Source organism: Bubalus bubalis, chromosome X (genome assembly GCF_019923935.1).
Source record: "Bubalus bubalis isolate 160015118507 breed Murrah chromosome X, NDDB_SH_1, whole genome shotgun sequence".
In the NCBI taxonomy this organism is placed as follows: Eukaryota; Metazoa; Chordata; class Mammalia; order Artiodactyla; family Bovidae; genus Bubalus; species Bubalus bubalis.
This window is the reverse complement of record NC_059181.1, coordinates 88,605,531-88,677,619: the sequence shown is the minus strand read 5'-3', so window position 1 is coordinate 88,677,619 and position 72,089 is coordinate 88,605,531. Positions and strand designations below refer to the sequence as shown.

The 72,089-nt window shown below is 40.7% G+C and overlaps 1 long non-coding RNA gene and 2 pseudogenes across 1 annotated transcript; 2 read left to right on the top strand and 1 right to left on the bottom strand.

Annotated features, from left to right (window-relative positions):
* The first annotated feature begins 15,971 nt into the window (after positions 1–15,971).
* On the top strand, positions 15,972–68,812 carry LOC102398213. Its single transcript, XR_006640628.1, has 6 exons — positions 15,972–16,143; positions 16,753–16,885; positions 59,819–59,935; positions 63,928–64,128; positions 66,149–66,309; positions 68,671–68,812. It is a non-coding gene; the product is annotated as an uncharacterized LOC102398213 (long non-coding RNA).
* LOC102415364 lies at positions 23,032–24,117 on the bottom strand (annotated as a pseudogene).
* On the top strand, positions 31,584–32,735 carry LOC102400391 (annotated as a pseudogene).
* Positions 68,813–72,089: the final 3,277 nt, after the last annotated feature.

Sequence of the window (72,089 nt, the reverse complement as noted above, 5' to 3'; positions counted from 1 at the left end):
GTGGGCTTCCCTGGTGGCTCAGTGGTGAAGAATCCACCTGCCAATGCAAGACACACTGGTTCGATCCGTGGTCCAGGAAGATACCACATGCTGTGGGACCACTAAGCCCATGCAACATAACTACTGCGCCAGCACTCTAGAGCCTGTGAACTCAGCTACTGAGCACTCATGCTGCAAATACGGACGCCTGCGTGCCTAGAGCCCGTCCTGCAGCCAGAAGAGAAGCCACTGCGATGAGAAGCTCCTGCACCACAACTAGAGAGTAGCCCCCGCACGCTGCAACTGGAGAAGGCCCGCACGCAGCGATGAAGACTCATTGCCACCATAAATAAATCAATAAAGCTTTAAAGAAAAAGTATGTGGTGATGGTGTGGTTTTACTAAATGGGAAAATATTCAAGTCAAAAGATGTTCTGAGCTGTCTTCTGCCAGGAATGGGAGAGGGCGAGAAGCGACACAATCTAAGAAAGCATACATGTGCTCTTCAAGACACCGCTGTCTCATTTCTTGGAAGAAATGGATGACAATGAGCAGATTTGCTTGCTACCATCCTCTGCTGTTCAGGAGAATACAGAACGTGCAATGAAACATCAGGATGGGGCTGATGTCAGACTGCTCCAGGCCAGGCGGCATCACCCCGTCTTACTGTTGTGCTGCATTCTCACATCCTGCCACTTTCCCCTGGCAACGCCAATGAAAAAAAACTTTTGAACATGAAGGGATTGTTCTTTTTATGTAGAATTCATGGTTTTATTTGCCAAGATAATAAAATTACTTTCTTCAATAACATATGACATCAATTTTTCAGAGTCGAGTGGTCATTTACAATTTAATTTAAAATCCTGTAACTCCACAAATTCACAGAAATCTAACGGATGTGGTTATCACGTGGACAAAAGGTGTGATTTGTGCAGAATTGGCACAGAATCCAGGGTATGAGTAGGACCTTGACCCCTTTGCTCCTCTGACCTTCCTCTTCACAATGTTTGCTTTTAAAGCAGCTGTGTGATTCTCATTGCCAGTACTGTCCCTTGTGTCATTTGATGGGATGCTCAGACAGCATCTGCCTGGAAGAAGCTTTATCATACATTTGCACTAATCAGGTGATTGTGAAATAGCTTCTAGAAAAAGATAATATTTTCTTTCTTCCTTGAAACAGAAAATTTAGCTACATACACCGATTGCTAGATGTTTTAGCAAGAGCAAATGTCACAGGAGGACACTAGTTTTCTCCTTAACATCCAAAACATGAAGAGGTTGTCATAAACAAATGTGATGACAGGTACTGTTAGGTGCCAAGGATTGATATCAGGATGGTCAGCTCTGGACTAAACCACACACCTTTAATTTGCACAACAGTATCGATACTCAAGGTTATACTCATTACGGTTGACTTGTTCTATGGTAAAAGTTGTGTTACATTTCTAAAGGCTGAAAAAAGCATAAAAACTGTGATGCTAAACTTTCACCCCTGAGCATGTTTAGTGTGACTGGTCATGCAAGCATCTATAGTGCCATGCTCTTCAAGCCTATATTTTCTGATAGAAATGTTGCCCTATTTGTCTTCCCCAGTATATAGTGGTTTTATTTTATTGAGGGTGGGATCCAATACCTGTCATTTAACAAAATGAAGACAAAATAGAAAAAAGGAAGTGTGTGGGAAAAAGTAGTGCACAAGAGTTGGGCCAGTCAAGTCCAGCACCACACTGAAGTAGACTCCGTGGTCTAGGAGTGAAGAAGACTTACTCTCGCATATCCTCTCATGCTCCCACACAAGTCCAGCAACAAATGTTCTCAAGTTCCTCTTGCCTTGTCATGGGGACTCAGGAGTTGACCAAGAAAAACTACGTGGCCCCATGAAGAAAGGCACTGTAAGTGTCTGTCCTGAAAGGAGCCTAGTCAGGAAGCAGTCTCAAAGTATACGGTCTTGATCATCTCATGAAGATGTGTGGCAAGGGGCTCTCAGGAAAAAGATTAAGTCTGGATCATCCACATGGCACCTTTGCATGGGAACATGGTGGCTCTGAACTGGAACTGAACTGCCTTCCACTCACTTGACCAAAGCAATGAGACTGACCAGTATGGGTGAAGTGAGTGTGTGTGTGTGCGTGTGTGTGCGTGTGCGCGTGCCCACGTGCATGCTGGGTTGTGTTCCATTCTTTGCGAACCCATAGACTGTAGCCTGCCAGACTCCTCTGTCCATGGAATCTTCCAGGCAAGAGTACTGGAGTGGGTTGCTATTTCCTACTCCAGGCGATCTTCCTGACCCAGGAATCGAATCTGTGTCTCTTGTGTATCCTGCATTTGAAGGTAGATTATTTACCATTGTGCCACCTGGGGAGCCCACGGTAGGTTTAAAGAGAAGGAGTGTTTTCTAATTTCCTTTGTCCTTGAGGGCTCAACCTGAAGAATATGTAACCACTGCTTTAAAGGAACCAGCTCCACTTGGCTGGATTGGATCAGAGCTCATGTCATCCTAAGTCTTGAGTGCCTTTTGGTCTGGAAAAGGGGCTTGTCTCCTACTATACACAACTGGGACATTCCCTCTGTAATTATGAATTGTTTTAAATAAACTAAAAGAGAATGTCTTTGATCACTAGAGTTTATCAGTGTTGCATTGTTTCCACTGTGATGTTCTGACACTTTTTCACCTCGAAATATTAAAGCAGCTCATGTTAGAGACACTGTAACATGAACATTTTATAGTTTAGACATTACATATATTTTGCTGTTTATAATAAATGGCAGATTCATTTTGATATTTGGCAAATCTAATACAGTTATGTAAAGTTTAAAAATAAAATAAAATTAAAAAAAAAAAAAAGAAAAAAAAAAAAGAAATGCCATCTATACAAAAGCCTGGCTGTTAATTTTAATATTGGCACAAGATCTGTTTTCCATGATATGTTAATACCTACAATTTCACTAACTGTTGAGGCTATTTTTTATTGAGATTCTGAAGCCAAAGGAGCCTTGTGTTCTTTTTGTTCATTTCTCCTATTTCCTTGAAATAAGAGATTTTGTATGGGCTTCACTGTGAAGACTTCAGATCAATCTTTGTATTACACGTGGTTATCTCTTAGCTATATAACTTCTGAGTGTAAAGCATTGAACTCTTCAGAGAAATATTATAAGGAATAAATCATAATAGGTGTGAAGGAAAGCACAGTGTTGGGATACACCTCACCGAGCTGATGAAAGTGGTTGAGGCAATGAAGGAGGAGAAAAGCCTGAGTGATCTCAGGGACGATGCAGAGATGGAACAGACCAGAACGTGGGGAGAGCTAATGGGTGGACAGAGTGTTCTGGTTAGGAATGTGACCCCAGGAGGCAGACAGGACCTCACTGGCAGATGGAGTCCATAGGACCTGGGGTCAGAGAGAAACCAAAGAGAGTGTTATGGTCTCCAGGAGGTGTGGGGGACCCCTTAGTCATGAATCCTTCTGCTTTATGCCTGCTTCCTACTTTAAAGGAGGCTCTGGGAACTTGGCATCAGCTCAGCTTCCCTACTGTCAGTGGACCTGGTCCTTCTCTGCCCTGTAGACCAGTGACAGAAGCACAGGGCACTTTACTCCTTACCAACGTTGTACACCATATCAGTGTATAAAGGGGCTGTGTAGTGTCCCATGGAAGCAACTATGGTCCTTCCCCAATCAGCCCTACACCCGGATGGCCTCAGATCCCTGGAGTGTCCCATCAGTTGCCTCTGAGCCCTGTCTGCTCACCTGGCACCCCCACTCTTCACTCCAGTCAGGATGGACTCCCCATCCCCTCCTTTCCATCTAGCCCCCTTAGGTCCTGCCCACTATCCCAGGCCCAGCTCCTCTCAGGAATTTCTGATGACTCCAATGAGCCCTTCCTCCTCTTTTTAAATTAAGAGGGTTCTATAGAGATAATGGCACCCCACTCCCGTACTCTTGCCTGGAAAATCCCATGGACGGAGGAGCCTGGTAGGCTGCAGTCCATGAGGTCACTAAGAGTCGGACACGACTGAGCAACTTCACTTTCACTTTTCACTTTCATGCACTGGAGAAGGAAATGGCAACCCAATCCAGTATTCTTGCCTGGAAAATGCCAGGGATGGGGGAGCCTGGTGGGCTGCGGTCTATGGGGTCGCACAGAGTCAGACACGACTGAAGTGACTTAGCAGCATAGAGGTGACACTGGAGAAGAAAACGGCAACCCACTCCAGCATTCTTGGCTGGGAAATCCCATGGAAAGAGGAGCCTGGCTACATTCCACAAGGTCACGAAAGAGTCGGACACGACTGAGCGACTAAACAACACACACTTCTGCCTCTTTTGTACTTTTTATGTTTTTCTTGGGTAACCTCTTCCCTCTCCCCCAAGTTCTTCTTCTCCCTGTCCCTCAGTTATCCTTTTTCATTTTCCTATTACAAAATGGGAAGTAGTAACAATGACTACCTCACAGGGATGCTGTGAGCTCTGAAAGTGACAATACATTTTATAAACCTTGGTAATGAGAAACGTTATCTATATTTATTTCTACTTATAAATCTTTATTGCAATTTCTCTCACAGTAGGCATGAAAAATATAGAATGCAGTGTATTGATTATTTACAAGAACATTTGGGGATGCTGTTAGTGAGCATATTAGCTCCTGAAGACTGCGTAACAAAGCTCCACAAGCTATGTTGTCTGAAATGTAAAAAATGTATTCTCTCATAATTCTGGAGACATAATGCCCAAAATCAACATGTTGCGCATGACCGTGCTTCTTCCAAATGCTCTGGGGTAGTATCCATTCTTGCCTCTTCTCGGGTCTGAATGCTCCTGGAGCTCCTTGGTTTGTGGCAGCAGGGCCCCAATCTCCTCCTCCATCTTCACATGGCCTTCTTGCCTGTGTGACATCTCTCTCTCTCCTTCTCCTTTTCTTTTTAACAATTATTTTCATTTCCAGATTCTCAAGCTCTGCACAGTTTTAGTACTCCCTGAGAAATCAAACACTGTCATATCCCTTCCATAAAAATGGGAGGAAAAGCATCAGTATATACTAATGACTGACACAAAACATTTACTAGTTTATCACAAAAATGCATTTATGGTAGGAGCATCAGAAAGAGTAACTGAAAAATTAAAATTTACCTTAAAAAAGATGTTAGAAAACTTTACAAATAAGTGGCTATATATGTAAATCCTAAATACATTACACTATTTTATATCCATTTTGATAATGGACTACTCTAGGAAGATGTAATTACAAAACTTTAATTCAAGGAGTCCTTAAAATGTAAAGCAAAACAGGTCTTAAAAAATATTAGTTTGATGAAAAGAGAGATTTTAGTCTATTTTAGACAAATCTGGTTAGTTTCTAACTACACTTCATTTCAGCACAATCATCACTCAGGGGACAATCATTTAAGAGAAAGGGGAAATTAAAGTTTAAATTACCCATTATCACCCTATCAATATTGAAGTATATGTCATCAAGTATGCAAAATTACAGAATTTCAGTTATGAAATTTGGAGGCAAAAAGCATAATTATGTAAGCACAATCTGTTTGGGTTCGTTTTTTTTTAATTATTAAGATTTGATTCTTGACTCAGGATATAGTCTGTGTGCATTTGAAAAGAATGTGCATTCTGCTGTTTTGGGGTGGACCACTCTATGAATGTCAATTAAATCTAGTTGGTTGATGGTGGTGTTCAGTTCATCTATAACTTTGCTGATTTTTTGCCTACTAATTCTATCTATTAGTGAGAGAGGAATATTGAAGATCCCAATAATAATTGTGGATTTGTCTATTTCCCTTTCAGTTCCTTCAGTTTTGCTTCATGTATTTTAAGACTGTTGTTAGCTATAATACATATTTATAATTATTTTATCTTCCTGGTGAATTGACTGCCCCTCTTTAACCCTGGTAACTATGTTTGCTTTCAATTTGACACTGTCTGATAATATAATTTATAGATTCTCCTGCTTTCTTCTGATCAGTGTTTGCATGGTGTGTTTTTATTCATCGTTTTACTCTTATGCTACCTATGTCACTATATTTGAAGTGAGTTTCTCATAGCCAACATATAGTTGGAGCATTATTTGTGTTTCTCATTATTGTTTTTTAAATCCATTCTGACAATCTAGTTCATTTAGTTATGTATTTAGGCCATTGACAATTAATTATTGGTGGTACGTTTTGATTTAGATCTACCACTATTTTTCATGTTTCGTTGGTCCTCTGTTTTGCTTTACCCTGTTTCCCCTTTCTTGCTTTCCTCTGGCTTATCTGAATGCCTTAGAGTACTTCATTTTAATTTTTTTTACTCTGATTTTGAATATCTCTCTGTGTATAACATTTTTGTGGTTACTCTGTGGATTATAAACTACCTACTTAACTTTTCACAGTCTATTCAGAATCAGTATGCTACCGCTTCAATTGATATGTAGACACCTCACCTTAATAGGTTCCTGTTACCATCCCCTTTATGGTATATTTGCTTTATGTATTATATATACATTGAAACGTACATAGATATCTACTATAGCTATTTTATTGAAAACTCCATTGGTCAGTGTTATATTTTGCTGTGGTTTTCCACTACTTACCATGCTTTCAGAAACCCACTCAGTGGCATCTTCATTTTCACTTCCTCCCTAGATCTCTGTGAATCCCAAATTGGGGGAAGAGGCTGTGGGAATAAAAAATTGCCATTCATAGTGTTTTCAAATGTGTAATTATAGCATAATTTAAAAGTAATATATAGGTCATTATTCATACAAATGGCCAATTGCACATGAAAAGATGCTTAACATCACTAATTATTAGAGAAATGCAGATCAAAACTACGATGTGGTATTACCTCACAGCGTTCAGAATGGCCATCATTAAAAATTCCACAAATAACAAATGCTGAAGAGGGTGTGGAGAAATGGGAACCCTCCTACACTGTGGGTGGGAATTGGTGCATCCAAGAGGGAAAGTAATATGGAAGTTCCTTGTTGTTGTTCAGTCACTAAGTCATGTTTGACTCTTTGCAAACCCACGGACTGCAGCATGCAGGCTTCCCTGTCCTTCACTGTCTCCCAGAGTTTGCTCAAACTCATGTCCGTTGAGTCCGTGATGCCATCCAACCATCTCCTCTGTCACCCCCTTCTCCTCCTGCCCTCAAGCTTTCCCAGCATCAGGGTCTTTTCCAATGACTTGGCTCTTTGCATCAAGTGGCAAAAGTATTGGAGTTTCAGCTTCAGCATCAGTCCTTCTAATGAATAGTTAGGGTTGATTTCCTTTAGGATTGACTGGTTTGATTTCATTGCTGTCCAAGGGACTCTCAAGAGTTCTCCAGCACCACAATTCAAAAGCATCATTTCTTCGGTGCTCAGCCCTCTTTATGGTCCAACTCTTACATCCGTACATGACTAGTGAAAAAAAACATAGCTTTGAATATATGGACCTTTGTCAACAAAGTGATTTCTGTGCTAGTTAATATGCTGTCTAGGTTTGTCATAGCTTTTCGAACAAGGACCAAATGTCTTTCAATTTTATGGTTGCAGTCACTGTTCACAGTGATTTGGGAGCCCAAGAAAATAAAGTTTGTCACTGTTTCCATTGTTTCCCCATCTATTTGCCATGAAGTGATGGGACTGGATGCCATGATCTTTGTTTTTTGAATGTTTAGTTTTAAGCCAGCTTTTTCACTCTCTTCTTTTACCTTCATCAAGAGGCTCTTTAGTTCCTTATCACTTTCTGCCATTAGAGTGGTATCATCTGCATATCCAAGGTTGTTGATACTTCTCACAGCAATCTTGATTCCTGCTTGAGCTTCATCCAGCCTGGCATTTCACATGATGTATTCTGCATAGAAGTTAAATAAGCAGGGTGACAACATACAGCCTTTTTGTACTCGGTTCCCAATTTGGAACCAGTCTGTTGTTCCATGTCTGGTTCTATTGCTTCTTGCCCTGCGTACAGGTTTCTCAGGAGACAGGTAAGGTGGTTTGGTACTCCCATATCTAAGAATTTTCAACATTTTGTTGTGATCCACACTGTCAAAGGCTTTAGTCAATGAAGCAGATTTTTTTTTTAATTCCCTTGCTATTTCTATGATCCAACAGATGTTGCCAATTTGATCTCTGATTCCTCTGCCTTTTCTAAATCCAGCCTGCACATCTGGATGTTCTTGGTTCACATACTGCTGAAGCCTAGCTTGAAAGATTTGGAGCATTACCTTGCTAGCATGTGAAATAAGTGCAACTGTGTGGTAGTTTGAACATTCTTTGACAGTGCCTTTCTTTGGGATTGGAATGAAAACTGACCTTTTCCAGTCCTGTGGTCACTGCTGAGTTTTCCAAATTTGCTAACATACTGGAAGTTCCTTAGAAAACTAAAAATAGAGTTGCCATGTGATTCAGCAATTCCACTTCTGGGCATATATCTTGAAAAAAACTCTAATTTGAAAAGATATATGCACCCCAATATTCATAGCAGCACATTTTACAGTAGCCAAGACATGGTAGCAACCTAAGCATCCATCAGCAGATGAAAGGATAAAGAGTATGTGGAATATATATATATATATATATATATATATATATATATATATAATAGAATGCTATTTGGCCATAGAAAAGGATAAAATAATGCCTTTTGCAGCAACATGGATGGACCAAGCGATTATCATACTGAGTAAAGTAAGTCAGAAACGGAAAGGCAAATGTCATAGGATATCACCTATATGTGGAATCTAAAATACATAAGTGACCTTATTTACAGAACAGAAACACACTCATAGACACAGAAAATGCATGTACAGTTACCAAAGGAGAAAGGGGGAGCAGGAAGGGATAAATTAGGAGTTTGGGATTAGCAGATACACACTAACATCTATAAAATAGATAAACAACAAGGTCCTACTGTATAACACAGGCAACTATATTCAGTATCTTGTAATAAACCATAATGAAAAAGAATATTAAAAAGGATATATGTATATACGTGCATAACTGAATCACTTTGCTCTATACTAGAAACTAACATATTTTAAATAAATTATACTTCAATGAAAAAGTAATATAGATCATTATTAACAAATCGAACAATACCTTGGGCAGCACTGAATGCCAGTGTCAAGAGAGAAAAGAACATTTAGAGCCCTGGTAGCTTCAGGATCGGACACGACTGAGTGACTTCGCTTTGACTTTTTACTTTCATGCATTGGAGAAGGAAATGGCAACCCACTCCAGTATTCTTGCCTAGAGAATCCCAGGGATGGGGGAGCCTGGTGGGCTGCCATCTATGGGGTCGCACAGGGTCAGACACGACTGAAGTGACTTAGCAGCAGCAGCAGCTTCAGGATATAATGGGAAAAGTTTTAGGGTTATTTCAAGTTCAAGTACTGTGCAGGCATTCAAAGCAGTTTCCCTGGTTTACCTCACCTCTCCTAACTTCTTACCCTTATCTGAAGTATAGGATTAAACAGGTAACTGAGTAAGTGTTAAGTTGAAAGGAAATACAATTTAGAGTACCACTTGTCTACATTAATTTTGTAAATATTAATTTCCTTTAACCTCCATATCATCTTTCATAGGGGAAACATCTGTTGTTAATTCACATAATCCCCATATTCTATTCTCTTGACCTTAGGGGTAGGATTCCATTGCTTTCATCATTATCAATCATTACCATCATCAACACCGACAACAACAAGATTGTTGTTGAATGAGTACCTATGGGGAATTTTAAATGACCTGTCCTTAACTCCTGATGGCCTATCACCTACATAAGAGGTCACTGTGTATATGCAGTGTTTGTCAATCTTCTTTCATTGTCAGGAGCCTTTTCAGACTTTTTTTGCCTAATAACCTCTAACCCCACTCCCCAGCAGAATGTGAAGTTTTTAATACTCCAGATGTAGTTGATCTGTTTGTGTACTGTGGCTGTGGTCCTTTGGAGGTTCACAGACCATTGTGGGTTTTGTTTTGTTTTTTGGTCTTCACCACACAGCTTGTGGGATTTTAGTCCCCTGACCAGGGATGGAACCCGGGCCCTCAGCAGTAAGGGTGCAGAATCCTAACCACTGGACTGCCAAGGAATTCCCCCACAGATCATTGTAATATCTATCAAACCTGACCCTCAAGAACCCATCTTCGATCCCTTGGGCATGGTGTCATCTGTTGAGAATGCATGGTATATTGTGATTAGGGCAAAAGCTGGAATCCCATTCCTCCTACATCCACCCCTCGATTCACACTATAAAAATGTCATGATCAGATGCCAGGCCTCGATGGACCATCCATGGAGCCACCCCAAGCATTGATATGGAGCAGTGCTCAAGTCCCAACTCTTGGAGAGACCTGTAGACCTCCAGCCTCATCCCTCTCTGGGAGAAATCTCACTTTCATCTCTATTACCTGAGATCTCCTTTCTCCCTACCAGGTACAAGCAGCCTAATCATTTCCATGCATGCATGTGCCTGCTTAGTCGCTCAGTCATGTCCAGCTCTTTGCAACTCCACAGACTGTAGCCTGACAGGCTCCTCTGCCGAAGGGATTATCCAGGCAACAATACTGGAGTGGGTTCCCAGGCCCTCCTCCAGGGGATCTTCCTGACTCAGGGATCAAACTGCATCTCCAGTCTCCTGCATCACAGGTGGATTCTTTTCCAGCTGAGCCCCAAGGGAAGCCCAATCATTTCCATAAGTTTTCACAAAGGACAGAAGGAACACTAGCTTCAGACAACTTCTGCTTCCAACTCTATTATAAACCTCCCATGCAGCAAGGGGCAGAAGCCCAAGGCCTGGCTTCCTGTTGCAGGGAGGGTAAACACAGGGAGAGCAAAGATTAACCAATTCGGAAGTACATGTCCTGATACCTTTGCTAAAGCTCTGCCACCAGCGACTAAAAGTGCCCAGGCTGCCTGCTTCCACCCCTGGCTATGGCAGTTGCCATGGGGAGCAACCTCTTGTTAATTTTTCTCTGTGCTCAGGAGCACATGCTTTGGAGTCACACATATCCACGAAAAGATGATAATGACACCTCACTAGTAGGGTTGTTGTGATATGAAATCTAGTCACCAACATGAAGAATTTAGATCTGGGTCCCTCTAAACAATCTATCTCATAAATAGGAGCTCTTTCCTTTGTTGACTAGAGAACTCATGTGGTCCTGACCTGCTCATTCAGTCAGGGTCCCTTACCTAGATTTCAGGCCAGAATCACCTTGCGGATCTTTTCCTAAACCCTCATATGAAATTCCCTTCTTGGTGTAAATAGGGCTTCTGTATCAAAAGCCCTTCAAGTTATTCAGCCATAATGATATGAGCCTTAAAAGATACATATGCCCATTTGGCACGAATAATGTATCAGTCAGTTAGTCAGTTCAGTTGCTCAGTCGTGTCCGACTTTTTGCGACCCCATAGACTTCAGCAGGCCAGGCCTCCCTGGCCATCACCAACTCCTGGAGTTTGCTCAAACTCATGTCCTTTGAGTCGGTGATGCCATCCAACTATCTCATCCTCTGTTGTCCCCTTCTCCTCCTCCCTTCAATCTTTCCCAGCATCAGGGTCTTTTCAAATGAGTCAGTTCTTTGAATCAGATGGCCAAAGTATTGGAGTTTCAGCTTCAACATTAGTCCTTCCAATGAATATCCAGGACTGTTTTCCTTTAGAATGGACTGGTTGGATCTCCTTGCAGTCCAAGGGACTCTCAAAGTCTTCTCCAAAACCACAGTTCAAAAGCATCAATTCTTTGGTGCTCCACTTTCTTTATATCCAACTCTCACATGCATACAAGACTACTGGAAAAACTACAGCTTTGACTAGATGGACTTTTGTCGGCAAAGTAATGTCTCTGCTTTTTAATTTGCTGTCTAGGTTGCTCATAACCTTTCTTCCAAGGAGTAAGCGTCTTTTAATTTCATGGCTGCAGTCACTATCTGCAGTGATTTTGGAGCCCCCAAAGATAAAGTCAGCCACTGTTTCCACTGTTTCCCCATCTATTTGCCATGAAGTGATGGGACCAGATGCCATGATCTTAGTCTTCTGAATGTTGAGCTTTAAGCCAGCTTTTTTGCTCTCATTTTTCACTTTCATCAAGAGGCTCTTTAGTTCTTCTTCGCTTTTTGCCTAAGGGTGGTGTCATCTGCATATCTGAGTTTATTGGTATTTCCCCTGGCAATCTTGATTCCAGCTTCTGCTTCATCCAGCCCAGCGTTTCTCATGATTTACTCTGCATATAAGTTCAATAAGCAAGGTGACAATATACAGCCTTAATGTATTCCTTTCCCGATTTGGAACCAGTCAGTTGTTTCATGTCCAGTTCTAACTGTTGCTTCCTGACCTGCATACAGATTTCTCAGGATGTAGGTAAGGTAGTCTAGTATTCCCATGTCTTTAAGAATTTTCCACAGTTTGTGGTGATCCACACAGTCAAAGGCTCTGGCATTGTCAATAAAGCAGAAATAGATGTTTTTCTGGAACTCTCTCGCTTCTTCTGTGATCCAATGGATGTTGGCAATTTGATTTCTGGTTCCTCTGCCTTTTATAAATCCAGCTTGAACATCTGGAAGCTCACGGTTCATGTACTGTTGAAGCCTGGCTTGGAGAATTTTAAACATTACTAAGGTGTGAGATGAGTACAACTGTAGGGTAGTTTGAGCATTCTTCTGCATTGCCTTTCTTTGGGATTAGAATGAAAACTGACCTTTTCCAGTCCTGTGGCCATTGCGAGTTTCCAAATTTGCTGGCATATTGAGTGCATCACTTTCACAGCATCATCTTTTAGGATTTGAAATAGCTCAACTGGAATTCCATCATCTCCACTAGCTTTATTCGTAATGATGCTTCCTAAGGCCCACTCCACTTGGCATTCCAGGATGGCTGGCTCTAGGTGAGTGATCATTCCATCGTGATTATCAGTTCTTCTGTGTATTCTTGCCACCTTTTCTTAATATCTTCTGCTTCTGTTAGGTCCATACCATTTCTGTCCTTTATTGTGCCCATCTCTGCACGAAATATTCTCTTGGTATCTCTAATTTTCTTGAAGAGATCTCTAGTCTTTCCCATTCTACTGTTTTCCTCTATTTCTTTGCATTGATTGCTAAGGAAGGCTTTCTTATCTCTCCTTGGTATTCTTTGGAAGTCCACATTCAAATGGGTATATCTTTCCTTTTCTCCTTTGCCTTTTGCTTCTCTTCTTTTCACAGCTATTTGTAAGGTCTCCTCAGACAGCTGTTTTGCTTTTTTGCATTTCTTTCCCTTGGGGATGGTCTTGATTCCTGTCTCCTGTACAATGCCACGAACCTCTGTCCATAGTTCTTCAGGCACTCTATCAGATCTAATCCCTTGAATCTATTTGTCACTTCCACTGTATTATCGTAAGGGATTTGATTTATATCATACCTGAATGGGTTTTCCCTGCTTTCTTCAGTTTAAGTCTGAATTTGGCAATAAGGAGTTCATGATCTGAGCCACAGTCAGCTCCCAGTCTTGTTTTTGCTGACTATATAGAGCTTTTCCATCTTTGGCAGCAAAGAATATAATCAATCTGATTTTGGTATTGACCATCTGGTGATGTCCACATGTAGAGTCTTCTCTTGTGTTGGTGGAAGAGGGTCTTTGCTATGACCAGTGCTTTCTCTTGGGAAAACTCTACTAGCCTTTGCCCTGCTTCATTTTGTACTCCAAGGCCAATAGTGTATGACAATGTCCATTTCCCCTTCATTCTACCAGCATTAGTCATTAACAGCTTTTTTCTTTACTTCCAAATATGATCTCTTCATTATTCCCAGACAGGCCCCAGTGAAGAGTCACCTCAGAAGGTCTGTCAGACTTATAGGTTTACATGCTCCTTTGCTAGGGTTGCCAGATTTAGCAAGTAAACACATAGGATGCCCAGTTGTACTTGAACTTCAGATGAACAAAGAAATATTTCTTGCAACAAATTTACACTAAGAATATTTGTTGTTTATTTTAAATTCAAATTTAAATGGTTTAAATATAATCCAGTAACCCTATGCATGGAGTGAACTGGAGGAGAACCAAGATGCTCCTGTCAACAGCCCCAGCTGATTCCCCAGCAGAAGCCAGCACCAATGCTCATCCATGTGAATGAGCATTCTTGGATGTACTAGCCTAGTGGAGCCTCCAGCTGACAACAGCAGCAGGTGAGACTCCACATAGAGCAGAAAACCACCCAGCTGAACCCAGTCAACCCACAGTATCCTGAGAGATTAAAATATGGCTATTGTTTTGGTGGTGTTTGTCAAACAGAAATGGATATCCGAGCAACATAGTTTTGGTGATTTCTCTTTTTCTACAGTTTGTAACCATTGGATAAGACAGGGATTTGCTGATCTTTGAAGGTTTGGTAGGATTTCATAATTTTGGCTATAGTCTGTGTGTGGGTTTATATGTGAGGATAGGTTTTGAACATTTCCTCAATTCCTTTTTGGATTCCCAGAATAAATTTTCATGATGTATGATTTTCATCATACTCTTGGAATTTCAGAAATTTTTTCCAATCCCCTTGCTCAGACAAGGCTTTGCTGCAAGTCATGTTTGTGAAGGGAAGAAGAGGGTATTGCTGCAAACTGCTCCCTGAGATGCATAGAAAGCCATATCCTCAGAAGATGGCTTTGTGAGTACAGTCAGAACAAGCAGTGTCTACCCATTTTGAGAAGAGTTTCTCAAAGAAGGTGTCCTGAAACACTTTCTCCTGCTACAAGGATAGACTTGCAAGGAAGCCACTCTTCTTGAGTATGCAAAGGATGCCTTCACTAGAACGCAGAGAGATATACATTGCAGTCCTGGTCCTTTCTAACTGTCCAGATACATCACTGCAGGGTGGATAAATCTCTGCAGTTCTGGGGTTCATGAATACGTAGCCCACTTGCCTTGTGTGAAATCTTACGCACATTCTACACTATCAGCTTTATAAGGAACAAAGTTGATGTATTTTTCTCCTTATTTTTCATATTTCTTATTTGGTTTAGAGTCAAGATGTGGAAGAATGTGTTTTCATGGCCTCTTAAAAACTCAACCACATTGGAGCAAAACCGTAAGAATAGTTTGGGAGTCAGTGAGACAGAAAAGAGAAGAGCTGTGGATCTGTTTGTAGACCCACTCCTGAGGGCAGAGCAAACATGTGCTCTATAAGGGCAGCTTGCTTCAAGAGTTTGATGGGAGAGGGCCTCTGCTGTGCAATTTGTTTGTTCTTCCAACCTCACTAATCAGGGAAATGATTTTCTGGGTAGAGGAGTGAGTGTATATAGAGAGGCCTCATGGTTTTGGTTGTGTCTGTTCCTCCACATATAAGATAAAATATCAGAAATGGAGGATAAAAATTCCGCAGGGAAAACCAATGTATGGTTTAAATGGCTTAGTTTTCTGCCTATAAAGTGTTTTAGGTTTGCCTCCCTGAAATGACTCTGAGATTTCTTCATTGACATTTTTCTGTATGTATCTAGATCATTCAGTCATGTGATCAGACAGTTTATTTCTTTGCAGATTGCTAACTGCTTAGTATGGACTGTTATAGCGTATGTTTACCCTCAGAGGGAGGGCTAACTCATCTCCCCAGAACCTTAGGATATTTCTCTGGGTCTCCACGTTCTAATAATACATCCCCGGTGGTGGTTTAGTGGCTAAGTCGTGTCTGACTCTTGAGACCCCATTGTCTGTAGCCTGCCAGGCTCCTCTGTCCATGCGATTTCCCAGGTTAGAATACTGGAGTGGGTTTCCTTCTCCAGGGGATCTTCCTGACCCAGGGATCAAAACCCTCCACCCTTCCCCTACATTGCAGGCAGATTCTTTTACCGCTGAGCCACGAGGGAAGCCCCCTACTGTCTCTTTAAGGCAAATGCAATTCCTGACCACAAGTACGTAATCTGTCGCACCAAACTGGACAGAAGATTTTTGCTAGTTGCCGGGGTCCCAGTCTAGTGGCTCTAATGAGTATGTTTTCTCAGTTGCAGCCTGAAGAAATGAGGTGTTTTACTTTAAGCTAAAGACAAGGGGGTGCAGGAGGGTGGGAAGGTATTGGTACTTAAGGTGGTGGAGGATCTGCCTGCTCCTGGCGGTTGCTATAGAAACGTGACGTCAACGAGGCGACCTTGAAGACTTTTTAATGGAGACAGAAGTGCCTGGAGAAGAGAGCAGGTTTCGGCCTTAGGTGTTTGGAACTGAGTTGGGAGAGTGAGTTCCTGCCGTGGGCGCTGGACCCCCTGGGGTGTGGGAAGACAAAGTTATCCACACTCAAGTGGCTGCTTTCCCGCTTTGGGTCTCGGTGCCCCGCTGTCTCGTAGGTAAAGCATTGGTTGGGGTCCAGCCCGGCCCCAGTAAGTGTGGTGTGCTGCGCCAGGGGTGTCCTGGAGCCACTTTCCTCCTAAATGCAGGAGCTCGGGAGGTGAGACAGATAGCGACTCTCTGAGCCTCAACTTTCCCTTCTGTAAAATGGGGGTAAGAATGCTTTCCCCACAGGATCTCTGAGAACATTCAATGCTAACACATGAGGAAGCCGATGGCCCTGTGGTTATTGCAGGATCATGAATGTCTGTATGAATCCAGGCCACTTCTTACTCCTTTTCAACTTTGTTGTTAAGGGATAGATGAGAAAAGGAGAAGAAAAAGGCCACGGTAGGAAGCTCATTGTAACATCTGGTTGTTACTATCCAGTTGTTTCAGTGGCATTGTAACTACCCAGTGACTAGCATGGTGTGGGGCACAGTTACACTGATAAACCGTGGTGATTGCTGGATGTGTCTCTCCTTGTGCAGCCCTCATGCCAGTGGCCTTTCTCATCAGGTGTCTGAAGGAGACAGCTTCTGAGGATCAGTGTCCTGTTGACTGATGGAGCTTCTACTCCAGGTTCAAGGGCAGCAGTCCTCAGGAGACCCCAGCACTTCACATCTTCAGTTGGATATGACGCCTGACTCAAGTGAGTTCATAGATCTGATAAAAGCACGTTGTGGGATATCTCTGTAAGGTTCACAAACTAGACTAACAGTAGCTACTTTGATCTCATCATGGGAATGAGTTTGGCAGGTGGGATTTCATTCCCTCAGCTGCTACATGCTTTTTAGTAACTCTTGAGGCCCATCTGAGAGAAGACTTTTTCTTTGTGATGAGAAGCAATGGATTGTCCAATTGGGAAGGCAGTTTATTTTTAACATTCGTTTGTAATAAATATAGTTAAATTAAATAAATAAACATACCATATAAATAATAATAATCAGTGATTCCCTTGTGTATCTCAGATGGGTATGCAAATATGCAGTTGTTAGATCTTCCTAACAATTTGACATTGTAATGTAGATTGTTCCCTGTTGCAAATAGGTTTTATTCCCTTTTTTTTTTCCCCATTTTAAATGAGTTGTTTTATTGTATTGTTACTGAGTTTTAGGATTTTTTTATTCTAGCCAGATTAACCCCTTATCAGATACATGATTTGCAAATATTTCCTCCCGTTCCATAGGCTTCTTTTTCACTTTGTTGCTTATGTCCTTTAATGAAGAGAAGTTTTTAATTTTGGTAGAGTCCAATTTAGCCATTTTCACTTTTGTTGTCTGTACTTTGGTGTCATATCCAATAAATCAATGCCAAATCCAGTGTCATGACGCTTTTCTCCTATATTTTCTTCTCAGAGTTTCATAATTTTAGGCCTTATGTTTAAGTCTTTGAGCCGTTTGAGTTAATTTTTGCATATGGTGGGAGATGAGTCCAGCTTCACTCTTTCTCATGTGGATATTCATTTTTCCTGGCACTATTCATTGAAATGACTACCCATTGAATAGCCTTGGAACTCTTATCAAAATAATTTGATCATATATGTTCAAGGGTATTTCTGGGCTCTCTATTCAATTCCACTAGTTTTGTATATCTTTCTTTAGGCAAGTACCAAACATTTTGACTACTGAAGTCCTATAGTAAGTTTTGAAATTAGGAATAGTAAGTCCAACTTATTTTTTCTCTTTCAAGATTATCTTGGATATTCAGGATTCTTTTCTATTTTTGCAAAAAAAAATCATTATGTTGTTTTTAGAAACTGTTTATAATGACATGTTTTTAGAAAAACAGACAACTTCCAAGTGCTGGTTTAAAATGTCAGCCATCAGATCAGATCAGATCAGATCAGTCGCTCAGTCGTGTCCGACTCTTTGCGACCCCATGAATCGCAGCACGCCAGGCCTCCCTGTCCATCACCAACTCCCGGAGTTCACTCAGACTCATGTCTATCGAGTCAGTGATGCCATCCAGCCATCTCATCCTCTGTCATCCCCTTCTCCTCCTGCCCCCAATCTCTCCCAGCATCAGAGTCTTTTCCAACGAGTCAACTCTTCACATGAGGTGGCCAAAGTACTGGAGTTTCAGCTTTAGCATCATTCCTTCCAAAGAACACCCAGGGCTGATCTCCTTCAGAATGCAATGGTTGGATCTCCTTGCAGTCCAAGGGACTCTCAAGAGTCTTCTCCAACACCACAGTTCAAAAGCATGAATTCTTCGGCGCTCAGCCTTCTTCACAGTCCAACTCTCACAGCCATACATGACCACAGGAACAACCATAGCCTTGACTAGACGAACCTTTGTTGGCAAAGTAATGTCTCTGCTTTTGAATATGCTATCTAGGTTGGTCATAACTTTCCTTCCAAGGAGTAAGCGTCTTTTAATTTCATGGCTGCAGTCACCATCTGCAGTGATTTTGGAGCCCAGAAAAATAAAGTCTGACACTGTTTCCACTGTTTCCCCATCTATTTGCCATGAAGTGATGGGACCGGATGCTATGAGCTTCGTTTTCTGACTGTTGAGCTTTAAGCCAACTTTTTCACTCTCCACTTTCACTTTCATCAAGAGGCTTTTGAGTTCCTCTTCACTTTCTGCCATTAGGGTGGTGTCATCTGCATATCTGAGGTTATTGATATTTCTCCCAGCAATCTTGATTCCACTTTGTGTTTCTTCCAGTCCAGCGTTTCTCATGATGTACTCTGCATATAAGTTACATAAACAGGGTGACAGTATACAGCCTTGACGAACTCCTTTTCCTATTTGGAACCAGTCTGTTGTTCCATGTCCAGTTCTAACTGTTGCTTCCTGATCCGCATACAAATTTCTCAAGAGGCAGATCAGGTGGTCTGGTATTCCCATCTCTTTCAGAATTTCCCACAGTTTATTGTGATCCACACAGTCAAAGGCTTTGGCATAGTCAATAAAGCAGAAATAGATGTTTTTCTGGAACTCTCTTGCTTTTTACATGATCCAGCGGATGTTGGCAATTTGATCTCTGGTTCCTCTGCCTTTTCTAAAACCAGCTAGAACATCAGGAAGTTCAGGGTTCACGTATTGCTGAAGCCTGGCTTGGAGAATTTTGAGCATTACTTTACTAGCGTGTGAGATGAGTGCAATTGTGCGGTAGTTTGAGCATTCTTTGGCATTGCCTTTCTTTGGGATTGGAATGAAAACTGACCTTTTCCAGGCCTGTGGCCACTGCTGAGTTTTCCAAATTTGCTGGCATATTGAGTGTAGCACTTTCACAGCATCATCTTTCAGGATTTGGAATAGCTCAACTGGAATTCCATCACCTCCACTAGCTTTGTTCGTAGTGATGCTTTCTAAGGCCCACTTGACTTCACATTCCAGGATGTCTGGCTCTAGGTGAGTGATCACACCATCGTGATTATCTGGGTCATGAAGATCTTTTTTGTACAGCCATAGAATTTATTATTTAAAAGTAAACAGTTTTGCTTTAGAGTTTGTCCTAACATAATGATACTCAGCCACATTCCCTGAAATAACCAATTCTGCTAAATATCAATATGATTTCCCTGGGATGTAATATTTTTATTTCTATACTTCAGAAAGAAATGAACATCAACTTACCCTAAATATTTGGGTATATTTTATTGCATATGATTATTTTGTTTATATGGAGCATACCCCATTTGATAAGATATAATGTGGATGTGTTAATACCACAAGAGCACAATTGTAGGAATTTTTCACCTGATTAATTGCATCAGAGAATTATGAATATATAAATATATTTCAAATATTTTATTGAGGTAAGGTCAACGTACAATAATACTGTGGATATTTAAAATATATGCTCTGTTTTGATATATGTATGCACCTGTGAATCTAATACTACAGTCAAGATAATGAACATATCTATCATCTCAATAGGCTTCCTTGTGCTCCTTGGTAATATGCCCACTAAGCTCTCCTCTGCCTCTTTCTCTACTTCAATCTACCTCATTCATAGGCTTCCATTGACTTTTGTCACTATAGATTAGCTTTCGTTTCCTGTAATGTGGAACTATCCTGTTATTTGGATATATAACAATTTATTCTGTCCATTCACCTGTTAATGGATATTTGGGTTGTTTCCAATTTGGGGCTCTTGGAAATAAACCTTCTATGAACATTTGTATATAATTCTTTCCTGGGACATATATTTTCTCTTTCTATGTAAGTACTTACAAGCACAATGATTAGTAAAATTGGTAGTTGTAAAATTAACTATCTAAGAAACTGCTAAACTTTTTTCCTAAGTAGTCAGAGCATTTTGCATTGCCACCAGCAGTGTACGAGATATGAGGGTTCCATCCTCCACAACCTTGCCAATATTTTGTATGGTCATTCTTTTTAAGTTTGGACTTTCTTAGAGGGGTGTAGTGATTTCTCATAAGTTTTAATTTGTATTTTCCTAATGACTGATGATAATGAGCATCTTTTCATGTGCTTGTTTGACAGGTGTATATCTTAGGTGAAGTATCTGTTCAAATCTTTTGTTCACTTATTTATTGAAGTGTCTTTGTGAGATTTTTAATTCTGGATAACAAATCTGCGAATCACAAATATTTTCTCTCATTCATTCAATGGCTTGTCTTTTTATTCTCTCAGCAGTGTTCTTAGAAGAACATAAGTTTTAATTTTGTGGAAATTCAGTGCATCAATTTGTTCATTTATGGTTTGATTTTGCTTTTGATGTCATATCTAAGAAATCTTTACCAAACCTAAGGTCACAAGAATTTTCTACTGTATTTTTCTAGAGTTTTAGAATAGTTTTAGCTTTTATGTTCACATCAGGGATTCTTTTTGAGTTAACTTTTGTATGTAGTGCATTATATAGATCAAAGTTCACACTCAGATGCTCAGTTGTGTCCTGCGACCCCAGTGGATCATAGCTTGCCAGGCTTTTCTGCCCGTGGGATTTCCCAGGCAAGAATACTGGAGTGGGATGCCATTTCCTCCTTCAAGTAATCTTCTCTACCCAGGGATCGAACCTGCATCTCTTGCATCTCCTGCATTGGCAGGTGGATTCTTCACCACTAGTGCCACCTGGGAAGCCCCATCGATCACAGTCTATATTTGTGCATATTGCTATCCACTTGTCAAGTTCCATTTGTTGAATAGACTCCTTTTTCCACTGAATTGCCTTTGTAGCTTTGTTGAAAATCAGTTGCCCATATATGTGTGGGTCTATTTCTGGAATTTTAATTTTGTTCCTTTGATATACATTCCTACCTTCATCCCACTACCACAGTGCCTTGATTACTATAGATTTATGAGTTTTGAAATAAGAAAGTGCTTATCTGCCAACATTTTCCTTCTTTTCACAGTTGCTTTTTGTAGACTAAAGTGAAAGTGAAAGTGAAGTCGCTCAGTCATGTCCGACTCTTTGCGACCCCGTGGGCTGTAGCCTACCAGGCTCCTCTGTCCATGGGATTTACCAGGCAATAGTACTGGAGTGGATTGCCATTTTCTTCTCCATTGTAGGCTAAGGCCTTTGCATTTTCAATGATTTTTTAGAATAATCTCATCAATTTCTTTTTTAAAAAAAGAACATTTGGGTTTTTATGGGGATTGAAGGAATCTCAGTTTGGGAAGAATAGACATCTTCACAATACTGAGTCCTCTGACCATGGAGGATGATATACCCCTTCATTTATTTAGGCCTGCTTTAATTTTTCTCAGCAGTGTTTTACAGTGTTCAGAGTTTAGGCCTTGCACATTTGTGGATGCAGATGTACAATATAGATTATCTCTATGTAGTTCATACTTTTTGATGATACTGTCATGGGAATATTTTTATTATAATTTCCAGGTATTATATTTTCACCGCATGTGTCAGTAGCTGATTATTTCTGGGAAATCTTTGTGGTTTAAAGCACAGGTTACTCTAGGATGGAAAAGATACTTGAGTTTTAATACCTATATTAGAGTTCTCAAAGAGAACCAATGGGATGTATATACAGAGAGATTTATTTTAAGGAAGTGACTTATTAGTTTGTGGAGTCTGATGGGGGAAGCCGAAAGACTGGAGACTGAGGAAAGACTTTTAGTTGGAATCTGGAGGTAGTCTGCTGGTGAGTCATGAGAAGCTGATGATGGAGAAAAAGTCCAAAGGAAGGAATTCCCTGGCAATCCAGGGGTTAGGACTCCGAACTTTCACTGCTAAGGGCCTACGTTCAATCCCTAGTCAGGGAACTAAGATCTCATGAGCCACGTGGCAGCATGGCCAAAAAGAAGAAGAAAAAAATCCAAAGGAGCTTAAGTGTGAACCCATGTGGGAAAGCAATCTATGGTTGCAGGTGGGAAGGGAGGACCAGTGTATTTTTGAGTAATTACATTAACAGAGACACACCAGCTATGAGAGACCTCTGTATGGCAGACATTAAATTAATAGTACACTAATATCAGTTGTGTAGGTCAGGATTTTTCCAAGGGTGGTCCATAGACAACTTCATCAAAACTGCCCGGGGTGCCTGTTGAAACAGCTGATTTCTGGGCTCACCTTGGTGATTTTAGATTCTGCTGTATCTAAAATAGGGAGGTGGATTGGGAGGGTGTGTATGTGTTGAATACTTTCTCCTGTTGGTTGTGATATCATCCAAGTTGGAAAAGCACTGCTGTGGCTTTGCAAGAAGGTGGTTTTACAATTTTTTTAAAATTTTTAATCCTTTAATGTATAATTTTGGTGTCAACTTCTCCCTCCTACAACTCAAATTTAAATATCTGCATTTGATCCCAGTAGGTAGAAAAGTCTGACAAAGGTCCATATATATATATATATATATTTTTTTTTTTAACTGCACCAAAGGCGTATCCTAGCTTTATTAAAGGGCCCGCACCACAGTCAATATAAAAACACAAAAAGTCCCATCAGTTTAATAATAATAAAAAACCCCAAAAATGGAAAACTGAGGGGGCAGGGAAGAGGCCCCTGGGGCAGGGGCACGGGGAGCCCTGCTCGTGGCACCAGGCCTGACCGCAGGGCCCCCTGGTATTGCTGTTGCTATGAGGTCGGGGGGGGGGGGGGGGGGGGGGGCGGGGGGCAGTGATTGTCCTGTGGAGCCACCGCTCAGCTGGGTCGAGGACCCTTACTTCTTCTGGGGTGTGCTCAGCTTCTGCATGCCCCGGATCTTGTCCAGCAGGTCAGAGATGAAGGCCTCAGTGGGTTTGTAACAGTCAACCAGCAGCTCCTTGACCCTGGCAGCCCGGGTATTATTGCTCTCCGTGACCAGGAGTTCATCCACGTCGATTTCCAGCTCTGGGATCTCCTCTTCCTGGCAGTCGTAGAGGCGAGTGAGCTGCTCCAGGACCCACTCCTCCAGGTTGAGGCGCTTCCGTAGCTCCTTGCGGTCGTACTTGACCGTGACCTTCCCTTGGGGCCTCACTGGGCCCTTGTCGTCCGAGCTGCCCAGGCCCTCGCCTGCAGCCCCAGGGGGGCTCTGAAAGTAGACGCGGGGCCCTGGGCCGCCACTCCCCGGTCCGGGGGCCGGGCCACCAACGCTGCGCCCCCCGCGAGGCCGCTGTCAGCCATGGCGGAGGGGGGGTGGGGGTGGGGGAGGGGACGTGCGCGCGTCGGGCCCCTCCCTGCGCCGCCGCCTCCCGCTGGCTCTAGGCCGCTGGCTCGGGTTAGCTCGTGAGCTCGGCTCCGCATGGCTCCGCGGCGAGGGCAGCGGCGGGGGTGCCCGGGGGCAGCTGCAGCATGCGGAGCCCTCGGGCCTGGCCTGGCCGCGCCCTGGCCCCTCCCCACTGATCCACCCGCCCTTTGTCCCCCACGGCCTCAAGGTCCATATATTTAAAGCTATGGTTTTTCCGATAGTCATGTACGGATGTGAGACGGCTGAGCGCTGAAGAATTGATGCTTTCGAACTGTGGTACTGGATAAGACTCTTGAGAGTCCCTTGGACAGCAAAGAGATCAAACCAGTCAATCCTAAAGGAGAGTAAACCCTGAATATTTACTGGAAAGACTGATGCTGAAGTTGAAGCTCCAATACTCTGGCCACCTGATGCAAAGAGCTGATTCATTGGAAAAGACCCTGATGCTGGGAAAGACTGAGGTCAGGAGGAGAAGGAGGCGACAGAGGATGAAAAAGGTTGGATGGCATCATCGACTCAACGGACATGAATTTGAGCAAACTCTAGAGATAGTGAAGGACAAGGAAACCTGGTGTGCCGCAGTCCGTGGGATCACAAAGAGTCGGACACGACTGAGCGACTGAACAACAACAAGGTAAAAAAGGGAACAATTCCTTCTTTTCAGTAATACTTATTCAGCATTTTATATGGGAGGGATTGCAGTAGTTTCCCAAGACTGCCATGACAAAGTACCACAAGCTGGGTGGCTTAAACAATAGAAATGTATCGTCTCACAGTTCTGGAGGCGAGAAACCTGAAATCAATGTGTTAAAAGGGCCATGAGCCCTCTGAAACCCGTTGGGGAATCTGTCTGAGCTTCTTCCTAGCTTCTGGTGGCAGTCTTTGCATTTCTTGGCTTGGCGCTGTATAACTCCAACCTCTGCTTGCATCATCACGTGATGTTATCCCTGTTCTTCTGTCTTCATGCCGCTATCTTTTTTTTTTAATTTAATTTAATTTAATTTTTTAACTTTACAATATTGTATTGGTTTTGCCATATATCAAAATGAATCCGCCACAGGTATACATGTGTTTCCCATCCTGAACCCTCCTCCCTCTGGGTCATCCCAGTGCACCAGCCCCAAGAATCCAGTATCGTGCGTCAAACCTGGACTGGTGACTCGTTTCATATATGATATTATACATGTTTCAATGCCATTCTCCCAAATCATCCCACCCTCTCCCTCTCCCACAGAGTCCAAAAGACTGTTCTATACATCAGTGTCTCTTTTGCTGTCTCGTATACAGGGTTATTGTTACCATCTTTCTAAATTCCATATATATGCCTTAGTATACTGTATTGGTGTTTTTCTTTCTGGCTTACTTCACTCTGTATAATAGGCTCCAGTTTCATCCACCTCATCAGAACTGATTCAAATGTATTCTTTTTAATGGCTGAGTAATACTCCATTGTGTATATGTACCATAGCTTTCTTATCCATTCATCTGCTGATGGACATCTAGGTTGCTTCATGTCCTGGCTATCTTATAAAGACACCAGTCACAGTGTTTCAGGGACCATGCTACTCTAGTATGACCTCATCTTAACTAACTACATCTGCAACAGCCATAGTTCCAAGTGAAGTTATGTTAGGAGACACTGGGAATTAAGACTTCAACATATTTTTGGGGGATGACATTTCAACCCATCACACTCACTGAACTAGTTCCTGGGGATGCAACCCAGTGACTAAGAAAGGGCAATATGCCTAGAACTTTTACTCTAGTTTTAGAAACTGGCAATAAGCAGGGAAACAAATCAATAAGCAGGACCATTTTATATGGGAATAAATGCTTGCAACAAAATAGAATCCATTAGTAGAAAATTACAAGGACAGGGATTGTTGTAGACACAGTTGTCAGTGAAGCTCTTTCTTAGGACGTGATATTTAAGTTGAGTCCAAATGAAAAGCTTTATTAAAGACAAATGGAAACTTTATCACAATTTGCATGTCCTTATGAAAATTCTACCATTTATTGAGCTGATATTGTGTGCCTCATACCATTCCAAGTATTTGCATGTATTAATTCAATTAATTATCAAAACAACAATTCATGATGTAAGGACAGTTGTTCTCCTTAGAGAAGGATACTGAGGCCCAGAGAGGTTCTTTCATCCTCTCACGGTTCAGAGAGCCAGCTATGCCAAGGTCTCTGCAGTAGAATTTTTAAAATTATGTAATTCCTCACCATTTATCCTTGTAAAAATCAAAACACAAGGCAACATTTTTTGCTTTGAGCTTCTTTCTTCTGTGTCAGTTCTTTATAATTGCTTTTTTGCAGATGAGGCAGTTGAGTGGCTATGAGGTAAAGTAAAAGTGTTCAAATTCATACCATTTTTAAAATTTATTTTTTATTGAAGGATAATTGCTTTACAGAATTTTGCTGTTTTCTGTCAAACCTCAACATAAATCAGCCATAGGTATACATATGTCCCCTCCCTTTTGAACCACCCTCTCACCTCCCTCCCCATCCCACCCCTCTAGGTTGACCCAGAGCCCCTGTTTGAGTTTCCTGAGCCATACAGCAAATTCCTGTTGGCTATCTATTTTACATATGGTAATGTAAGTTTCCATGTTACTCTTTCTATATATCTCACCCTCTCCTCCCCTCTCCCCATGTCCATAAGTCTATTCTCTATGTCTGTTTCTCCATTGTTGCCCTGTAAATAAATTCTTCAGTACCATTTTTCTAGATTCTGTGTGTATGCATTAGAATATGATGTTTATCTCTTTCTGACTCACTTCACTCTGTATAATCGGTTCTAGATTCATCTACCTCATTAGAAGTGAGTCAACTGTGTTCCTTTTTATGGCTGAGTAATATTCCATTGTGTATATGTACCACAACTTCCTTATCCGTTCATCTGTCGATAGACATGTAGGTTGCTTCCTCGTTCTAGCTATTGTAAATAGTGCTGCCATTAACAATGGGATACATGTGTCTCTTTTAATTGTAGTTTCCTCAGTGTATATGCCTCAGAGTGGGATTGCTGGGTCATATGATGGTTTTATTCCTAGTTTTTTAAGGAATCTCGATACCGTCTTCCATAGTGGCTGTATCAATTTACATTCCCACCAATAGTGCAAGAGAGTTCCCTTTTCTCCACACCCTCTCCAGCACTTATTGTTTGTAGACTTTTTGATGATGGCCATTCTGACTGGTGTGAGGTTATATCTCATTGTAGTTTTGATTTGCGTTTCTCTAATAATGAGCGATGTTGAGCATCTTTTCATGTGTTTGTTAGCCATCTGTATGTCTTCTTTGGAGAAATGTCTGTTTAGGTCTGGAGAAGGCAATGGCACCCCACTCTAGTACTCTTGCCTGGTAGATCCCATGGACGAATGAGCCTGGTAGGCTGAAGTCCATGGGGTCGCTAAGAGTCGGACACGACTGAGCGACTTCACTTTCACTTTTCACTTTCATGCATTGGAGAAGGAAATGGCAACCCACTCCAGTGTTCTTGCCTGGAGAATCCCAGGAACGGGGGAGCCTGGTGGGCTGCCGTCTATGGGGTCACACAGAGTCGGACACGACTGAAGCGATTTAGCAGCAGCAGCAGCAGGTGTAAAGTTAGGTTGTCTATTTGATATTTTTCTTCTTTCCTCAGGTAGGATTGTATTGCTATAAAGTTCCCTCTTAGAACTGCTTTTGCTGCATCCCATAGATTTTGAGTTGTTGTGTTTTCATCGTCATTTGTTTCTAAAAATTTTTTAATTTCCCTTTTGAATTCTTCAGTAACCTGTTGTTTACTTAGAAATGTGTTCTTTAATCTCCATGTTTTTGTGTTTCTTACACTTTTTTTCTTGTAATTGATATCTAGTCTCATAGCACTGTGATTGGAGAAGATGCTTGATACAATTTCAATTTTTTTAAATTTACTGAGGTTTGATTTGTAACCCAAGATGTGGTCTATCCTGGAGAATGTTCCATGTTCACTTGAAAAGGTGTATTCTTCTGCATTTGGATGGAATGTCCTGAAGATATCAATGATATCCATCTCCTCTAATGTATCATTTAAGCCTTTTGTTTCCTTATTAATTTTCTGTTTTGATGATCTGTCCATTGGTGTGAGTGGGGTGTTAAAGTCTCCTATTATTATTGTGTTACTGTCAATTTCTCCTTTTATATCTGTTATTGTTTGTCTTATGTTTTGAGGTGCTCCTATGTTGGGTGCATAGCTATTTACAATTGTTATGTCTTCCTCTTGGATTGATCCCTTGATCATTATGTAGTGTCCTTCCTTATCTCTTGTAATCTTCTTTATTTTAAGGTCTATTTTGTCTGATATGAGGATTGCTACTCCAGCTTTCTTTTGATTCTTATTTGCATGGAATATATTTTTCCACCCTCTCACTTTCAATCCATATGTGTCTTCAGGTCTGAAGTGGATTTCTTGTAGACAGCATATATATAGGTCTTGTTTTTGTATCCATTCAGCCAGTCTGTGTCTTTTTGTTGGAGCATTTAATTCATTTACATTTAAAGTACTTATTGATATATATGTTCCTATTGCCATTTTCTTAATTGTCTGGGGTTGGTTTTGTAGATCTGTTTTCTTCTCTTGTATTTCTTGACTATGTAAGTCCCTTTAACATTTATTGTAAAACTGATTTCATGGTACTGAATTCTCTTAACTTTTGCTTGTCTGAGAACCTTTTTATTTCTCCATCAATTTTGAATGAGATCCCTGCCAGGTACAGTAATCTTGGTTGTTGATTTTTCCCTTTCACTAGTTTAAATATATTCTGCCATTCCGTTCTGGGCTGCAGAGTTTCTGCTGAAAGATCAGCTGTTAAGCATATGGGATTTCCCTTGTATGTTACTTGTTGCTTTTCCCTTGCTGCTTTTAATATTCTTTCTTTGTGTTTAGTCTTTGTTAGTTTGATTAATATGTGTCTTGGCATGTTTCTCCTTGGGTTTATTCTGTATGGGACTCTTTGTGTCTCTTGGATTTCGTTGACTATTTCCTTTTCCATGTTGGGAAATTTTCAACTATAATCTCTTCAAAAATTTTCTCATATTCTTTCTTTTTCTCTTCTTCTTCTGGGACCCTTATAGTTCGAATGTCAGTGCATTTGATATTGTCCTAGAGGTCTCTGAGACTGTCCACAGTTCTTTTCATTCTCTTTACTTTATTCTGCTCTTCAGAAGTTATTTCCAACATTTTATCTTCCAGCTCACTGATTCATTCTTTTGCTTCAGATATTCTGCTATTGATTCCTCCTGGAGCATTTTTAATTTCAGTAATTGTGCTGTTTGTCTCTGTATGTTTATTCTTTAATTCTTCTAGGTTTTTGTTAATTGATTCTTGCATTTTCTCCACTTTGTTTTCAAGGTTTTGGATTATCTTTACTATCATTATTCTGAATTGTTTTTCAGGTAGTTTGCCTATTTCCTCTTCATTTATTTGGACTTCTGTGTTTCTAGTTTGTTCCTTTATTTGTGCAGTATTTCTCTGCCTTTTCATTATTTTTTTTTAAACTTATTGTGTTTGAGGTCTCCTTTTCCCAGGCTTCAAGGGAAGTTGAATTCTTTCCTTGAAGAAGTTTGAATTCTTTCTTCCTTTGGTTTCTGCCCTGCTAAGGTTGGTCCAGTGGTGTGTGTGAGCTTCCTATAGAGTGAGATTTGTGCTGAGCTTTTGTTTGTTTGTTTGTTTTTCCTCTGATGGACAAGACAGAGTGAGGCAGTAATCCTGTCTGCTGATGACTGGGTTTGTATTGTTGTTTTGTTTGTTGTTTAGATGAGGTGTCCTGCCCAGGGTGCTACTGGTGGCTGGGGATGCTGGGTCTTGTATTCAAGTGGTTTTCGTTGTGTGAGTTCTCACTATCTGATACTCCCTATGGTTAGTTCTCTGGTAGTCTAGGGTCTTGGAGTCAGTGCTCCTACTACAAAAGCTCAGGACTTGATCTCTGGTCAGGAATGAAGATTCCAGACATGGTTTGTTATGGCATTAAGTGCAATTAAAACAAATATCCAAAAAACGAGAATCCAAAGATGAACCCCAGGCAAATGGCAGTTACAAAATCAGGCACTTCAGTTCAGTCGCTCAGTCATGTCTGACTCTCTGTGACCCCATGGACTATAGCACGCCAGGCCTTCCTGTCCATCACCAACTCCCAGAGTTACTCAAACTCATGTTCATTGAGTTGGTGATGCCATCTAACCAATCTCATCCTCTGTCATCCCCTTCTCCTCCCACCTTCAATCTTTCTCAGCATTAGGGTATTTTCCAATGAGTCAGTTCTTCGCGTCAGGTGGCCAAAGCATTGGAGTTTCAGCTTCAGCATCAGTCCTTCCAATGAATATTCGGGACCGATTGCCTTTAGGATGGATTGGTTGGATCTCCTTGCAGTCCAAGGGGCTCTCAAGAGTCTTCTCCAATACCACAGTTCAAAAGCATCAATTCTTCAGCACTCAGCTTTCTTTATAGTCCAACTCTCACATCCATACATGACTACTGGAAAACAACAGCCTTGACTAAATGTACCTTTGTTGGCAAAATAATGTCTCTGCTTTTTAATATGCTATCTAGGTTGCTCATAACTTCTCTTCCAAGGAGTGTCTTTTAATTTCATGGCTGCAGTCACCATCTGCAGTTATTTTGGAGCTCCCCTAAATAGTCTGTCACTGTTTCCCCATCTATTTCCCATGAGGTGATGGGACCAGATGCCATGATCTTAGTTTTCTGAATGTTGAGCTTCAAGACAGCTTTTTAACTCTCCTCTTTCACTTTCATCAAGAGGCTCTTTAGTTCTTCTTCACTTTCTGCCATAAGGGTGGTGTCATCTGCGTATCTGAGGTTATTGATATTTCTCCCAGTAATCCTGATTCCAGCTTTTGTTTCATACAGCCCAGCATTTCTCATGATGTACTCTGCATATAAGTTAAATAAGTTGGGTGACAATATACAGCCTCGACATACCCCTTCCCTATTTGGAACCAGTCTGTTGTTCCATGTCCATTTGTAGCTGTTGCTTCCTGACCTGCATACAGATTTCTCAAGAGGCAGATCAGGTGGTCTGGTACTCCCATCTCTTTAATAATTTTCCACAGTTTGTGGTGATCCACACAGTCAAAAGCTTTGGCATAGTCAATAAAGCAGAAATAGATGTTTTTCTGGAACTCTCTTGCTTTTCTGATAATCCAGTACGCGTTGGCAATTTGATCTCTGGTTCCTCTGCTTTTTCTACAACCAGCTTGGAAATCTGGAAGTTCACGGTTCACGTGCTGTTGAATCCTGTCTTGGAGAATTTTGAGCATTACTTTACTAGTGTCAAAATCAGGCAAATAGAGACCTGCGAACCCGGCAAGCTGCGCGGAGTTCGGAACCCCTGGGCGCCCTGGCCCTTGTGGCCAGGGAGCGCCTCACGAGGTAAGGCGCTTGCCTGGCCGGCTCCTGGAGTGCTCCTGCTCCTGCCTTCTCGCGCCCGCCCTGGCTCTGAATTCAGCCTCGTCACACCCGCTCCTCAGAGCCGATGGCACAGTCCAGGCCCGGGTAGGTGACGAGGAGTCACGCGAAAAGCAGCGCCTGGGGTTTGCTTTTTTATTTGCGTGTCATTATCAGTAACAGATGTCTACTACTTGTAATAGGCAGCACAACAAAATGAGTCCATGGAAACGGTTGCTAGGCTGTGAGTTAACAGCAGCTACGGAAATTTTCAGACGCTTAGGTCACAATGGAGCTACTGGACCAATGCGGCACCCCTTCCAGTTTCTTCATCTCTCGCCTAGCTCAGCTTTCCCAGGGTTGCCTTTAACCCCGGAAGTGAGGTTTTCCGGGTTCCTCCCTCCCTAAAATGGCAGCAGCCGAAGACGAGTTACTGTTACCGCGGCTCCCCGAGCTGTTCGAAACCAGCAAGCAGCTTTTGGACGAAGTGGAAATCGCAACTGAACCCACCGGCTCCCGAATAATCCAAGATAAGGTGTTCAAGGGACTGGATCTCCTGAAGAAGGCTGCAGAAATGTTGTCGCAGCTCGAGTTGTTCAGCCAAAATGAAGATTTGGAGGAGATCGCGTCCACCGACCTGAAGTACCTGATGGTGCCAGCGTTTCAAGTAGCGTTCGCCCTGAAACAAGTCAATCCCAGCAAGCGTCTAGATCATTTGCAGTGGGCTCCAGAACACTTTTTAAACTACTTAACGCAGTGCCAGTACTATCATGTGGCAGAGTTTGAGCTGCCGAAAACCAGGACCAACTCAGCTGAAAATAACACTGGTAATTCCTCCTTGGCCTATCCTAGCATCGTTGTTATGGCATCTCACAGACAGGCTAAAATAGAGAGATACAGGCAGAAGAAGGAGGTGGAGCATAGGTTGTCTGCACTGAAATCTGCTGTGGAAAGTGGTCAAGCAGATGATGAGCATGTTCGTGAATATTACCTCCTTCACCTTCGAAGGTGGATTGGTATCAGCTTAGAAGAGATTGAGAGCATTGACCAGGAGATAAAGATCGAGAGAAAAAGACTCCGCAAAAGAGCCATCAACTTCTCAGTCATCTCGTCAGGACAGGCCTCCAATGAAACCGTTTGTTCTCACTCGGGACATGGCCCAAGCCAAAGAATTTGGAGCTGGTTATCCAAGTCTGGCATCTATGACAGTGAATGACTGGTATGAACAGCATCGGAAATTTGGAGCATTACCAGATCAGGGAATAGCCAAGACAACGTCAGGTAAGGGAAGATCATCATAACCACAAGATCAACTAGTAATGGGCATCTGTGTAAGCAGAAAGAGTTTGACCATCTGAAAGAGCTGAAAACGGGAAAATTCCAAAACAGCAAACAGTATTCACTAAAAAAGTGTGGCATTCTGACAGGTGCTGTTTCATTGCATTTGAGGTGGTTTTGATTTGCATTTCCCTCATGATTGGTGATGTTGAGCATCTTTTCGTGTGCCTGTTGGTCATCTGTATGTCTTCTTTGGAGAATGTCTGTTTAGATCTTCTGCCCATTTTGTAATCAAATTGTATTGAGTTGTCTGAGTTCTTAATATATTTTGGATATTAACCCCTTATCAGACATATCATTTGCCAATATCTTCTCCCATTCAGTAGTTTTTTGTTTTGCTGATGGTTCCCTTTGCTGTGCAAAAGCTTTTTAGTTTCATATGGTCCCACTTGTTTACTTTTGCTTTTGTTGTCCTTGCCTGAGGAGACTGATCAAAAAAGAAAATATTGCTAAGACTGACTTCAAAGAACATACTGCCTATGTTTTCTTCTAGATGTTTTATGGTTTCAGGTCTTATATTTAAGTCTTTAGTTAATTTTGACTTTATTTTTGTAAATGATGTGAAAAAATGGTCTAGTTTTATTTTACATATAGCTATCTTGTTTTCCCAACACCACTTAGCCATAAAAAAGAATGAAATCTTGGAATTTGTGACAGTATGGATGGATCTGGAGGGCATTATGCTAAGTGAAATAAGTCAGAGAAAGATGAATACTGTATGTTTTCACTTATATGTGGAATCTAAAATATAAAAAAAATGAGCCCCCCAAAACCCAGAAACAGACTCATAGATACAGAGAACAAACTAGTGGTTGCCAGAAGGGAGAAGAATGGGAGGAAGGGTGCAATAGGTGAAGGGGATTAAAAGATACAATTTACCAGTTATAAAATAAATAAGTCACAAGGATGTAACTTATGGTACAAAGAATACAGTCAATAATATTATAATACCTTTGTATGATGCATAACCTGTACAAATATAGAATCACTGTGTTGTACATCTGAAACAAGTATTGTCAGTCACCTATACTTGAATTAAAAAATTTTAATGAAAAAAAAATTCAGGCAAATAATAATTAAAATAATGGAATATACACATAAACAAAGTGAAAACAGTCCAACAAAAATAAAGTATAATAGATTGACCTGGCGAACAAAGGAAATGAAAAATTGTATTTAACAGTTAAGAACAAAACTAACTAAAGCAGAAACTGGAAAATAAAACTAAAGCAAGGTGCCAAGTAAGGAATAAAGCAATGAAAAAAAAATAACAAATATGTTGCGAGGAAAGGAAAGAAAGATAAGAAAGAATAGTTATGCAAAGTTAAATAGAGGTAGATGAAGATTTATATACATTAAAAATTAATTACAAGGGAAAAAGAGCAGTAGGAAAGGCAAACAAAGGAATAAATGTAGAAAACAATATAATAGGTTTAAAAAATTAGTAATTAAAATTATAGAAAAGAGACAAGAAAAACAGACAAAGAAAGAAAAAAGGAAAAAAAAAAAACACTCCACAGAACTGCAAAAGCCCAATGTAGAGGCAGAGGTTTCTAACCATAGAAAGTGTGACTGAATATACACATATACATATATACCCATAAGCAAAATCAAAACAGTCCAACAAAAATAAAGTAGAATAGATTGACCTGGTGAATAAAGGAAACCAAAAATTATATCTACCAGAACAAAACTAATTAAAGCACAAACTGGAAAAGAGAACTAAAGCAAGGTGTCAATTGGGCAATAAAGCAATGAAAATAAAACTAACAAATATGTTGAGAGGAAAGGAGAGAAAGTAAGAAAGAAAGAATAGATATTCAAAGTTAAATAGAGGTAGATAAAGATTTATATATGTTAAAGATTAACTTCAAGGGGAAAAGAACAGTAGGAAATCCAAACAAAGGAATAAATGTAGAAAAAGTAATAATAGGTTTTAAAAAGTAAATATTAAATTTAAAAAAAGAGAAAAGAAAAAAAAGAGGAAAACTCCACAGAATTGGAGTTTTTGCACAAAACTGCAAAAGCCCAACATAAAGGCAGAGGTTTATGACAACAATAAAAAATGTGACTGAGAAAGAAAAAAAAGCTCCAAAGCTTAATTGGATTTCTTAATGCCAATAAAATCGACCACTACAACAGAGGGTTGGGGAAAGGGGGGAAAAAAAGAATCCAAAAGAATCTACAAAACAAGTCAAAACATAAGAATAATAAATGTTTCTCTTGAGTCACTGTCAGTGTCCTTTCCCTCGTGGGGAGTCATAGTCCACCTTACCTCCCTAGGATGCCCTCCAAGTCTGTGCTGATTTCTGGACCTGCTGTGGGGGCAGCTCAGGTTCTAATCTGGTCCTACCCCTGTGTGTTCTTGCCTCCAATGTCCACAGCTATCAGAACTAGTGCGTTTTCTTTTGTGAGAGCTCTCAATGGCCTTTTATATTGCCACAGACACAAAGACTGCCTAGTAGATCATGTGGATTTAATCTGCAGGTGTACAGCTTGTGGGAAGGTTTTGGTCTTCTTCCTTTGCCACACTGCCCTGGGTTTCAATTGTGGTTTTAGTTCCACCTCTACATGTCGGTTGTTCACTGGGGTTTAGCTCCTGAGGCTGCCCTGGAGGACTTGGGTTTGCCCCTGTGAGGGCCAGGTGTGGAGGTGGTGCAGTTGCTTGGGTCACAAGGGTTCTGGCAGCACCAGACACTCAGGGGGGTTGGCAGCTAGGGCAGCAAGGAATATAGTGCTCCAGAAGGGTACGGTAATCAGTATTGGCCAATACACTCCAGTATTCTTGCCTGGAGAACCCCCTTTCTGACAGAGAATCCTGGCAGGCCACAGTCTACAAGGTTGCAAAGAGTCAGACACGACTGAAGCTGACCCTGTGCGCATAGACACAAGACTTTTTTTGTCTGTAGCAGCTCTGCCCCAGTGAGAGTTGAGCATGAAGATGGCACAGCTGCTTGGCTTGTGGAGACCCTGGTGGTGCCACGTGTACAGGGACATGGAATGCCTCTGCCACAGGAGTTATGGTCCAGTCTGAGTCTTTCTTGAGCTTGTTATAGCTGGCGATCAGAAGGCCTCTTTGGCCAGTCGTTCTCTGTAGCTCTGCCCATTCAGTCACTTAGAGCGCTCCCTTGCCTGGGGTCCTTCTCTGTTGTTCAGCATGTCAGGCACATAGAGGGGCCCCCTGGATGGGGTCCTACTCTGTCAATCGATGCATGCGTCAGGCACTTAAAGGGGCATCCTGGGTGGGGTGCGTCAGGTGTTTGATGCGCCAGCCTCTCTACTGTTCAGCTGCCGATGCTGGTGTGTGGGGGGAGAGAGGCTATGGTCATGGCTTCATCCCCTGTTTGACACAGCAGTATCGCCTTGCTTCCATGGCCACCTGGCTTTAATCCACTGGCATTTCTCTCTACGGTCTCCTCCCTCACATCCCCTCAGTCCATCTTTCCACTGTCAACATCAGCCCTCGCCCTGGGATTGCTCCACAATCCCTATACTCCAGCTCCCAGCTGCTGTTCCTTCCAAGGGGCCAGCGTTCCTGTCCGGGGTATGTATGGCTGCGGCAAGGACTGTCTGATTTTCATTACATTTAGGCTGCCACAGATCAGCTGTTTCACTCTCAGCCTTAAAATTTTCTCCTCTAACTCAGACAGTTGCCCTGATGTGGGGATCACACCTCTGCTTCAGTTCCCCCACCCGCCGAGGGCAGGTCCAATCCTACTAACACTCCTGTTTTTTCCCCTAGTTCCTTCTTCCTACCAAGTTTTTTGTGGTTCTATATATTCTTTTCCTCTGGTCAGGTATTCCTGTCTGCTCTCAGTTGGTGTTCTGCATGCACTTCTGTGTCTCAAGGTGTATTCCTGATGTATCCATGGAGAGAGATGTACTCCACATCCACCTACTCCTCTGCCATCTTGTTCTCTCAAGTTCATACCACTTTTATAAGTGGTAGAATGACGGTTTGGGCCTTGTCTGTCTCCAGAACCTACACTCCTAGCCATTATACTTAGGAAGAAGAAAGAGACATTTGTTGAACTATGTCAGCCCCTGTTAGGTGATGTTAGGTGAAAACTATGCTTCAGTAGGTATTTTTGCATATATAGACTGTATTTAACAAAAATGTAAAGATGATGACTGTAAAAATTAGAAGATAATATTCATCACAGTTACTACACAGTAGACAATGTGATATTTTCCATCTTTCTCCTTTTTGCTGTTCTTATAAATACGTGGTAGTAGCACATGGTGGTTTTAAGCGTAATTTCTCTGAAATCTTGATCTCTTTTCATCCAAATGTCCTTTTTAAAATCTCTATTTATTTACTTATCAAGCTGGATCTTTTTCCTGGGGAGTCTGCATTCCGGATTACACTGATTATGTCTCTGTTGTGCTGTTGGTTCTATTCTTCTGGCTCATCCTATTTCCTTTAAATTGATAATAACTGTACATATAGAGGCTTGCTCAGATTCAAATTTGTGGAAAGTGTACCTTAGATGTGGTGGTGTACTTCCTATAGCCCTATATCAGGAGCCTCTTCATTTCTGGTTGTCTTTCCTCCTGTGTCCTTGAGACTGATCACTTGGGGGGGTGTTGTCAGTCTGATCCACCCATATGACATTTCCCATCTGCCTTTTAACTCATGTTTTCTTAGCCTCTTGAAGTTTATGGCCTAGATCTATATTTCATTAATGGTTGCAGATGATAATGTTTTAATTCTATAATTCCATTTCCATTTATTAGCTGGAATTCTTCTAAGACAAACTTCCCCTCATCAACTATGAGGTTACACTGATGTCTGATTGACACAGAAGAGAAGAATTAATGCTTAAATCTTTTTCAGTAATTCTGATTTTCAAGATAGTGAGTTGTTTCTGTGGGATCCTCCAAAAGTGAAAATTGAGTTCTTTTTTTTTTTCTTTTAGAGTATCATCATATGATCTAGATGTTTAAATCCATTGCAGGTATTAACATTTTTGATGTTCAAACTGTTCTATTTTTGGACAGTGAGAGCCTTTTGGTTGGCTTCTGAGTCTGTAGGTTGGCTGTTGTCTTTTTAACATGTGTTCTGAGATGAGGGTTTGGTTCAGACTCATCTGCTACAATACCCACTTAGTCCTAAAATCAGCCTTTTCTCCAAAGAAAGCCAGTTCCTTTTAGTGTGAAATGTGTCTAATTCAATCTGAGCAAGTAGAGTTGCTCTTTAATACTGGGTTGGTCATTGTTTCTTGTCCTTTTTAGTACCTGGAGTCAGTAATTATGTATTGTATTTTTAATGAGAATATATATCATCTTCCATCCTGAGCTGCTCCTCTGTTATCTTATAGGTAATCATTTTTATGAATTTGAGTTTTAACTTTCTATTTTAAAAAGTATAATCAATTACAATACATACATTTATTTCTCTCACATTGCAAGGTAGATTGTTAACCACTGGACCACGAGGGAAGTCCCTAACTCATATTTAATAAAGAAATGTGATGTAGATGCTGGAGTAAGCAGAAGATGAAAACTATCTAATTTGCCTTTCATTCTCTTTATACACATATGATGGAGAAGGAAATGGCAACCCACTCCAGTATTCTTGCCTGGAGAGTCCATGGACGGAGGAGCCTGGCAGGCTATAGTCCATGGGGTCACAAAGAGTTGGACATGACTGAGTGACTGAGCACAGTAAGTGTGTGTGTGTGTGTAAAATTAAAATCAGATACTCACTTTAAGGGATTTTAAATAAATCAGGGCAACAACTTCATTTTCTTAGGATCAACAGTTAACTCTGGAATTGTTTTACAGTTTTTCACTTTTCATCTTGAATCTTCCTGGGCTCTGCATGATTTAAAGTCTAAGGCTGACTTATTTGCACTTAGAGTGTTGTTCACTGTACTTTCAAAGTTGTCAGCTGCATAATTTTGAAGTTGTAATATTATTGAGATTTAAAACACATTCTATGTGGAGAATATCTGAAGAATTGTTTGAAAACAAGAGAGACAGCATTTGCAAACTACCACTCAGCTACTGGGTTAGTATCCCTGGTTTGTGATACACATTTAATAACAAGCAAAAAGATTGGCCCATAATATAAACAGCGACTTCATATAAGATTACAAATGAACAATAAACATGTCAAAATATGCCTAAGCCACAGACAAGATGCAGATATAAATCTTGAGAATTCATACTGAGTGGAAAAAACAAGATGCAAAAGATGAGTAATGTGAGTCTTATTTTGGAAGAGATTCTGTGTGTGTGCAGGGTGTCAGGTGCCTTCACCATAGGCACACATCTGGCCGGGAGGCATCATTCAATGATTATATAGATTCTTTTGGGTCAGGGGGTAGGGTCATACCACTAAGACATACAGGAGAATTTCATTTTATAGATGTACTTTCATACATTGCTTGAAATACTGTGTATTCAGGGAGAGTCTTTTTTTTTTAATTTTATTTTATTTTTAAACTTTACATAATTGTATTAGTTTTGCCAAATATCAAAATGAATCCGCCACAGGTATACATGTGTTCCCCATCCTGAATCCTCCTCCCTCCTCCCTCCCCATACCATCCCTCTGGGTCGTCCCAGTGCACCATCCCCAAACATCCAGTATCGTGCATTGAACCTGGACTGGCAACTCGTTTCATACATGATATTTTACATGTTTCAATGCCATTCTCCCAAATCTTCCCACCCTCTCCCTCTCCCACAGAGTCCATAAGACTGTTCTATACATCAGTGTCTTTTTTGCTGTCTCATACACAGGGTTATTGTTACCATCTTTCTAAATTCCATATATATGCGTTAGTATACTGTATTGGTGTTTTTCTTTCTGGCTTACTTCACTCTGTATAATAGGCTCCAGTTTCATCCACCTCATCAGAACTGATTCAAATGTATTCTTTTTAATGGCTGAGTAATACTCCATTGTGTATATGTACCACAGCTTTCTTATCCATTCATCTGCTGATGGACATCTAGGTTGCTTCCATGTCCTGGCTATTATAAACAGTGCTGTGATGAACATTGGGGTACATGTGTCCCTTTCCCTTCTGGCTTCCTCAATGTGTATGCCCAGCAGTGGGATTGCTGGATCATAAGGCAGGTCTATTTCCAGTTTTTTAAGGAATCTCCACACTGTTCTCCATAGTGGCTGTACTAGTTTGCATTCCCACCAACAGTGTAAGAGGGTTCCCTTTTCTCCACACCCTCTCCAGCATTTATTATTTGTAGACTTTTGGATCGCAGCCATTCTGACTGGTGTGAAATGGTACCTCATAGTGGTTTTGATTTGCATTTCTCTGATAATGAGTGATGTTGAGCAACTTTTCATGTGTTTGTTAGCCATCTGGATGTCTTCTTTGGAGAAATGTCTATTTAGTTCTTTGGCCCATTTTTTGATTGGGTCATTTATTTTTCTGGAGTTGAGCTGTAGGAGTTGCTTGTATATTCTCGAGATTAGTTGTTTGTCAGTTGCTTCACTTGCTATTATCTTCTCCCATTCTGAAGGCTGTCTTTTCACCTTGCTAATAGTTTCCTTTGATGTGCAGAAGCTTTTAAGGTTAATTAGGTCCCATTTGTTTATTTTTGCTTTTATTTCCAATATTCTGGGAAGTGGGTCATAGAGGATCCTGCTGTGATGTATGTCAGAGAGTGTTTTGCCTATGTTCTCCTCTAGGAGTTTTATAGTTTCTGGTCTTATGTTTAGATCTTTAATCCATTTTGAGTTTATTTTTGTGTATGGTGTTAGAAAGTGTTCTACTTTCATTCTTTTACAAGTGGTTGACCAGATTTCCCAGCACCACTTGTTAAAGAGATTGTCTTTAATCCATTGTATATTCTTGCCTCCTTTGTCAAAGATAAGGTGTCCATATGTGTGTGGATTTATCTCTGGGCTTTCTATTTTGTTCCATTGATCTATATTTCTGTCTTTGTGCCAGTACCATACTATCTTGATGACTGTGGCTTTGTAGTAGAGCCTGAAGTCAGGCAGGTTGATTCCTCCAGTTCCATTCTTCTTTCTCAAGATCGCTTTGGCTATTCGAGGTTTTTTGTATTTCCATACAAATTTTGAAATTATTTGTTCTAGCTCTGTGAAGAATACTGTTGGTAGCTTGATAGGGATTGCATTGAATCTATAGATTGCTTTGGGTAGTATACTCATTTTCACTACATTGATTCTTCCAATCCATGAACATGGTATATTTCTCCATCTGTTAGTGTCCTCTTTGATTTCTTTCACCAGTGTTTTATAGTTTTCTATATATAGGTCTTTAGTTTCTTTAGGTAGATATATTCCTAAGTATTTTATTCTTTCCGTTGCAATGGTGAATGGAATTGTTTCCTTAATTTCTCTTTCTGTTTTCTCATTATTAGTGTATAGGAATGCAAGGGATTTCTGTGTGTTGATTTTATATCCTGCAACTTTACTATAGTCATTGATTAGTTCTAGTAATTTTCTGGTGGAGTCTTTAGGGTTTTCTGTGTAGAGGATCATGTCATCTGCAAATAGTGAGAGCTTTACTTCTTCTTTTCTAATTTGGATTCCTTTTATTTCTTTTTCTGCTCTGATTGCTGTGGCCAAAACTTCCAAAACTATGTTGAATAGTAATGGTGAAAGTGGGCACCCTTGTCTTGTTCCTGACTTTAGAGGAAATGCTTTCAATTTTTCACCATTGAGGATAATGTTTGCTGTGGGTTTGTCATATATAGCTTTATTATGTTAAGGTATGTTCCTTCTATTCCTGCTTTCTGGAGAGTTTTTATCATAAATGGATGTTGAATTTTGTCAAAGGCTTTCTCTGTATTTATTGAGATAATCATATGGTTTTTATTTTTCAATTAGTTAATGTGGTGTATTACATTGATTGATTTGCGGATATTGAAGAATCCTTGCATCCCTGGGATAAAGCCCGCTTGGTCATGGTGTATGATCTTTTTAATGTGTTGTTGGATTCTGATTGCTAGAATTTTGTTAAGGATTTTTGCATCTATGTTCATCAGTGATATTGGCCTGTAGTTTTCTTTTTTTGTGGGATCTTTGTCAGGTTTTGGTATTAGGGTGATGGTGGCCTCATAGAATGAGTTTGGAAGTTTACCTTCCTCTGCGATTTTCTGGAAGAGTTTGAGCAGGATAGGTGTTAGCTCTTCTGTAAATTTTTGGTAGAATTCAGCTGTGAAGCCGTCTGGCCCTGGGCTTTTGTTTGCTGGAAGATTTTTGATTACAGTTTCAATTTCCGTGCTTGTGATGGGTCTGTTAAGATTTTCTATTTCTTCCTGGTCGAGTTTTGAAAAGTTGTACTTTTCTAAGAATTTGTCCATTTCTTCCACGTTGTCCATTTTATTGGCATATAATTGTTGATAGTAGTCTCTTATGATCCTTTGTATTTCTGTGTTGTCTGTTGTGATCTCTCCATTTTCATTTCTAATTTGGTTGATTTGATTTTTCTCCCTTTGTTTCTTGATGAGTCTGGCTAATGGTTTGTCAATTTTATTTATCCTTTCAAAAAACCAGCTTTTGGTTTTGTTGATTTTTGCTATGATCTCTTTTGGGTTTTTTTTTGCATTTATTTCTGCTCTAAATTTTAAGATTTCTTTCCTTCTACTAACCCTGGGGTTCTTCATTTCTTCCTTTTCTAGTTGCTTTAGGTGTAGAGTTAGGTTATTTATTTGACTTTTTTCTCGTTTCTTGAGGTGTGCCTGTATTGCTATGAACTTTCCCCTTAGGACTGCTTTTACCGTGTCCCACAGGTTTTGGGTTGTTGTGTTTTCATTTTCATTTGTTTCTATGCAAATTTTGATTTCTTTTTTGATTTCTTCTGTGATTTGTTGGTTATTCAGTAGCGTGTTGTTCAGCCTCCATATGTTGGAATTTTTAATAGTTTTTCTCCTGTAATTGAGATCTAATCTTACTGCATTGTGGTCAGAAAAGATGCTTGGAATGATTTCAATTTTTTTGAATTTACCAAGGCTAGCTTTATGGCCCAGGATGTGATTTATCCTGGAGAAGGTTCCATGTGCGCTTGAGAAAAAGGTGAAATTCATTGTTTTGGGATGAAATGTCCTATAGATATCAATTAGGTCTAACTGGTCTATTGTATTGTTTAAAGTTTGTGTTTCCTTGTTAATTTTCTGTTTAGTTGATCTATCCATAGGTGTGAGTGGGGTATTAAAGTCTTCAGGGAGAGTCTTTTAATAAAAATTTGAAAGCTGAATATACTTGCAAACAGATTCGGGAAAGTAATGTACACATGCATTTATTACTACTTTGGAAAAGCTTTTATTTTATTCAGTTACATGGAAAATGAAGTAGGAAAAAATAGAATTGAAAATGTCTCTGTGTGCACACATATGTGTTTCGAGGTCTCCTCCAGCTCTATCACCCTATGGACTGACATTCACAGCTGCAGCTTTATCTTCAGTTCAAAGCAAAGCTGGACTTCCAATCTTAGCTTTAGATTTCCTAGAAAATGATGGAAATAGGTAGATGACTGCCAGTAGGTTAAAAAGTTCCATAAAACTGTAGCAGAAACCATTAGACCAATATCTTCACCTCCATCTGTCCCTCCCTCTTGTTGAGCCTCTGGGTCTGGAACTGTCAGAGCTAGCTAGCATCCTGGATCCTGCTACCTGAAAACAGCCACCTCCACTTTTCTTTTTCATTTTTAAGGAAAGTGAGTACATGTACCAAAAGGGAATAAATGTCATCAAACAGTTTGTTTACAAAGATACCAATTCTGTTTGGAAAATTTACATCTCTTAAGAGCCATCCAATTCGCTTGTGATTCTACATCGTGTTCAGTATTGATTTCTTTCTTGTCGGTTGGAGGATCCCCACTGTAGAGTGGTCCCTCTCGGAGGGCAGGGCATCCATCCTCCCATTACCCCACTTCTGTAGAGACAGCCCAGTCCATCTCACACCCCGTGTCAGCCCTATATTCCTCTGTCCAGGACCCTGGACACAGCTGTTGAGATCCCTCTCGGATGCTTCATCGTCTCCCCGCTACCCTTTTGCCTACCCACTGCCCCACTGCCAAGGCGCTGCTGCCACCTGGTGTTTCATCTTGAGCAGTTCTTACCAGAGTCGTAAAGTATATGTTTTTACAGTCTGTGCTTAGAGAATTCCATGCACAGACGAGCCTGGCAGGCCACAGTCCATGGGCTCACAAAGAGTCGAACATGACTGAGCGACTAACCCTTTACACTTACCCTTTTTTTTCAGACAGAATTAGAATAATTTTGTGCATAGGTTCAAAAGCTATGTTTTGGAAGAATTTGGAGTTTTTGTTTTTGATTTGTTTTGGCCCAAGGTGACCCTTTTTTGTCAGGAATTTTGACGATGGCGGTACATTGTTGCCACCTCGTGACAGAAATCTGAACTGCAACTTGAACACCCTGAAGCAGAAAGATGGGAGGGAGGGGCTGTGACCCAGGCAAGCAGCGCAGAGCTTTCTGGAAGTCTTGGTGGAAAGTGGGCAGTCCCAGATATCCAGGCGGAAAGTACAGCCTTCTATGGTGAAGAAAAATTTTCATGTGAGTGGAAGTAAAAGATTATTTAAACATATTACTCTTTGTTTAAAAAAAAATAAAATTGCACATATTACTCTTTGAAACCTCTGGATAAATAGCTAAAGATCTTCTTAGCCAAAGTGGAAGAAGTCCACGTATAACCTTTGTAATCTTCTTTTGCACTTTTATAGCCATCTTTTCACATAAATATATTTCTATGATATATTTTTAATATTTTTATAAAATTTCATTTTTCCTTTTTTTGAATTTTTCTCTGCTCATTTTATTGAACAACTGAGTGTATAAAAACCAACATAGAGCACATTACTAGAAAAAATATTTTATTTTTCAAATACATAATGGATTCTTTACCCTCAATTATTTCTTTTATCTTTTTATTGACTAAATATATATAAATATTAATAATTTCATCTTTTCTCAAATTAATGACAATGGTATAATTGTGATTATCTTTTAGCAACCAAAGTCTGTTTCCAGAGGTTTGAACTTGATATGAGAAAAACACTGTATCAAGTCCATTGTACCTGATTTGGTGCTGAACGGTGCTGAAGGTTGAACCGTGTAATGGTTTGCTCCAGGATCTAGAGGCTATTGTAAGCTTGAAAGCAAAGTGAAACCTTTAGGTTGACCTTGGCTGCTTAAAGATCCTCTGGATGGGGGTGAGGGGTGCCTGATTCTGTTGTGCACAGGTCGGCTCGTCCTCAGGCTAAGCTGGAATCTCTGGGAACAGTGTGTGTGTGTGTGTGTGTGTGTGTGTGTTAGTTGCTCAGTCGTGTCTGACTCTTCGTGATCTCATGGACTATAGCCCACCAGGCTCCTCTGTCCATGGGATTCTCCGAGCAAGAATACTGTAGTGGGTTGCCATTTCCTTCTCCATAAAATTTCATTTTTCAGTATTGATTATCACATCATATGATACTCTAAACTATTTCACTAGTACCCAAGTAGGGGAAATTTAGTGCCCTGTCCATACTTTCTGTGACAAACAATAGTATACTTAACACCCTCACCTGTATATATATACCTATATGTTTGAGATATTTTGTAATTTTTTTAAAATGTCCTTTATAAACCAGGAAAAATGTAATATTTTATATTTACATAACACTGGAAATATTCCTAACATCATTGTAAGAAAATGCTCGTTTCTCCACACATTAGAAATCCTGTGAATCATTGCTTTTTGTGTAGGCAACAAGCCATCTCTCATTTTTTTGATCATCACTTGTTTTTGCTGCTTGTCTAGAATTCCATCATAATGTCGGTGAAAATAAGCAATACACAGCCTATAATGGAAACAGAAACGAGGTTTCTTTTTTTTTTATTTTGAGCCAAACTGAGGACTGTCCAAAATCACTGCAGATGGTGACTGCAGCCATGAAATTAAAAGATGCTTACTCCTTGGAAGAAAAGTTATGACCAACCTAGATAGCATATTCAAAAGCAGAGATATTACTTTGCCAACAAAGGTCCGTCTAGTCAAGGCTATGGTTTTTCCAGTGATCATGTATGGATGTGAGAGTTGGACCATAAAGAAAGCTGAGCGCCGAAGAATTGCTGCCTTTGAACTGTGGTGTTGGAGAAGACTCTTGAGAGTCCCTTGGACTGCAAGGAGGTCCAACCAGTCCATTCTGAAGGAGATCAGCCCTGGGATATCTTTTGAAGGAATGGTGCTAAAGCTGAAACTCCAGTACTTTGGCCACCTCATGCGAAGTGTTGACTCATTGGAAAAGACTCTGACTCTGGGAGGGATTGCGGGGGGAGGAGGAGAAGGGGACGACAGAGGATGGGATGGCTGGATGGCATCACCGACTCGATGGATGTGAGTCTGAGTGAACTCCGGGAGTTGGTGATGGACACGGAGGCCTGGCGTGCTGCGATTCATGGGGTCACAAAGAGTCGTACACGACTGAGTGACTGAACTGAACTGAACTGAGGACTGTAGCACAGAGGACAGTTTCTGTTCTGATTAACTGCTCTGGAGAAGCATAGGTTTTGGCACAGATTCATATCTTGTCAGAACAAAGAACTTTAAATAACTGAGGGATACATTCGTTCAAGATTTCAAAGAATAACAAAGAAAACAACAACAAATCAGCAGATACTCAGCAAGTCAGTATGGCCTTGGCACCTGGGAAGGGAGTCTTAGCATCAAAGGAGTACCAGCATTAACATCCCAGGAAGGGAGGCTTTCAATCTTTATTTTTAACAGGGATATTTGTTGCTTCTGGTCAGTGTATCTTTTTGTTTAATAATTAAAGCAGATGTACAATGTATGTTTGAAAGGCCACAAAGGCTGTTTTAGTTAGCGCAAAATTCAGATTAACTCATGTATACATGAGAATAACTTCCCTATACCTCAATATATGAGAATTTCTTTTTTTTAATATAAATTTATTTATTTTAATTGGAGGCTAATTACTTTACAATATTGTATTGGTTTTGCCATACATCAACATGAATCTGCCACTGGTGTACACATGTTCCCCATCCTGAACCCCCCTCCCACCTCCCTCCCCATACCATCCATCTGGGTCATCCCAGTGCACCAGCCCCGAGCATCCTGTATCATGCATCGAACCTGGACTGGCGATTCGTTTCACATATGATATTATACATGTTTCAATGCCATTCTCCCAAATCATCCCACCCTCGCCCTCTCCCAGAGTCCAAAAGACTGTTCTATACATCTGTGTCTCTTGCTGTCTCGCATACAGGGTTGTCATTACCATCTTTCTAAATTCCATATATATGCGTTAGTATACTGTATTGGTGTTTTTTTTTTTTTCTGGCTTACTTCACTCTGTATAATAGGCTCCAGTTTCACCCACCTCATTAGAACTGATTCAAATGTATTCTTTTTAATGGCTGAGTAATACTCCATTGTGTATATGTACCATAGCTTTCTTATCCATTCATCTGCTCATGGACATCTAGGTTGCTTCCATGTCCTGGCTATTATAAACAGTGCTGTGATGAACATTGGGGTACACATGTCTCTTTCAATTCTGGCTTCCTCAGTGTGTATGGCCACCAGTGGGATTGCTGGGTCATATGGCAGTTCTATTTCCAGTTTTTTAAGGAATCTCCACACTGTTCTCCATAGTGGCTGTACTAGTTTGCATTCCCACCAACAGTGTAAGAGGGTTCCCTTTTCTCCACACCCTCTCCAGCATTTATTGCTTGTAGGCTTTTGGATCGCAGCCATTCTGACTGGTGTGAAATGGTGCCTCATTGTGGTTCTGACTTGCATTTCTCTGATAATGAGTGATGTTGAGCAACTTTTCATGTGTTTGTTAGCCATCTGTATGTCTTCTTTGGAGAAATGTCTGTTTAGTTCTTTGGCCCATTTTTGATTGGGTCATTTATTTTTCTGGAGTTGAGCTGCAGGAGTTGCTTGTATATTTTTGAGATTAACTCTTTGTCAGTTGCTTCATTTGCTATTATTTTCTCCCATTCGTAAAGCTGTCTTTTCACCTTGCTTAGAGTTTCCTTTGTTGTGCAGAAGCTTTTAATTTTAATTAGGTCCCATTTCTTTATTTTTGCTTTTATTTCCAATATTCTGGGAGGTGGGTCATAGAGGATCCTGCTGTGATGTATGTCAGAGAGTGTTTTGCCTATGTTCTCCTCTAGGAGTTTTATAATTTCTGGTCTTACATTTAGATCTTTAATTCATTTTGAGTTTATTTTTGTGTATGGTGTTAGAAAGTGTTCTACTTTCATTCTTTTACAAGTGGTTGACCAGTTTTTCCAGCACCACTTGTTACAGAGATTGTCTTTTCTCCATTGTATATTCTTGCCTCCTTTGTCAAAGATAAGGTGTCCATAGGTGCGTGCATTTACCTCTGGGCTTTCTATTTTGTTCCATTGATCTATATTTCTGTCTTTGTGCCAGTACCATACTATCTTGATGACTGTGGCTTTGTAGTAGAGCCTGAAGTCAGGCAGGTTGATTCCTCCAGTTCCATTCTTCTTTCTCAAGATTGCTTTGGCTATTTGAGGTTTATTGTATTTCCATACAAATTGTGAAATTATTTGTTCTAGCTCTGTGAAAAATACCATTGGTAGCTTGATAGGGATTGCATTAAATCTATAAATTGCTTTGAGTAGTATACTCATTTTCAATATATTGATTCTTTCAGTTCATGAACACAGTATATTTCTCCATCTATCAGTGTCCTCTTTGATTTCTTTCACCAGTGTTTTATAGTTTTCTATATATAGGTCTTTTGTTTTTTTAGGTAGATATATTCCTAAGTATTTTACTTTTTGTTGCAATGGTGAATGGAATTGTTTCCTTAATTTCTCTTTCTATTTTCTCATTATTAGTGTATAGGAATGCAAGGGATTTCTGTGTGTTGATTTTTTATATCCTGCAACTTTACTATATTCATTAATTAGCTCTAGTAATTTTCTGGTGGAGTCTTTAGGGTTTTCTATGTAGAGGATCATGTCATCTGCAAATAGTGAGAGCTTTACTTCTTCTTTTCTAATTTGGATTCCTTCTATTTCTTTTTCTGCTCTGATTGCTGTGGCCAAAACTTCCAAAACTATGTTGAATAGTAGTGGTGAGAGTGGGCACCCTTGTCTTGTTCCTGACTTTAGGGGAAATGCTTTCAATTTTTCACCATTGAGGATAATGTTTGCTGTGGGTTTGTCATATATAGCTTTTATTATGTTGAGGTATGTTCCTTCTATTCCTGCTTTCTGGAGAGTTTTTTTTTTTTTGTCATAAATGGATGTTGAATTTTGTCAAAGGCTTTCTCTGCATCTATTGAGATAATCATATGGCTTTTATTTTTCAATTTGTTAATGTGGTGTATTACATTGACTGATTTGCAGATATTGAAGAACCCTTGCATCCCTGGGATAAAGCCCACTTGGTCATGATGTATGATCTTTTTAATATGCTGTTGGATTCTGATTGCTAGAATTTTGTTAAGGATTTTTGCATCTATGTTCATCAGTGATATTGGCCTGTAGTTTTCTTTTTTTGTGGGATCTTTGTCAGGTTTTGGTATTAGGGTGATGGTGGCCTCATAGAATGAGTTTGGAAGTTTACCTTCCTCTGCGATTTTCTGGAAGAGTTTGAGTAGGATAGGTGTTAGCTCTTCTCTAAATTTTTGGTAGAATTCAGCTGTGAAGCCGTCTGGCCCTGGGCTTTTGTTTGCTGGAAGATTTTTGATTACAGTTTCAATTTCCGTGCTTGTGATGGGTCTGTTAAGATTTTCTATTTCTTCCTGGTCGAGTTTTGAAAAGTTGTACTTTTCTAAGAATTTGTCCATTTCTTCCACGTTGTCCATTTTATTGGCATATAATTGCTGATAGTAGTCTCTTATGATCCTTTGTATTTCTGTGTTGTCTGTTGTGATCTCTCCATTTTCATTTCTAATTTGGTTGATTTGATTTTTCTCCCTTTGTTTCTTGATGAGTCTGGCTAATGGTTTGTCAATTTTATTTATCCTCTAAAAGAACTAGCTGTTGGCTTTGTTGATTTTTGCTATGGTCTCTTTTGTTTCTTTTGCATTTATTTCTGCTCTAAATTTTAAGATTTCTTTCCTTCTACTAACCCTGGGGTTCTTCATTTCTTCCTTTTCTAGTTGCTTTAGGTGTAGAGTTAGGTTTTTTATTTGACTTTTTTCTCGTTTCTTGAGGTATGCCTGTATTGCTATGAACCTTCCCCTTAGCACTGCTTTTATAGTGTCCCACAGGTTTTGGGTTGTTGTGTTTTCATTTTCATTCGTTTCTATGCATATTTTCATTTCTTTTTTGATTTCTTCTGTGATTTGTTGGTTATTCAGTAGCATGTTGTTCAGCCTCCATATGTTGGAATTTTTAATAGTTTTTCTCCTGTAATTGAGATCTAATCTTACTGCATTGTGGTCAGAAAAGATGCTTGGAATGATTTCAATTTTTTTGAGTTTACCAAGGCTAGCTTTATGGCCCAGGATGTGATCTATCCTGGAGAAGGTTCCATGTGTGCTTGAGAAAAAGGTGAAATTCATTGTTTTGGGATGAAATGTCCTATAGATATCAATGAGGTCTAACTGGTCTATTGTATCATTTAAAGTTTGTGTTTCCTTGTTAATTTTCTGTTTAGTTGATCTATCCATAGGTGTGAGTGGGGTATTAAAGTCTCCTACTATTATTGTGTTATTGTTTATTTCCCCTTTCATACTTGTTAGCATTTGTCTTACATATTGTGGTGATCCTATGTTGGGTGCATATATATTTAGAATTGTTATATCTTCTTCTTGGACTGATCCTTTGATCATTATGTAGTGTCCTTCTTTGTCTCTTTTCACAGCCTTTGTTTTAAAGTCTATTTTATCTCATATGAGTATTGCTACTCCTGCTTTCTTTTGGTCTCTATTTGCATGGAATATCTTTTTCCAGCCCTTCACTTTGAGTCTGTATGTGTCCCTTGTTTTGAGGTGGGTCTCTTGTAGCCAACATATATAGGGGTCTTGTTTTTGTATCCATTCAGCCAGTCTTTGTCTTTTGGTTGGGGCATTCAACCCATTTACACTTAAGGTAATTATTGATAAGCATGATCCCGTTGCCATTTACTTTATTGTTTTGGGTTCGAGTTTATACACCGTTTTTGTGTTTCCTGTCTAGAGAAGATCCTTTAGCATTTTTTGGAGAGCTGGTTTGGTGATGCTGAATTCTCTCAGCTTTTGCTTGTCTGTAAAGCTGTTGATTTCTCCTTCATATTTGAATGAGATCCTTGCTGGGTACAGTAATCTGGGCTGTAGGTTATTTTCTTTCATCACTTTAAGTATATCTTGCCATTCCCTCCTGGCCTGAAGAGTTTCTATTGAAAGATCAGCTGTTATCCTTATGGGAATCCCTTTGTGTGTTATTTGTTGTTTTTCCCTTGCTGCTTTTAATATTTGTCCTTTGTGTTTGATCTTTGTTAACTTGATTAATATGTGTCTTGGAGTGTTTCGCCTTGGGTTTATCCTATTTGGGACTCTCTGGGTTTCTTTGACTTGGGTGATTATTTCCTTCCCCATTTTAGGGAAGTTTTCAACTATTATCTCCTCAAGGATTTTCTCATGGTCTTTATTTTTGTGTTCTTCTTCTGGGACTCCTATGATTTTAATGTTGGGGCATTTAACATTGTCCCAGAGGTCTCTGAGATTGTCCTCATTTCTTTAATTCGTTTTTCTTTTTTCCTCTCTGATTCATTTATTTCTACCATTCTATCTTCCACCTCACTAATCCTATCTTTTGCCTCTGTTATTCTACTATTTGTTCCCTCCAGAGTGTTTTTGATATCACTTATTGCATTATTCATTATATATTGACTTTTTAAATTTCTTCTAGGTCCTTGTTAAACCTTTCCTGCATCTTCTCAATCCTTGTCTCTAGGCTATCTGTGATTCCATTTTGTTTTCAAGATTTTGGATCATTTTCACTGTCATTATTCAGAATTCTTTATCAGGTAGATTCCCTATCTCTTCCTCTTTGGTTTGGTGGGCATTTATCCTGTTCCTTTACCTGCTAGGTATTCCTCTGTCTCTTCATTTTGTTTATATTCCTGTGTTTGGGGTGGCCTTTCTGTATTCTGGCAGTTTGTGGAGTTCTCTTTATTGTGGAGTTTCCTCACTGTGGGTGGGGTTGTACAGGTGGCTTGTCAAGGTTTCCTGGTTGGATTGATCCTTTGATCATTATGTAGTGTCCTTCTTTGTCTCTTTTCACAGCCTTTGTTTTAAAGTCTATTTTATCTCATATGAGTATTGCTACTCCTGCTTTCTTTTGGTCTCTATTTGCATGGAATATCTTTTTCCAGCCTTCACTTTCAGTCTGTATGTGTCCCTTGTTTTGAGGTGGGTCTCTTGTAGCCATGTGTCAGTGTTCTGGTGGGTGGAGCTGGATTTCTTCTCTCTGGAGTGCAATGAAGTGTCCAGTAATGAGTTATGAGATGTCAGTTGGTTTGGAGTGACTTTGGGTAGCCTGTATATTGAAGCTCAGGGCTGTGTTCCTGTGTTGCTGGAGAATTTGCATGGTAGGTCTTGCTCTGGAACTTTTTGGCCCTTGGATGGTGCTTGGTTTCAGTGTAGGTATGGAGGCGTTTGATGAGCTCCTGTTGATTACTGTTCCCTGGAGTCAGGAGTTCTCTGGTGTTCTCAGCATTTGGAGTTAAGCCTCCTGCTTCTGGTTTTCAGTCTTATTTTTACAGTAGTCTCAAGACTTCTCCATCTATACAGCACCGTTGATAAAACATATAGGTTAAAGATGAAAAGTTTCTCCACAGTGACTGACACCCAGAGAGGTTCACAGAATTACATGGAGAAGAGAAGAGGGAGGAGGGAGATAGAGGTGACCCAAATGAGATGAGGTGGAATCAAAAGAGGAGAGAGCAAGCTAGCCAGTAATCACTTCCTTATGTGCGCGCCACAATCTGGACTGCTCAGAGATGTTTATGGAGTTATACAGAGAAGAGAAGAGGGAGGAAGGAGACAGAAGTGGCCAGGAGGATAAAGGGGGGAATCAAAAGGAGAGAGACAGATCCAGCCAGTTATCAGTTCCCTAAGTGTTCTCCACTGTCCGGAACACACAAAGAGATTCACAGAGTTGGGTAGAGAAGAGAAGGGGGAGGGAGGAGATAGAGGCGACGTGGTGGAGAAAAAGGAGAGTCCAAAGGGGGAGGGAGCAGTCAAACCTGTAATCTCACTCCCAAGTAAAAATGGGTACTGAAGATTGGGTTCTTAAAGGTACAAAATTGATAAGAAATACCAAAAAGCAAAGATTAAAAATCTAGAGTAGAGGTTGGATTTTCAAAAATACAATATTAAAGAAAAAAAGTCACAACATTATAAAATGTATATATATATATATATATATATATATGAAGTTTGCTTTAAAAATAGGGTCTCTCTCTTTTTTTGCAAAGTAATAGTAGGTTATAAAAATGAAAATTAAAGGAGTAATAGAGGACTTAAAATTTTTTTTAAATTAAAAAAAAATAAAGAATCATAGTAAAAATAGTAAAAATATATCTAGGACTTTCTCTGGTATTGTTGTGGACAGTGTGGTGTCAGTTCATTTTCAGATAGTTCCTTGATCCAGCTTATATTTCTCCAGATCTGTAGGCCCCTTCTTATGTAGCCAGTACTAACTACAGGGTTTTAATCTATTGCACCTGTCCCGTCCAAGGAGGTTCACTCTATTTTAGCTTCTTCTGTTTGCTGGTCTCTTCAGTGTCTGATTTCTACCCTGACACAAGGGGGCGGTGGTGGACACTTTTTTAGGTTCACTTGTTCAGTCGTGCTGTGGGGAGGGAGGGATGCTGCCAACAGATAACACTGGCGTGTGCTCTCAGTGTCTTGGCCACACTGGGTTTTCCCCTGCTCACGGCGTGTGTGCTTTCCCTGTCAACACTGCTTAGGCTCTAGGTTGCTCTGCTGGGAACTGTCTGAGGCCGGCCCTGGGTTATATGCACTTCCCAGGTCTAAGCCACTCAGGTTCAGGTACTCAGGTAGTCCTCAGAGGCACAGACTCGGTTGGGCCTGCCTTTTGTGCCCTTTCCAAGTCCGAGCAGCTCATGTGACCAGATGTTTGGTGAGCGCAGTCACTGCGACTTATTGCCACCCCCGTCCCTGCCGCTCAGTTTTCTGGGTGTACAACTGGTGCACCTTCTCAGGCGGTTGTAGCCTGTCCAGAATCCCAAGAAGTCTTAATTAGCAACGAACCCTGCTTGCAGTTTGGTAGATAATGCCTCTGTGGGGCCACAATTGCCCCCTTCCGGCTCTGGCTGCCTGTCACCAGAGGGGGATGGTCTGCAGCCGACTAGCTCTGCTTAGTCCTTTGTTCTGTGTGCAGGCCTGCCGGTGTCTTAGGTTAGGGCTTTTCATGTGGTAGCTATCCCACAGTCTGGTTTCCTAGACCAAGTTAGTTCATTCAGATTGCCCTCGGGGCATTCAGGCCCAGTCCTTACTCTAAGCAATGCAGCCCGTGCCTCCCTGCCCGGCCCCCACTTGCTAGTGGTGGATGCAGACATCTGCGGTGCTTCTCTGGTGGGGGAGTTACTACCGTTGGGCATGTAATCTGTGGGTTTTAATTATTTATTTATTTTTCCTCCTGGTTACGCCAAGGCTGTATATTGTCACCCTGCTTATTTAACTTATATGCAGAGTACATCATGAGAAACCCTGGGCTGGAAGAAGCACAAGCTGGAATCAAGATTGCCGGGAGAAATATCAATAACCTCAGATATGCAGATGACACCACCCTTATGGCAGAAAGTGAAGAGGAACTCAAAAGCCTCTTGATGAAAGTGAAAGAGGAGAGTGAAAAAGTTGGCTTAAAGCTCAACATTCAGAAAACGAAGATCATGGCATCCGGTCCCATCACTTCATGGCAAATAGATGGGGAAGCAGTGGAAACAGTGTCAGACTTTATTTTTGGGGTCTCCAAAATCACTGCAGATGGTGATTGCAGCCATGAAATTAAAAGACACTTACTCCTTGGAAGGAAAGTTATGACCAACCTAGATAGCATATTCAAAAGCAGAGACATTACTTTGCCAACAAAGGTCCATCTAGTCAAGGCTATGTTTTTCCCAGTGATCATGTATGGATGTGAGAGTTGGACTGTAAAGAAAGCTGAGTGCCGAAGAATTGATGCTTTTAAGCTGTGGTGTTGGAGAAAACTCTTGAGAATCCCTTGGACTGCAAGGAGATCCAACCAGTCCATTCTGAAGGAGATCAGCCCTGGGATTTCTTTGGAAGGAATAATGCTAAAGCTGAAACTCCAGTACTTTGGCCACCTCATGTGAAGAGTTGACTCATTGGAAAAGACTCTGACACTGGGAGGGGTTGGGGGCAGGAGGAGAAGGGGACGACAGAGGATGAGATGGCTGGATGGCATCACCGACTCGATGGACATGAGTCTGAATGAACTCTGGGAGTTGGTGATGGACAGGGAGGCCTGGCGTGCTGCAATTCTTGGGGTCGCAAAGAGTCAGACACGACTGAGCGACTGATCTGAACTAAACTGATGCTGCCCTCTGTGGTTCCAAGGCTCACCACAGACTCGGCAGTGAGAGTGTTTCCTGGTGTTTGGAAACTTCTCTCTCTTTTTAGACTCCCTTCCCGGGACGGAGCTCCATCCCTACCTCTTTTATCTTTTATATTTTTTCCTACCTCCTTTTGAAAACAATGGGCTACTTTTCTGGGTGCCTGATGTCCTCTGATGGCATTCAGAAGTTGTTTTGTGGAATTTACTCAGCGTTCAAATGTTCTTTTGATGAATTTGTGGAGGAGAAAGTGGTCTCCCCGTCCTATTCCTCCGCCATCTTAGGACCTCCTCGAGAATTTATTTTATCATTATGCATGTGACATAATTCTCACAACCTTGTGTTACATAGAGTGTTTCTGATATTCCCTACTAACACTGGGGATGACATCTTTTCAGTGTCTGTATACTGTTACAAGACACATTTCCTCATAGATATGTGCACAGTGAGCTGACTGTGTTTTCATTGAGTCTAGAAAAGCGTCTTGGGACAATTCTAGTATTATGATAACAGAACCTGTTTGGTATGTGAGTGTGTGTGTGTTTGCCTGTATGCACGTGCACTGGCAGCCACATTTCCTTCTGATTCCTTCTGTGCCTTCATGGCGTTGCTTCCTATTTGGTCTCCCTTTCTATACTCAGACCCAGAAGTGAAGCTAGGGAATTACCAGAATGGACGTCTTTATAACAAATCCTAATCACCATCCTTAACTACATCCTGAATGTTCACTTTTGAAAAAGAAATTGTTGGTGCAAAGGGTGTGCAACTCTATGTGCCTTTGAGAAGTCTTGCCATACTAATACCCGGAAAAATAGTCCCAGTGTAATCTCCCCATAGTGGAATCACGTGAGAAAGGCCACAGTGAAGTGAAGGAAGTAGTAAGGCTGGCACCATGTCATAGAGGCCAGCCCTGGGTCCTATCATAAACTCACTTTCAAGTCACCACCACAGTGGGAAGATACAGAGGTGACCATATGTAAATTAAACCGCACACAAGGGTGACCTAAAGTAATATCTGTGGGAGAAAAGCATTGCTTAGAGGAACAGAGGACACAGAGTTAGCAGGCCTGGGACACAGGCACACATTTATGTAAATTAACATTTATATAAAACATGTGACTTATGTAAAACATGTGCATCTAGACCTTTGTATAGAAAAGGTTTGTTGTTACTATGGTAAAACAAGACCACGCCAATACCATTAAAATTTTTTTAAATTTTATTTTATTTTTTGACTGCACTGAATCTTCATTGTTGTGCATGGGTTTTCTCTAGTTGTGGTGAGCAAGGGCTACTCTTTGTTGCAATGTGGGCTCCTCATTAAGGTGGCTTCTCTTGTTGCAGAGGGCAGTCTCTAGAGCGTGGGTTCAGTGGTTGTGGAGCAAGGGCTTAGTTGTTCCGTGACATATGGGATCTTCCCAGACCAGGGACTGAACACACATCCCCTGCATTGGCAGGCAGATTCTTAACCACTGGACCATAGGGAAGTCCCAGTATTATACTTTTAACAACATTTTTTTTTTTGCAATATGATTTACAGAGTACAGAGTCCACACACTTTAAACGGTACAGTTTGATGATTTTTAGTAACTGTGTAGAGTTGTACAACCATTATCATAGTTGAGCTTTAGATGTTCTATCACCCCCAAAAAGTCCCATCAGTTTCAGTTTTCAGTTCAGTCGCTCAGTCGTGTCCGACTCTCCGTGACCCCATGAATTGCAGCACGCCAGAGTCGGACACGACGGAGCGACTTCACTTTCACTTTTCACTTTCATGCATTGGAGAAGGAAATGGCAACCCACTCCAGTGTTGTTGCCTGGAGAATCCCAGGGATGGGGGAGCCTGGTGGCTGCCGTCTATGGGGTCACACAGAGTCGGACACGACTGAAGTGACTTAGCAGTAGCAGCAGCAGGCCTCCCAGTCCATCACCCACTCCTGGAGTTCACCCAAACTCATGTGCATTGAGTCAGTGATGCCATCCAGCGATCTCATCCTCTGTCATCCCCTTCTCCTCCTGCCCCCAATCCCTCCCAGCATCAGGGTCTTTTCCAATGAGTCAACTCTTCGCATGAGGTGGCCAGAGTATTGGAGTTTCAGCCTCAGCATCAGTCCTTCCGCTAAACACACAGGACTGGTCTCCTTTAGGATGGACTGGTTGGATCTCCTTGCAGTCCAAGGGACTCTCAAGAGTCTTCTCCAACATCACAGTTCAAAAGCATCAATTCTTTGGCACTCAGCTTTCTTCACAGTACAATTCTCACATCCATACATGACCACTGGAAAAACCATAGCCTTGACTAGATGGACTTTTGTTGGCAAAATAATACCTCTGCTTTTAAATACGCTATCTAGGTTGGTCATAAGTTTCCTTCCAAGGAGTAAGTGTCTTTTAATTTCATGGCTGCAGTCACCATCTGCAGTGATTTTGGAGACCCCAAAAATAAAGTCTGACACCGTTTCCATTGTTTCCCCATCTATTTGCCATGAAGTGATGGGACCAGATGCCATGATCTTTGGTTTCTGAATGTTGAGCTTTAAGCCAACTTTTTCACTCTCCTCTTTCACTTTCATCAAGAGGCTTTTGAGTTCCTCTTCACTTTCTGCCATAAGGGTGGTGTCATCTGCATATCTGAAGTTATTGATATTTCTCCCGGCAATCTTGATTCCAGCTTGTGCTTCTTCCAGCCCAGGGTTTCTCATGATGTACTCTGCATATAAGTTAAATAAGCAGGGTGACAATATACAGCCTTGACGTAGTTCTTTTCCTATTTGGAACCAGTCTGTTGTTACATGTCCAGTTCTAACTGTTGCTTCCTGACCTGCATACAGGTTTCTTAAGAGGCAGGTCAGGTGGTCGGGTATTCCCATCTATTTCAGAATGTTCCACAGTTTATTGTGATCCACACAGTCAAAGGCTTTGGCATAGTCAATAAAGCAGAAATAGATGTTTTTCTGGACCAGTATGGAGATTCCTTTAAAAACTAGGAATAAAACTACCATATGACCCAGCAAACCCACCACTGCACATACACCCTGAGAAAACCATAATTCAAAAAGACACCTGTACCCCAGTGTTCACTGCAGCACTATTTACAATAACCAGGAGAGGGAAGCAACCTAGATGTTCATTGACAGATGAATGGATAAAGAATTGTGGTACATATATACAATGAAATACTACTAAGCCCCGAAAAGGAATGAATTTGAGTGAGTTCTAGTGAGATGGATGAACCTAGAACTTGTTATTCAGAATGAAATAAGAAAGATATAACCAAATATATTAATGCATATATATGGAATCTAGAAAAATGGTACTGATGAATCTATTTGGAGGGCAGGAATAGAGATGGAGAATAGAGAATAGACTTGTGGACACAGGGCAGGAGAGGTAGGATGAAATGAGAGAGTAGCACTGAAATATATACATTTCCATATGTAAAATATATAGCTAGTGGGAATTTGTTGTATAACACAGGAAGCCCAACCTGGTCCTCTGTGACAACCTAGAGGGTGGGATGGGGTGGGAAGTGGGAGGGAGATTCAAGAGAGAGGAGACATATGTATATTTATGGCTGATGCTCATTGTTGTATGACAGAAACCAATTGAATATTGTAAAGCAATTATCCTCCAATTAAAAAGGGAAAAAAAATCCTCATTGTGCTTGAATTCAGTTAAAGCCCAACCCCACTTTCTCTCCAAAGACTCATCTATTCTGGACATTTCATATGATGAAATGTCACACTATTCTCACTTCTAAAGAATAGAATTATTCTTTATAACAAGCTCCATTTATTTTTCTGATATGTGGTTTCTTTCACTTGACATACTGTTTTCAAGGTTCATCCATTTTGTAGCATGTATCAGTACTTCATTTCTTTTTTGTTGCCAAATAATACACGACATTTGATTTATCTATTCATTAATTTGTAGACATTTGAGTTGTTTCTGCTTTTGGCTGTTATGAATAATGATGCTACATACATTCATGTACAAATTTTTATGTAGACAAATGTCATTTCTCTTGGCTGTGTACCTACAAATGCAATCGCTGGGTCATATGGTAACTGATTAACTGTTTGAGGAATTAACAGACTGTTTCCATGACTTTGACTATCTTGAAGAGTACAGGCATAGTCTGTTATTTTTCTTATGGTTAGACCGTGGTTGTGGGTTTTGAGAAAGAATACCACAGAGTTGAAACGCCCTTCTCATCACAGCATATCTGGGAGGACATGGTACCTGCATGACATCGCTGAATCACAACAATTGTTAACCTTCATCACTGGGTTAAGGTGGTGTTTGTTGAGTTTCTGCAGCACACAGTAACTGTTTTCCATTCGCCTATTCTACTCCTTAGAAGTGAGTCAGTCACCAAGTCCACCCTGCCCTCAGAGGTGGGAGGCAGATTTCACATTCATTTTATAGAGACAGGGTATCTACATGTACTATTTAGAATAATATATTATACTATATAATATTTAGAATATGTCTCCTCATTCATTTCATTATTAATTCAAATATTTATATAATTGTTTCTATCCATATGGCTTCATTTTTTTAAAGTCTGTATTTTTATTTCATTTAGCATCATCCTATTCTTTTGTTTTCCACTCTAGAATCTTTAATTTTTAACCAGAAATCTTTATTACTTGTCTTTATGTGTCCTTTGACTAACAGGAACCTGCAGTGATGTCAGCCCCCTCCCACCTGCCCGTCCACTGGCCCAGACAATCAGGAATTGCCGCCCCAAGCTCCAGCCTTTGACTCCAAGTGTGGGAAAGTCATCCGGACTGAGTCAGTAGAAGACTTTCTGGGATGTTCAGATTTGTGTGGCACTTGTCTCTTGTTTGTTTGATTGCTTGCTTTTAATCATGGATGGGCATGGACATGAATCTAGAGCTGCCAGTGAGCATACCTAGCCTTCCTTGGAGCAAATTACAAAAAGGCTGGTGACCAGTTAAGGTCACAGGGTGGTGTTCTTTCTTTTTCCTCAACAAATTTGAGCACTGGGTTGTTTTTTGTTTTTTGTTTTTGGGTTTTTTTTTCACTTTCAAGTACATGTTGGACAGAAGAATCCCACCATGTTAGCTTGGCATGATGAAAAGTACATCCCAGTTCAATGCCCAGTAAAATGGAATTGGTCCTTATTCCCTTCTTGATATTTCATCAAACTTTCTCTTTAATCATGTGCATTGATTATCCATACTCTAAGGAGCATTAAGCGTGTGTGTGTGTGTGTGTGTGTGTGTGTGCTTGTGCACCCAACAAAAAGCAAAGGTAAAGAAAATTCTAGACACATGGAGAAGAAATCATTGTGTTCCATCAGAACAATGCTAAGTGTGTTTAGAGCTTAATGAAAATGGTCTTTATAACCAGAAAAGCATAAGATAGGCAGCAGACATACAAAATTAAGCTCAGTTCTAGTAATGAAGCTAATCCTTGTCAGTTCATATTTTAGAAAAAGTCTTTGTGGTAAAGTGTACATATAACAAGAGCCTATGCAGATTTTAATGATATAAAAACATTAGTTAACAGAGTTAAAACTTGTTGATACAGAAAGTGTTATAGTTTGAGTGTTTGTGTCCCCTCAGAATTCATATGTTGAAATCCTAACCCCTAAGGTGATGGGGGTCTTAGGTTGATTAGGTCGTGAGGGCAGAGCTCTAATGAATGGGCTTAATGCTGTTATAAGAGACTTCAGAGAGCTTCTTCCACCATGTGGAGACACAGTGCAAAACCTGTGACCTGGAGGAAGCCTTTTTCTGACCATGTTTGCAACATGATCTCGGACTTACAGCTTCCAGAACTACAAGAAACATATTTCTGTTGTTTATAAGCCATGTGGTTTTTGGTATTTTTCTTATAGCAGCATGAATGGAATAAGACAGGAAATGATGCCTCATACAAGAATGAAAATGGTTTCTGTTAAAAATTAAAAGCCAGAGATTAAGTTAGTTATTTACATCAAAGGAAAACTCAAAAAAGAACAGGCAAGGGAATTTCAAAATGAATAAAACCCCATCATTTGGCCACAACTCACTTTTTGTTTAGAGATTTAAAACAAGAAAAATCTAGGGAATTTCCTGGCAATCCAGTGGTTGGTACTCTGTGCTTTCACTGCCTAGGGCATTGGTTCAATCCCTAGTTGGGGATCTCAGATCCCACAAGCGGCGCTGCCAAAACAATGACAACAAATCTATCCTCATAGTTTTGGAGGACAGAAGTCCAAAATGGGTATTACTGGGGTAAAATTAAGATATCACCTGGGCTGCATCCCTTCTGGAGGGTTTGCTGCTGCTGCTAAGTCGCTTCACTCGTGTCCGACTCTGTGCGACCCCATAGACGGCAGCCCACCAGGCTCCGCCGTCCCTGGGATTCTCCAGGCAAGAACACTGGAGTAGGTTGCCATTTCCTTCTCCAATGCATGAAAGTAAAAAGTGAAAGTGAAGTTGCTCAGTCATGTCTGACTCTAAGCGACCCCATGGACTGCAGCCTACCAGGCGCCTCCGTCCATGGAATTTTCCAGGCAAGAGTACTGGAGTGGGGTGCCATTAGGGGAGGACAAGTTTCCTTGCCTATTCCAGCTTCAGGCGGCTGACTGCATTCCTAGGCTTGTGGCCCCTTCTGGCTCATGGATTGAGGCTTTTGGCCTCCATCTTTAGAGCCAGCACAGTAGCATCTTCCAAACTTTTCCTCACTTCTATCCTTGCATTTGGGGACATAAGAATAACAATGACAACTCTGCATGGCAAAAATACACTAGCCAATTAAAGACACTGGGGAAAACATTTGCAGCTAACATCTTTAACAAAGCATTAATATCCCTCCAATATAAACACTTATCAATATAAAAGCATGAAAAAACCCTATCAAAGTTAACAGAAAAAAATAGATTGTCTTTAAACATATGAAAAGTCTCTGGCTTATTTTAAATAAGAGAGATGTAATTAACACTACACTAAGATACTGTTTTTTTACTCTTAGATTAGCAATGATCCAGATGTTTGTCAACACAGTGGGTGAGGATGTGGAAAACCATTTCCTTTTGCACCCTGCTCACAGGGATGCAAAATGGTGCGCTCACTGTAGTAGGCTTAATGGTCTCTGCAAAGATAGCAGGTTTTAACCCCTGGAACCTCTAAATATTGCCTTATATGAAAAAGGGTGTTTGTAAAATTAAGGATCTTAAAATTGGGAGATTAGATTTTCCACATGGGCCCTAAAGGCAAACCCAAGTGTCCTTATAAGAGAGGAGCAGAGGGACAGTTGACACAGAGAGAAGAGGAGAAGGCAGCGTGGCCAAGGATGCAGATGCTGGAGTGATGGAGCCGCACGCTAAGGAGTGCTGGTAGCCAACAAAAGCTGAAAGAGGCAAGGAGGCTCCCTTATAGTCTCAGAAAGAAGTTAAGTCTGCCAACACCTTGATTTTGGCCCACTGAAACTGTTTTTGGACTTCTAGCCTCCAGAACTATGAAATAATATTTCTGTTGTTTAAGGACACTAAGTTTGTAGTAATTTATTTTAGTAGCCATAGGAAACTAATGCACTCATTCTGGTGGGGAATTTTCTGATATGGTGGGGAATTTTATATGCCTTTACCCTTTGACTCACAGGTCTTATATAGGAATATCCTCATGATATATTGGCAGTGACAGAAAAAGATTTTAGATATAATAAAAATATAGATATGGATATTTACTCTGGCACTATTTGAACAGCAAAAGAATGGCAACAACTTAAATTTCATTAGTTATGTGATGGATGAATAAAGTACCATATAACCACACAAAGGTGTACACTAAGTAAGGTGTAAAGAATGATGAAAATTTCCACATAGGCTATGGAAGGATCTCCAGAATATAATGTTAAGTGAAAAAGTCAATGTACATAAAGGTCTATATGGATGTATTGTTTACTTACATTTTGAATATAGTAAAGTTGCAGGATATAAAATTAATACCCAGAAATCCCTTGCATTCCTATACACTAACAATGAAAAAACAGTAAAAGAAGTTAAGGACACAATCCCATTCACCATTGTGATGAAAAGAATAAAATGCTTAGGAATAAATCTACCTAAAGAAACAAAAGACCTACAAAGAAACAAAAGGCGAGGGTGGGATGATTTGAGAGAATAGCATTGAAACATGCATATTACCATATGTGAAATAGGTCACCAGTCCAAGTTCGATGGACCCAGAGGGAGGGGGAGGGGAATTCGGGATGGGGGACACATGTCCACCTGTGGCTGATTCATGTCAAAGTATGGCAAAACCCACCACAATATTGTAAAGTAATTAGCCTCCAATTAAAATAAATAATTTTTTTAATTAAAAAAAAGTAGATGGAAAGAACTTCTGTTTTGGAGACCAGAAGGAGTAGGTACACTTCTCCTTTTTTTTTTTCAATTTACTTTTTTTTTTGCTGTGCTGGATCTTCATTGTGGCATGCAGGCTTTCTCTAGTTGCAGCATGTGTGGGCTTCTCTAGTTGCAGTGCAGGCTTAATTGCCCCATGGCATGTGGGATCTTGGTTCCCCAATTGGGGATGGAACCTGCATCCCCTGAATTGGAAGGCTGATTCTTAAGCACTGGACCACCAGGGAAATCCCTACACTTCTCTCTCTTTCTTCTACAAGGTGCAGCTAGAATCTCTGGATATTACAGATAAAACAAATATAGAACTCTGAAAGGTGGAAAGAAAAAAGAGAGTATCTTGGGACTTGGGGACCCAAAGTATGACATGCATTGAATTCCTTTGGTTTTATTTCTGTTTCGTATGTCCTAGGTGGGGTGCTGGAAGAGCAAGTGACTCAAAAATGTCAACAGGAAAAAGCAAGACTAGCTCCAGACACAGAACCAGAAAAGAAAGAAAGCTTTTAGACAACAACTGCCCTAACATCACAGAGTAAAACACAGCTGTGCCCTCAGCATGGCAGCAAAGACTGAGTGGGAAATGTGGATTCCACGCTCACTTGATTGTAACCAGGTACCCCTCCCCCACTCTTTGGGATGGTATCAGAGAAGACCCCATGGGAAAGCGGGACTGTCATCCCCACCTGGTGGAAATGAGCACCCACCTTATGGCCCTGCACAGGGTCGAGGGAGGCCACATAGAGAGCAGTAAGGAAGTGTCTTTCTCTACCTTCCAGGGTGGCATCAGTGGAAGCCTGGTGGGGAGTGAAATTCTACTTTAACCAAGCAGTAGTAACGAGGCACCACTTCCCTTCCACTCCCATCCCTGTCTCTCCCCATGTTAATAAAGATTGAGTGGGAAGCCTGGACTTTTCTTTGCCATCTGTCTCTATGGTTAGGAATGCATGCTTGGTGGCATTAACATCCATGGAGAGGATCCTAATACCTCACTAGCAAGGTTGTGGTGAGGAATAAATTCAGCCAACAAGGTGAAAAACCTATCCCTTGGCCATGTATTTTTTTAAGCTTCATAAATATTAGCTGTCTGTCCCCCACAGATCACAGAACTCATGTAGCTTCTTTATCTGGGCCTCCTCAACTAGGGCCCTTTAACCTGGAGGCAGGTCAGAATCACCAGCATTGAAACATGTATATTACCATATGTGAAATAGATCACCAGTCCAAGTTTGATGCATGAAACAGGGCACTCAAAGCCAGTGCACTGGGACAACCCTGAGGGATGGGATGGGAAGGGAGGTCAATGCATGGCAAAAACCACTACAATACTGTAAAGTAATTAGCCTCCAATTAAAATGAATAAACAAAAAAAGAATCACCTTGGGAATCCTTTCCTAAACCCTCCCTCACCTCAAATTCTCTTGTTGGTGGAAATAGGACTTCTGTATCCAAGGCCATTGAAGTTATTCTGCTGTAATAACATGGGCATCAGAGAGTGGATATGCTCATTTGGCATCAAAGTGTATTCCAGTGTCCATTGCCCCTTCATTGCTCCAACACCATCTATTACCATCCTATGTCTTTATTGTGAATCTGATTGCTCATTTCCCCAGACCTGGCCTATAGGAAGGGTCATCTAAGATGGCTGGTCTGAAGAGGGAAGGTGTTTCATTTTGATGAAAAGGGACATAGTGGTAGCTCAGACAGTAAAGAATCTGAGGGCAGTAAGGGAGACCTGGGTTTGATCCCTGGGTCAGGAAGATCCCCTGGAGAAGGGCATGGCTACCTACTCCAATTTTCTTGCCTGGAGAAGCCCATGAACAGAGGAGCCTTGGTGGGCTTACAATCCATGGGATCGCAAAGAGTTGGACATGACTGAGTGACTAAGCACACATGGTGCCTGGGCACACACTTACAGCCTGGCAGTTACTATAGAAACGTGACGTCAACAAGGCGACCTGGACAACTTTTTAATGGCGACAAAAGCACCCGGTGGTGGCGAGGAAAGCAGGTTTTACCTTCAGGTGTTTGGAACTGAGTTGGGAGAGTGAGTTCCTGTGGTGGGCGCTGGACTGCCCTGGGGTATGGGGAAACAAAGCGATCCACACTCAAGTCACCGCTTTCCCGCTTTGGGGCTCAGTGCCCCAGCTGTCTCGTAGGTAAAGCACTGGGGTCCCGCCCAGCCCCAGTGAGTGCGGTGTCATGCTCCAGGAGTGTCCTGGAGCCACTTTCCTCCTAAAGGCAGGGACGCGGGAGGTGAGACAGGTAGCAATTCTCTCTGGCCTCAGCTTTTCCCTCTGTAACATGGGGATAAGAATCTTTCCCCCCCAGGATCTCTGAGAACATTCAGTGATAACACATGAGTAAGCCTATGGCCCTGTGGTTATTGTGGGATCAAGAACGTCTGTATGAATTCAGGCCACTTCTTACTCCTTTTCCACTTTGTTGTTGAGGGATAAATGAGGAAAGGAGATGAAAAAGTCCATGGTGTGAAGCTCATTGTAACATCTGGTTGTTATTATCACTACCCAATTGTTTCAATGTCATTGTCACTAACACAGTACCTAGCACGGTGTGGGGCACACAGTTACACTGGTAAACCATGGTGATTCCTGGATGTGTCTCTCCCTGTGCAGCCCTCATGCCTGTGGCCTTGCTCATATCAGGTGTCTGAAGGAGACAGCTTCTGAGGATCAGTGTCCTGATGGCTGATGGAACTTCTACTCCGTTCAAGGGCAGCGGTCCTCAGGAGACCCCAACACTTCACATCTTCAGTTGGCTATGAGGCCTGACTTAAGTGAGTTCATAGATATGATAAAAGCATGTTGTGAAATAGCTCCTGTAAGCTTATAGCCTAAAAGTAGAGAAGCTACTTTGATCTCATCATGGGAAAGAGATTTAGTAAGTGGAATATCATTCCATCAGGTGCTAGCTACATGCATAGTTGTTGTCCTGAAGCCCATCTGAGAGAAGACTTTTTTTTTCTTTTTGGTTGAAAACCAGTGAATTGTCCAGTTGATGAAGGAATTTAGTCTTAAACAAGCATTTGCAATAAATATGCCAAATTGTTTTCACTGTACAAATAATAATCATTTTCCATGTATCTCTCAGATGAATGTGGAAATATACAGTTGTTAGCTCTACTAGCAATTTGAGATTGTAATATAGATTGTTCTCTGCTTACCATGTTTTTTTGTTCCATGGTATATTGAAATTTTTCAAAGAGGCAGAAAATTTGTAAGTGTTAGTGTATTTATTTATTGTTTGGCTACACTTCATGGCAGGTAGGAATCTTAGTTCCCCAACCAAGAATCGAACCCATGCCCTCTGCAGTGGAAGTGCAGTCTTAACCAAGTGTTAGTCTAAAAATGTCAATTATTGGAACTTAATATTTAAAAATAATCATCCTAGAGTTTACTCTCTTATAATGATACTCAGCCTCATTCTCCCAAAGAACCAGTTACTCTTAAATACCATTATGATTGTTTTCCTAGAATATAATATTTTTATTTCTGTATTTCAGATAGAAATGGATATCAGCTCACTAAATATTTGGATACATTTCATTGCAAATGATTTCTATTTGGTTATATGTTGTGTGGACCAATTTGATAAAATATAAAGTGGACTTGTTAATACTGTAAGAGATAATTGTGGGAATCTTTCAACTGATTAATTGTATCAGAGAATTTTAAATATATAAATATATTCCAAATACTTTATTGAGGTATGGTTAGCATACAATATAATGTGCATATTTAAAGTGTATGCTTTGATGTTTGATATATGTATGCGCCTGTGAACCCAATACTGCAGCCCAGATAATGCACATATCCATCAACTTAAAAAGCATCCTAGTGCTCCTGTGTTATCTACCCACCTCTCTCGACATCACCCTACTCCTTTCCCAAATAGCTAGTGATCTTCTGTCACTATAGATTAGTTTTCTTTTCCTGTAATTTTATATGAATGGAATAATACAATGTATATTTTTTGTCTTCTTTCCTTCAACCTAATTATTTCTGGATTTATCCTTCTGTTACACATACAAATACTTCTTTCTTTTTAATGTTGACTAATATTCCATTATATGACTATACCACAATTTGTTTTATCCATTAATCTGTTAATGGGTATTTGAGTGGTTTCCAATTTGGGACTCTGGTAAATAAAGCTGCTACTAACATTTGTATATTAGTCTTTGTATAGACATAGACTGACTTCCTCTAGGATAAATGGCTGGATAATGTGATGGATGTGAAGTTAATGTTATAAGAAACCACTAAACCATTTTTCACTGCCAACAGCAGTGTACAAGAGTTCCATCCTCCACAACCTTGCCAAGACTTTGTATGGTCAGTCTTTTAAATTTTGGCCTTTCTCAGAGAGGTATAGTGGTATCACATAGTTTTCACTTATATTTCCCTAATGACTTTGAATATTTGACAAAAGATGATTAGCATCTTGTTTTGTACTTATTTGGCATTTGTGTATCTACTCTGGTAGAGTGTCTATTCAAATATTTTGTCCATTTATTTGTTAGAGTGTCTCTTTTCCTATTTACCGTTGTGAAATTTTCTATATTCCGGGTACAAGACTTTTATCAGATACAGGATTTGCAAATATTTCCTCCCAGTGAGTGGCTTGCCTTTTCATTCTCTAAGCAGAGTCTTTGGAATAGGAGAAATGTTGAAGTTTGGGGGATCTCAATTTATTTGTCCGTTCACTTATGGATTGTAGTTTTGGTTTTGCATCTATGGAATCTTACCTTACCTAAGGTCACAAGGATTCTTTCCTGTGTTTTCTTCTAGAAATTTTATGTTTTATATTTGGGTCTGTGCTCAATTTTGAGTTGACTTTTGTATATGGTGCATTACACAGATCAAAATTTATATTTGTGCATGTGGATATTCATTTTTCCCAGCCCCATTTGTTGAAAAAACTATCTTTTCTTCACTGAATTGCCATTACAGCTTTGTCAAAAATCAGCTGAGTCCAGAAACGGACTCCTTATTCTATTCCATTGATATCCTTGTCTTCCTTGATGGCAGTAAGTACCACACTGTCTTACTTACTGAAGATGTATAATGGTTCTTTAAGTCAGGTAGTTTTGGTCCTCCAGCTTTGTTCTTTTTCAAAGTTGTTTTTCATTGTCTAGGTCCTTTGCATTTCAATGCAAATTTTAGAATCAGTCTGTCACTTCATGGCAGATAGATGGAGAAACAGTGGAAACAGTGACAAACTTTATTTTGGGGGACTCCAAAATCACTGCAGATGGTGACTGCAACCATGAAATTAAAAGACGCTTGCTCCTTGGAAGAAAAGCTATGACCAAACTAGACAGCATATTAAAAAGCAGAGACATTACTTTGCCAAGAAAGGTCTGTCGAGTCAAAGCTATGGTTTTTCCAGTAGTCATGTTTGGATGTGAGAGTTGGACTATAAAGAAATCTGAGCACCGAAGAATTGATGCTTTTAAACTGTGGTATTGGAGAAGACTCTTCAGAGTCCCTTGGATTGCAAGGAGATTCAACCAGTCCATCCTAAAGGAAATCAGTCCTGAATATTCATTGGAAGGACTGATTCTGAAGCTGAAACTCCAATACTTTGGCCACCTGATGCGAAGAACTGACTCATTTGAAAAGACCCTGATGCTGGGAAAGATTGAAGGCATGAGCAGAAGGGGACGACAGAGGATGAGATGATTGGATGGCATCACCGACTCAATGGACAGAAGTTTGTGTAAACTCCGGGAGTTGGTGATGGACAGGGAGGCCTGGTGTGCTGCAGTCTATGGGGTTGCAAAGAGTTGGACATGACTGAGCGAGTGAACTGAACTGAACTGAGAGAAGAACCAGTTGTGATATTGAGTCTGCTAGACACGTTCCTGGAGCAAGAATGAAAAGATTGGGCCCCATCATTGGGACACTTTAGGTAAGTCACTACCCTTTCCCATGCCTTGTCTATACAACAGGATAATGCTCCCAACCATACAGAATTATTGTGGAGTTTAATTGTGATCATGTGAGAAACCAATCAGTAGTTGGAGATGGGAGGGAAGGGCCAGTGTGCTACATTAACAGACAAACCCCAGACATATTAGAACTCTACATGGCAGACATTAAAGTAGAGCTACACAAATGTCACATGTTTAGGTCAGGATCTTTTCAGATATGGTCCGTGGACCACTTTATCAAAATTGTCAGAGGTGCTTATTAAAATTGCCAATTTCTTGGCTCAGTCTAGGTCTGAGGGGATGTGGGGTGGGAAGTGTCAAACAGTTGTTTCTGGCTTCAGTTCAGTTCAGTCGCTCAGTCGTATCTGACTCTTTGTGACCCCATGAACTGCAACACGCCAGGCCTCCCTATCCATCACCAACTCCCGGAGTCCACCCAAACCCATACCAATTGAGTCGGTGATGCCATCCAGCCATCTCATCCTCTGTCGTCCCCTTCTCTTCCTGCCTAAATCTTTCCCAGCATCAGAGTCTTTTCCAGTGAGTCAGCTCTTTGTGTCAGGTGGCCAAAGTATTAGAGTTTCAGCTTCAACATCAGTCCTTCCAATGAATACCCAGGACTGATCACCTTTAGGATGGACTGGTTCTGGCTTACCTCAGTAAAAAACACTGCCGTGGGTTTGCAACAAGGTGTTCCTAAAACTTTGAATCTTTTGATGTGTATTTTCAGTTTCTTCTGTCACTCAGGTTTTTTTTGGTAGCTTAAAAATGTTTATTGAAGTATAGTTGATTTACAGTGTTGTGTTAAATTTCTTCTGTCTAGCAGAGTGACTTAGTTTTATATATATATATATATATATATATATGGAGAAGGTGATGGCACCCCACTCCAGTACTCTTGCCTGGAAAATCCCATGGACGGAGGAGCCTGGTAGGCTGCAGACCATGGGGTCACGAAGAGTTGGACATGACTGAGCGACTTCACTTTCACTTTTCCCTTTCATGCATTGGAGAAGGAAATGGCAACCCACTCCAGTGTTCTTGCCTGGAGAATCCCAGGGACGGGGGAGCCTGGTGGGCCGCCGTCTGTGGGGTCGCACAGAGTCGGACACGACTGAAGCAACTTAGCAGCAGCAGCATATATATGTATATGTATATATATATACACACACATATTCTTTTTCATGTTCTTTTACATTATGCTTTGTCACAGGATATTGAATATAGTTCCCTGTCTTATAGTTCTACAGTAGAACCTTGTTGCTTATCCCTCCTGTATGTAATAGTTTGCCTCTGCTAATCCCACACTCCCATTTCAGTTTTTAATATCTGTGTCTACTCCTGTGTTTCAGATAAGGTAACAGTTCCTTCAAGCTTTTTTTATTGATTTATATGCAGGGCATTGAACTAGGCACAGGGGGACACAGCACAGAGAAACAAGATGACAGAATCCTTGAATCTTTCGTTCTAGTTTGGGAAAACTGGCAATAAGCAGTCAAGTCTGTAAGTGGGGTAATTTCAAATGGGGATGAGTGCTTTGAAGGAAATAAACACATAAATAGAGTAGAAAACTTTGGGTCAGAGGTTACTGTCCATGGGGTTGTCAGTGAAGCTCTTTCTTAGAAAGTGACATTTGAGCTGAGCCCTGAAAGACAAGCAGATGCCAGCCCTGAGCAGGCCTTTTTGTTAGCAGCCTTTCACTGTGTGTGCACCAGTTATTCCAGGAGGAGATGATGAGCTTGAGTGATTGGCAGACAAAGTGTGGAGTGATAGGAGATGAGGTCAAAAAGCCAGACAGGAGCCGATCCAGTGACTGTAAGGTGAAGTGAAAGTAGTTACACTCACATGTTTTATAAGTGACAGATCTTGCATTTGGCCCTGGTCTGTCTCCAGAGCCCACACTCCTAAAAGTGAGTGTTGTTGGTTCTGTTGTGTCCGACTCTTCGACCCCAAGGGCTGTAGCCTGCCAGGCTCTTCTGTCCATGGAATTCTCCAGGCATGAATACTAGAGTGTGTTGGTATTCCCTTCTTCAGGGAATCTTCCCGACCCAGGGATCAAAACCGGGTCTCCTGCACTGCAGGCAGATTCTTTACCGTCTGAGCCATCACACTCCTAACTGGTACACTTATGAAGAAGAAAAAGACGTGTTGAGATATAACAGCCCTTAGTGACTGATGTTAGGCCGAGACTGTATCTGTTTGGATGAATACTATGTTTCAATAGCTGTTATCCAATTATAGAGGGTATTTATTTAAGAAAAATGAAAAGATGATAATTATAAAAACAAAAAAGTAATAATTATTACAGTTACTATGCATTAGACAATTTGGCTGTTAAAATAGTTATTTGGACTCCCATGGTGAATTCCTTTTTTTTTTTTTATGATTTCAGAGTGCTTTTCAAATGGTGATCTTATTGCTCTATGTCTGAGGTCTTCCTGGTTGGGCATCAGGGATAGTCTGATTCACTTGATAGGTGAGACCAGAAGGAAGTGTGGTGACCTACCCAAAGTCACATAGGGTTAGTGGGTTAGGTCTTCCCCTTGAATGACTCCTGTCTATCACACAGTTTTTTGTCCATCAGACATGGTACTAGCCTGTGTTCCTATATGTAGTAAATC